Source organism: Lepidochelys kempii, chromosome 2 (genome assembly GCF_965140285.1).
Source record: "Lepidochelys kempii isolate rLepKem1 chromosome 2, rLepKem1.hap1, whole genome shotgun sequence".
NCBI lineage: Eukaryota > Metazoa > Chordata > Testudines > Cheloniidae > Lepidochelys > Lepidochelys kempii.
This window is the reverse complement of record NC_136381.1, coordinates 70,558,073-70,619,020: the sequence shown is the minus strand read 5'-3', so window position 1 is coordinate 70,619,020 and position 60,948 is coordinate 70,558,073. Positions and strand designations below refer to the sequence as shown.

At 41.9% G+C, this 60,948-nt stretch overlaps 1 protein-coding gene across 1 annotated transcript; it reads left to right on the top strand.

The window, feature by feature from the left end:
* The first annotated feature begins 18,895 nt into the window (after positions 1–18,895).
* LOC140906108 (uncharacterized) lies at positions 18,896–55,440 on the top strand. The gene is made up of 3 exons (XM_073329616.2): positions 18,896–19,478; positions 20,067–20,297; positions 55,325–55,440. Exons 1-3 carry the CDS (start codon positions 18,896–18,898, stop codon positions 55,438–55,440), a joined length of 930 nt encoding a protein of 309 aa, XP_073185717.2.
* The last annotated feature ends 5,508 nt before the right edge of the window (positions 55,441–60,948 follow it).

Sequence of the window (60,948 nt, the reverse complement as noted above, 5' to 3'; positions counted from 1 at the left end):
CTAAATTCTTAGAGTATAGGCCTTTACAGACTGGCCTGAATATCTATATCCTAACAAGGTTCATTTATTGAGGGCAATATTTCTCAAATTCTGCAGGTACAATCTCTTCCAAGGTAGGCAGATTCTACTCAGTGAAAATTAAAAGAATTTTTTTCTTGCTTGCTTGATCATTTTATGTGGGTCTAAGCCAAAGTAGACCTGTGCAGTAAGGTACTGAATATAGTCTGAGTCTGAAGTACAAGTGATCTAGGAAGAAGAACAAAATGAGGGGCTGCCCCGTCCACACTTCCAAACACAGATTAATCCTTTTAGGAGAATAGGGCAAGTGATGATTCCCTTGACGCACCTTCTTAAATGGTATGTACTAGTGTTACCTGAGGTACTCTCAACCCAAAGGTCGGGGTAACTGTACTCTTTGCGAAGTGGCGTCAGGAACAAATCAAAGGGGGACACAGCACATCTGTCTGATTAAAGATTGGCAGAAACCCAATCCAAATATACTATTTTATTAGATCTCAAGCACACACAAATATGCAAAAGGTTTAGAACGCTCCCAAATAATAGTTCCCCATGGTCTTGAGTGGTCAAACAACAAAGTTCAAGTTCAGCTATCCGCATGTCTCTGGGGATTTGTGGGGATTTCAAGAGATGTCCAGAAGGTCAAATCCAAATCACTCAGACATCTTTCCCTTTTTATGCTCAAAATGTCACATAGCTTGGCAATCACCAATAACTGCTGAGCAAGCAGTTTGTTAAGCAAGAAGTTTCAAGCCACTAGTTATACAGATGTGGTTTTGCAGAGACTGTAGTTGCCTGGGCCCCCATACACACACACCAGAAGTCAAATATAGATAGACTTCCTGTCTTTCCAAAACCGCATACTTCAGCAGTTTGAAAGAAGTAAAACAAGATGGTGCAGGATCATGCTCAGTTCTAATGGTCACTCCCCCTCCTCTCCTGGCCAGCCGAGTTATGCTAATGCTGCTACAAAGGCCTTACAGGTGCTTTTGACAATAGGCATAATAATCAGTATTCCAGTATTGGCAATGGCGTAGGCATTCTACTGCACTGCCAATGTCTCCCCTAACACCAGGGGAGGCCTAAATATTTTAACTGAGCCTTACAGAAGAATACTGTAACAGTATTTAAGAATTCCTGGCACAGGGGAAAGGTTTTGATTTAATTTATGTTTGCTCGGGTTGATCTTCTACTAGCCAAATATTTCATTTTGTAAATACTATTTGGCACTTATGAAACACTTTCATGGACTGTTATTCCTATGTATTTCCCAGGTAACTCTTATTGTACCTGTTTTATACATAGGTGAAATGTGGTATAAAGGTTAAGTATTTATGAAAGGTCACAATAATTCAGTGGCAGAAATGGAAAAATAACCCAGATCTCCTGACTCCTCAGTTCTTTACTCAAATCACAACAGCACATTGCTTTCCCAATAGATTAGATATATAAAGAAAAAAGGTAGCACACGAGCATGGTTATTTTTAGTTAGATCTCTTTTGTAGTATTCAAAGTCATTCCATCTCAAAATCAAAATCAGAGAATCAAATAAAAAATGAAACCACAAGGCCTTGCTCATCAGAGCACAGGCTCTGAGAGCCTGGTTGATGTTGAACTATTATTTAGTTTATGTTAGCCATTACTGCATTCTGAGAAACAAGATTAGTGCAAGCATTCTTTTCAGTTCCTAGCTCTCTAGATTATTAACCTGTGGAGAGATGTCCTTTGTTTTCTTCCACTAGCAAACCTACAAATGCTTTTAGAAACATTTCCCCACATAATTATTTTGAGATGAGCAATGGTAGAAGGGGGAGGAGGGTTCTGGTTTTATTGCCTATCATCTGGTTGCCAATTTGCAAGCTGATAACCATTAGCCACTCAAGGGCCACCACAGATGATCTGAGGTGAAATCAGATGCACAGTTCAAACATTAGGCTTTACAAATACCAAGTTCTGGTAAGCTTAGTAAACTTTCTTAAACAGGTAAAACATAACATAAAAGCCCAGAGAAACCTAATAAAGAAAGATAAGGACAATGAATAGGGCCTCCACACTTCCTACAAAGAGAAAAAAAGATGCTGCTTTGCACAGAAGTTCATGGTAGCTTGCAAAATGATTACTCTAAGTGAAAGGAGCAGCTTCCCTCTAGAATTTAAAGGGCCACTAGTAAGTAGAGGCATATGCTGGGAATGATTCCTATCTATACAATGAATAGGTTTGTTAGGAAGAAGGTGATTATGGGCTATGTCCCTGATTCTGTAAGCACTTATGTATGCAAGTAGTTCTATTTATTTCAATAGCACTATTCATGCGCTCAGATAGTAATGTGTAAGTGTCTTTAAGACTGAGTTGTAAGTATGTGAAAAAAACATACAAACAATTTAAGACTAAACCTGTTTGCATTGAAATAAATGCAGAAGCAAGTCCTCTGCTGGAATATTAAGATAAGTGAACTAGATTGAGTTTTCAGGTTTCCTTTAGTGGTCTCTCAAGCTTAAAATGAAGCTCTACTCTGGAAAAATGAGTACAGAATAGTACTACTTTATTCAACACATGTATATTTTGTTTGTAGTCAGGGTAATATCTATGAGAGTGACAAATGTTTTCCTTCTGTTAGAAATACAGATGTAGTATTGCTACAGGAGAGAGAGCATTACATATAATTACGTGAACTAAATTCGAATTGTGGGCCTAATTCTGCTGTAAGCTGCAACTTTGCAACCCAGAGAAGACAATGGAGGTTTCACAGGTATGTCCGAGGTCAGATTTTTAAAGGATTATGCTTTATTATTGTTGGACCAGAAAGAACACAACTTGAATTTCAGATCCCAAACAGTGTTTTCAGGGCTGACAGTTGTCAAAAAGTGTTTTTGTTTTTTTGTGGAGGTGGTTTTTGTGTGTGTGTGTAAGCTAAGTATGGTTTATCTGAATTCTGAGTGACTATAAACAGATTTTTCTCAAGGTAACTTCCACAAAGGTAGTTTTCAGAGAGGTGGTGCACTTCAATTTATGTTCTCCCTTTAGTATGTCTACATTTTTAATTAGTTTTCTTAAATTACTTCATCTTGTATCTTAAGCCTCCACCAAACCCTCATGTATGTTTTGTGGATTTAACATCAGCTGCAGGGAATTATCTGTAGGAAATTTTGTTTAATCAAAGATGCATAAATCCACCAGGTCCTTAAAATTCTTTTACCTACCAGTCAATCCAAATGAGAGCCTGTGGTGATGGTCAATCAATCTTTTGGGATCTCTTTGAAAGGAATGCTTGGAGAGTTGGTTGAAAAATTTGCAATGGAATAGTTTTTCATTAGAAAATGATGATTCAATGGAATAGAAACATATTGTGGGAATATGCAGATTCTGTCAAAACATTTCATGGAAACCAGGCAGGCTGTCTGGCAGCCTGGCTGGTGGGCAGGCAGATTACCTGACTTCCTCACTGGTTTGCCCCCTGGCTGCCAAGATCTTTGGTTAGCCATCAGGCTCCTTGGCTACCAGGCCAGCTGGCAGGTGGACACGAAAACAGAGTGTTTTCTTTCATCAGAAATTTGTAGTGTTAACGTTTTGTTCTGATGTGAAATGAAACAAAAGAAATATTAGTTAAGCAGTGGAATAGGCTTCCAAGGGGAGTTGTGGAGTTCCTGTTATTGGAAGTTTTTAAACACCTGTCTGGTATACTTTGGTCCTGTCTCAGTGCAGAGGGCTGGACTAGATGATCTCTTGAGGTTCCTTCCAGCCCCACATTTCTATGATTCTATAAAATGTCAACAACCCAGAATTTCCCACAAAATGGAAATTCTTTTCTGGCCAGCTCTGAAGGAGTGTAGTCATTTTAAAATGACCAGGCATTCCACCACGCCAGGTCTTGTCGTTGACTTAGCAGCACCTCATGAACAACTGTTCTGGAGGCCACTAACAGAAATCACAGGAAATAAATATGTCAGGACAGATGTCTGATCTCTTGTCAATTTCTCCGAGGAGATCAATAAACTAACACTGTGTCTGTATCATATTCTGATTTGAAGTTTGACTGCTTTAGGAACTAACAAAAGGGAAATAGTAGATGCTACTGTTATCAGTTAACTAGCAGCTTCTAAATTCTCTTCCCCAGTAAGGGGCGATTAGAGAATGAATGATAATGAATATCTTGCAATAGTTTCTTGAGGAATGACTGTGTAGTCCAGAGCAGAAGGACATGGCCCCATGTCTTAGATTTCCATACTGAACATAAAGCAAGAGAGTTGTAGTGAAAGTAGGCGCTTCACCCCACATACTGTATAATTTAAACTACTGGTCCAGTCTCAGTCTAGTGGAAGTATCTGGTGAGTATAGAAGAGTAATATGAGTTGTCTTATCAGGAGTAAAAAGCTTTTCATATCCTAGATTCTAAGACCAGACTGGATGATCACAATGGTGCCTTCTGATCTTCTATGTAATACGGGCCCCAAAGTAATTCCTACAGCATTTCTTAAAAAATATATATATATATATATATATATATATATAATCTTGATTTTTAAAAATTGCCACTGATGGAGAATTCAGCATAACCCTTGCTAAATTGTTCCAATGGTTAAATGCTGTCATGTTCCTGTTGCAGCACAGTATATAATCCAAAAGTTATTGCTGAATTAATAAGTCAAAGTCATATCTTGTTGTGTTTAATGGTGAGCTGTCTATATTAAAAGTGACAGTTTATGAAATACAGTTAAGAGAAGAATTGAGGAAGGGAAATGCTTTTTTAAAAAATGTGAAGATTAATGAAATTTACTCTAAAAGCAGAAAGGAATCTGTAAAACTAATGCCCATACAAAGTTCAGACTGTCTTTAAAACATTTCTATACTACAAAAATCTACAAATAAAAATTTATTTGGGGAGAGAGTGCAACCCCTGAAAGAACCAGTGTGTATCTTTTCAAACCATCTGAGGTTGAATGATTGACATCACTCCTAAAATGAGTATTCTCACTCTCAGAGAGTGGCTTTATTAGCCTCTCATTTAAACAGGTGGTATGCTGGTGTCAATCCACTGTGGCAACTGAGTTACTGCTGACTTACATCTGTTTAAGTAAGAGGAGAATCAGGCTCAGTATGTTGTCAATTGGACTCTAGGGTTGCCAAGCAGTGTGTGGGTGGTTTGAACAAAAATCTCATTACTAGCTACATTTTGTGTATGAAATGCACCTCCCACACACTGCTTTGAAAATGTAACCTTATGAATTCTTATTGTGTATCCATGGTAAAATAATTTCATTTTAAGCTCCCAGTCTGTGACCAGCTGTCCTACTAGTGGATCTATGTGATTGATTTTTTTCCTTAGCCTCTCAGAAACAACACCTTTTTTCACATGTAGATTGTAAGACTTGATTTCAGATTACATGGTACAGCCTCGGGGATCGGCATGTTAATATTGCATGATGGATCTGAGTTTTGATCTCATGACAGGAACTACACATGAGGAAAAAACAAGGTTGCTTTTGGGCAATGTTCAGCCACAGTCACCAGAATTGTGAACAAGCATCTCAAAGCTTGGGGGCTCTAGCTCAGTAGTTTACCATCATTTGCCCAATAGCATCCCTCTCAATTGAAAGCTTGAATGTATTTCTTAGTCTTAAAGATCAAGCCTAAAAAATCCATCGAAGGTCACGCTGTTAGGCAGGATAAAAATTCACACTTCCCTCAATAAGTGAAAGGGAAGTCTTAAATTTTTGATCAGTTGGAGTAAGTTGCAGCAATGTTCTTCCTGACATAACAACGTTATAGGTGTAATAACATGTTAATTAGTAAGGGAAAAGGTGCATAGTGCTTTTCATTCATGGATCTTAAAGCACTTCACAGAAGAAGGGAAATATTATCACGCCCGTTTCACAGAAGGGGAAACTGAGGAGCTTAGTATTGACACACAAATTCCACCATCTTTAAGAGGGGTTTTTGTTTCATTTTGGTTTAAGGAAATGAATCAACACTTTACATTTGGATTTGCAGCATAGTATAGTTAGCACATTCTTCAATGTCCCTGGCTTCTAAATCTTCTGTTTTCTGAAGCATCTACAGCTGTTGCTGTCTGTGCTGATTTAACTGCAGTTTCTGTAAAAGCTTTGTTTTTGAAAAGCATCATTTGTGGATTCCTTTTGGATTTTGGGAACTCTTTCTTGTGGCCCTTCCTTCCACGCACTTTCATGAAAAGACATGAAGAAATCCCCATGTAGTTTACAACAAAGCTAATTTTGCATAAGAAGCCAGATGCATTTGACCTTGTTTCCTTTCATTTATGGGTAATCATGTTTGTTTTTATGATTAATCACATTTTATACATAAAGCTGTGATCTATTTTTTCTTGATATATGAATTCCTATATCATATGGTCTATAATTTGAACTTAGATGTCTCAGTGATGGGAGAATTTTAAATACCTAGACAGATGGATTAGATAAACAGAGCTTTGTTTTGCTTCTCTTTTATTTTATTAGTCTCCACTGCTGCTGTCAGAGGCTGCTGTTTGGATGTTAGAATTAATAAGGAATCTGGACTGAGCAGCACTGTCACATGCTTATGAAACAGAACTATAATGTCAATCCCACGTTTCTAGTTTCAACACCGACACTATATATTCACTTATGTGATCATGGTAACAGATTTGCCAAGAAGCCATCATCATGTTTCATACCAGAACCTCGAACCTCTTCACCTGGATAAAGAATGAAGGAAGACTCTAATAAATATTGACTTTGGCTACTGCACAAACTTACCACCTACTCTTCAAACATACCTCTTTATTTAATCTTCTCTTTTCCCCCCTCTCTGAGCTAACATCCTCTGTGATGGATCCATCCTAATGGGAGCTGAAGCTGGGACCTGTCCGCCCACTTGTAAAAGCATCATTGACTTCACCACTTGAATGGAAGAAGAATAGTCTGTATCTGTCAGTTGTAGTTCAAGTATCGTATTTTTTTAGAATTCCCAGCGTGGGATCCAGTTACATTTTTGTCAGGAATCTATTGCTGACCATAGAAAGATTTAAATGACTAATCTTATTCACAAATCATCATTCACTCCCTCTTGGTGCAATGGTATATATCTCCAGTGGATCATGGTTAAGGTTATGTTTATGTCATGGAAGTCACTGAATCCGTGATTTCCAGAGACCTCCGTGACATTTTCTGCTTCCGTCCCTGGAGCTGCAGGACTGGAGCTGGCAGCCAGCAGGGCCCTGGCAGGGTTCCAGCAACAGGCGACAGCCTCCTCAGGGTCTCCCTGCAGGGTTCCTGTGACCAGGGATAGCTTCCTCAGGGGGGCCGGCCTCAGGGTTCCAGCAACTGAAGACAGCCTCACGAGGGGGGGAGGGAGAGAACCCTGTAGCTCCCAGCCACGGTGGCAGGGGAAACCATGGAGCCGCAGCACCAAAAGTCATGGACAGGTCACAGCTTCCGTGAATTTTTGTTTATTGCCTGTGACTGGTCCGTGACTGTTATTAAAAATAACAATGACAAAAGTAAAAATGACCCTGCCTGTCATTTCCCTCAGGGTGCTGTGGTATCTAATTAATGCATGCATTGTTAAGAAACACAAGGTAATGCATAAGAGGAGAAATAATTTCAACTACTCCTAAGCATTGCTTGATTCTAAATCAAGTCTAGTCACTCAGGAAATAGCCCTGTGGAGTCACTGTGGATAGCTTAATGAAAAAATCTGCTCAATATGTGACAGTGTAAAAAAAAAAAAAAAGGTCAAGATGCATAAAGAATGAAAGAGGAAACACAGAGACTGTTATAATTAATGTCACTAAACAAATAGATGGTATGGACTCGTTTGGACCCTCCCCTTTTCAAAAAGATATAGGAGAATGGGTCCAAAGACGGGCAGCAAGAGTGATTGTGGCACAAAAGGCTTCCATATGAGAAGATATTGAAAAGATTTGGGCTGTTTAGTTTTGTCTGTCCCCTACTGTGTGGAAAACGGAACTCCCTGTGGTTTCCAGCCCAGGAAATTATAAGGCATTGCTTTCTTTGAAGCCATCTATACAAAGTGGAAATTTTAATCAATTCAATGCAACAGTTTTATGAGAACTGTTTCTTTAAAAGATCTATCACAAAGGAGAGAAATAAAAAATTGCTGAAATAACAGCTTATGAAAGATATTGCAGCACCTCTAACTGATGCCATTTGTTTTTCATATTTCTGTCCTGCATTCTTTATTTCAGAAGCACTAATTAGAAACTCATAGCTTTAAGTGAAAAGTCAGAACTTGCGATCAAAGAACAATGCATAAGCCTGGTTTTATACCTAGCTCTTCCCCATTATCTTTTTTGTTTGTTTACATTTCTCCCCCTTTTCTCCTTGTCTTATGTCTTCTGTCATGCTGGGATACGATTTCCAAAAGCATCTAAATCCCATTTGCAAAAGTGACTTAGGAGCCTAAATCCCATTGACTTTCAGTGAGCCTTAGAGTAGGTCTACACTTAAAAAGCTGCAGCAGTGCAGCTGTAGCACTTTAATGAAGATGTTACTATGCCGATGGGAGAGCTTCTCCTGTCGACGTAGTTAATCCACCTCTGCGAGAGACGGTAGCTCTGTTGATGGGAGAAACTCTCCCATTGATATAGCACTGTCTACACCAGGAGTCAGGTCAGTATATCTGCATCATTCGGTGTGGATTTTTCACATCCCTGAGTAACTTAATTATACCGATGTAAGTTAGTAATATAGAACTGGCCTTAGGCTCCTAAGTGCTGTCATTTTTGAAAATGGACGTAAGCACTTCTGAAAAAATTTACCCATTCTCTCTCTCTTTATTTATGTATCACAGGATAACACTAAAACTTTTTGGGTTAATGACACCACCAATAATGACATTCATGATAATTTACTCCATTTTCTACAGCAAGATTCAATATCTGAGACCAAAATTCTATGATCTTCTATGATCTAGTTTGTGGTTTGCAAGAGAGAATGATATTGACCATGTAATAAGACACAAATGAATCTTTAGTTCAAAGAGTTCAAAACTGCTGGGACATTTGAACAACACAGAGTAAGTTGAGTCCATCCAAAGTTTTTGGGGGCCCTCTATGAAGAATCCCCAGTTTCTTAAGAAGGGCCGAGGCAGACTTACATCCCAGATAGCCAAAACTGTCCCTAAGAAAGCTCATGGAGAAGGTCTGTTGAAGGAGAAGGTCTGTTGAAATCTCATTTAACATCTTAAAAACAAAACATAGACTTTATAATTTGCAGGATTGGGAATTTCTCCTTTAATGAGGGAAGATCCCTCTGCTATAATCTAAACTTTGCAAACCACTTTTCAGTAAGCAGTATCTTATAGGATTTGATCCAATAGCATTTCAATGGGCACTTAATCAGGCCTTTGCTGAATTTCCTAAGATGTACACAGCTTACAATTTAAACACCAGCTAGTATCTAAGAAACATTTTTTTTCCTCCCAACTAATAAATTCTTGTATGGATAGGAGTATATTTTTTTCAGAAAGTGTTTTTGACTACAATGTGAGGGGACCCATTCCACATTTATATGGAGAACTTACACTGGTGAAACTCCATGTATTTTGATGGAGTACTCCTATTTGCACTGGTATCAGTGAGGAGAGAAAGAGACCTGTTATGCAGACTGAAGCTAACTTGAATATGAAAATATTACATTGGAAAGGTGAAACATCTAAGTATAATTACATAATGACAGTGTGATATGTTCTGAAGTCTAATTTGTTTCTGCTTCAGTTGCTTCATTTACAAGTAAATCTAGTAAATGGTCTGTGAATCTATAATCCACATATATCCCCTTTATGTTATATTATTCTGGTTCTTGACTGAAAGCACTGCAGAGAATGTCTGTGAATTATAGATAATAATGAAGGAGTTGTTGGCTCTAAATAAACATTAAATTCAGTCAAAATAAATATATTCAATGATTAAAAGCCACTGAAAATCATGTCCTCTTGATCTTGAAACAAATGGAATCAGCATGATTAAAAGTATGTAGATTTATTTTGTAGGCACAGAGTATACTTTTAATAGAACTATTTATATTTACATATCACTGAACTCTGAAGGAGGCCATGCAGGTCAAGAAGTGAGTCACAATAGCCCCTTGAGTAGATATGCGGACGGAGTTGACAATGGGTTTTGTTGTAGGGGTTGGTTCCTGGGTTAGTGGTTCTGTTGTATGGTGTGTAATTGCTGGTGAGTATTTGCTACAGATTGGGGGGGCTGTCTGTAAGCAAGAACTGGCCTGACTCCCAAGGTCTGTGAGAGTGAGGGATCGTCCTTCAAGGATGATCAAGGATCTACAACCTACCCTGAAGGATGATCTCTTACACTTACAGACCAACTCTGTCCGCATATCTATTCAAGAGACACCATCATAGGACCCAACCACATCAGCCACACCATCAAGGGCTCATTCACCTGCACAGCTACCTACTGTGATATATGTCATCATTTGCCATCAATGCCCCATGCTATGTACATTAGCCAAACCAGACAGTCTCTACACAAAATAATAAATGGACACAGATCAGACATCAAGAATTGTAACATTCAAAAACCAGTAGGAGAGCACTTCAATCTCCCTGGACACTCAATAACAGACTTAAAACTCTCCATTCTTCAACAAAAAAAGACTTCAACAAGAAATTGTAGAACTGCAATTAATTTGCAAACTTGATACCATCAAATTAGGCCTGAATAAAGACTGGGCGTAGCTGGATCACTACAAAAAATAATTTCCCTCTGTTGATACTCACACCTTCTTGTCAATTGCTGAGAATGGGTCACATCCACTTTGATTGAATTGGCCTCGTTAGCACTCCTCTATTGATATTCACCCCTTCTTGTCAATGGGCCACATCCACCCTAATTGAATTGGCCTCGTTAGCACTGACCCCCCCACTTGGTAAGGCAACTACCATCTTTTCATGTGCTGTATATTTATTCCTGCTTACTGTATTTTCCACTCCATGCGTCTGATAAAGTGGGTTATAGCCCACGAAAGCTTATGTCCAAATAAATTTGTTAGTCTCTAAGGTGCCACAAGGACTCCTCATTGTTTTTAAATTTCACAGTTTTAGATATTAAAATCTTAAATTTCATGGTGGTGTAACAGTATGGGTCCTGACCCAAAAGAGGATAGGGTGTGGGGATCGTAAGGCTATTATAAGGAGGTCACGGTATTGCCATCCTTACTTCTGCGCTGCCTTCAGAGCTGGGTGGTCGGAAAGCAGCGGCTGTTGGCCAGACACCCGCTCTGAAGGCAGCACTGCCGCCAGCAGCTGCTGTGAAGGAAGGGTGGCAATACCATACCATGCCACCCTTACTTCTGGGTTGCTGCTGGAGGTGGCAGTGTCTTCAGAGCTAGGCAGCCAGGGCAGTGCCTTCAAAGCTGGGCACCTAGCCAGCAGCTGCTGCTTTCTGGCTCCCCAGCTCTGAAGGCAATGCAGAAGAAAGGGTGGCAATACTGAAAACCCCCTACAAAAGACAGATTTCATGGGGGAGACCAGATTTCACAGTCTGTGAATCTTTTTCACGGCTGTGTGTGATGGGTTGCCCCCCTTTAAGGTGGCACCTGGTGTACTGGGATGCCACTGAGCCCGCCTGTTCCACCAGCCTTTGCCCCTTTTATCCTGTCTTGCTGAGTCAGGCTCTTCAGCCTCCTCTAGCCCACACCCAGCTGCAGAAAGACACAGACACTGAAATCAGCACTGAGAAGACTCAGCTTAAGGGACTTGCCCCAGCACTCAGGTGCCCACCTCCCTTTGAGTGCAGACCCAAAGATATATTGTCTTGCGCTGTATAGAAAAATCTGCGCAGCCTAAGGTCATAAAAATCCACCCTCTTCCTCAATGTGAAGAGAGATATGCTTAGCTTCTTGCCCCACCTCAAATATGGATTGCACAAACTGGGTTATGTTTTAAACAAGAAATTAGTTTATTAACTACAAAAAGACAGATTTTAAGTGATTATAAGGGATAGCAAACAGAACAAAGCAGATTACTAAGCAAATAAAACAAAACACACAATTGATTCACTAAAGAAACAGGTTACAAAATGTAATTTCTCACCCTAAATGTTGAATTAGGCAGGATGCAGAGTTTCTGTAGCTCAGAGTTCCAGTTATTTCTTTTTACAGACTGGACCCTTGTCTCAGTCTGCACTCTCCCCGCCTTTCCCTTCAGGTTAGTTCCTTTATCCCTTCAGGTTCTTTCAGCATTCCTCCTTCTTGGGTAGGCAATGGAGAAGAGTCCAGATCAACCCCCTTACCAGCCCTTAAAAAGGATTTACCTAAGGCAGGAATCCTTTGTTTGATCCCCGTTCCCTTGGTGGAAAAGTACTAGCAGTGACCAAGGTAGTATTTTGTATCAGGTGACAGGGCCACCTGACCTGGTAGTGTTACAACTACATCCCAAAATGCCTCTCAGGAAGGAGAGAGATTAGTATCTTCACAGTCTTGTTGTTTCTTCCTAATGAGTTATTCAGGAGGATCGCATACTATCTGGTGGGCATTCCTTCTAAATATACACACAATTGCAATTGTTACATAGTCAATATTCCTAACTTTAAATACAGAAATGATATGTGCAAATTGGATAATCACATTCAGTAAATCATAACCTTTCCAATGATAACTTACATGAGCCATCTTGCATGAAGTATCTTAGTTATGCCATATTCATATCATAACCATATTTATAAGAAGAATATGGGGTGTAATGGCAAACCATGCATTTGATAGGGCCCTATCTATAATGGAGTTAAGGCCAACAGACTAGTAAGAACAAGATACTCCAGCAGCAGGAAGAGTGTAGAAGCAGCCAAAGTAGGGACTGCTGCATTGCGGGTTGTAAAGTAGAGTCCAGCCAAAGCCACCTCTTCCCACCAACCCCACTGGACACAGAATTGAGTAGGGGAGAGATTCTCCTCAGAAGTTGGGGGCACTAGGACCCAGGTGATGCCTTCTCCCCCCCCCAACCATGTGGCCTTGAGGGAAGACTGCAGAGAGGAGCCAGCCAGAGACTCCAGCTGGTAGGGGCAGAAGCAGCCTGAGCAGGGACTGCTGGACATTGAGAACTTCCTACACTTTTGTTTGAGGTTTCTCTGTCCTGTGCTGAATGGTGGTTTGTTCCAACCCTTCCTCTCCCTCACAGTCTCTTCTTCTCAGCTTCACTCCACGTCTGCCTTTTCCTCTATCCCCTGCCTCACTCCCCTTCCCATTTCTTTCCATTTAGCTGATTCCCTCCTAAGTAAACCCTCCTAGCAATGAAATATCATGTAACTAATATGGCATTTGCTGCCATCAAATTGTTCATGCTGCTTGTGTGTTCTACCCCTCCCTGCATCCTTTGTCTGCCATGTTTGTTTAGATTTTCAGCTCTTTGAGGCAGGCATCATCTATTAATCTGTGTTTGCACAGCATCTGGCACCATTGGGCCACATTCTTGGTTGGCCCTTAGTTACTACTGTAAGGAACTTGATTAGTAATACTAATTACCCTGAAATGCTGGGAAAGACCTAAAACCACTTAACCCAACCTATGTAAGGGTACCCCATGCATGCTAGGAACCTTCTCTTCAGCCTCTTGGTGATATGTTCTGAGATTGTTCAAGGTTACCTTGTTTGTTTTTCTAAAACTAGTAGAGCGTTTTGGAGAGGAGTGCTATAAATGTTTCATGGATTAAGAAAGTACAAAATTTAGGGTAAAACTTGCAGGGGCTTCTTCATTATTTATTGGTTGGATTGTCTTTGCTTTCCTTCCTGCTTCACTCCGAATTATCTAACAATGAGTGTGAAACCTGCTGAACCCCAGGCCAGGGTGTTTCTTGGATTTAACAACGTTCCTTAAACATTTTGATTAAAAAAAACCTAGAAGATAAAGTTAACATAGCACACATTAAATGGATTAAAATTTGGCTAAATTGTAGGTCTCAAAATATAATTGCAAATGGGGGAATCATCGTTGAGTGGGTGTGTTTCCAGTGGGTTCCCCAAGAAGCAGTTCTTGGCTTTACACTATCTAACATCTTTATCAATGAGCTGGAAGAAGACATAAAATCATCATTGACAAAGATTGCAGATGACACAAAAAGTGGGAGAGCAGTAAATAATGAAGATGTTGCCAAAAGCGCTAATGTGATCCTGGGAGGTTTAAACAGGGGACTCTTAAGTAGGAATGGAGCAGGTATTTTATCTTGGTATTTGGGACTGGTGTGACTGCTCCTGGAATTCTGTGTCTAGTTCTGGTGTCCACAATTCAACAAGAATGTTGATAATTGGTTAGGGTTCAGAGAAAAGCCATTACTCCAAGGCAGTAATGTGTTGTCAGTATAAAAATCTAGAACTGTACTGGAACTAAAATGTGGGAAGGATGTAAAGTGTATTGAACTTAATATCAGGAGACAGCTATAATGCTCATGGAGGCAGGACCTGCGTACTAGTGGCATATTCCAAAGGGATTGTGGCCAACTCCTTGTGCATAGACACAAGTGTAGACAGGAGTTCTCTGGCTCTCTCCCACATGATATTGTGCTCCCATGCAGGAAATTACCAAAATCTGGTTCTTTGATTACAAGCTGTTTGGTCAGGGATGCCCTTTTTTATTTGTCTGGGAAATGCCACACATGCTGCAAAAAATAAACAAGAAGCAACATGATGGTTTGAGCATTGGCCTGCTAAACCCAGGGTTGTGAGTTCAATCCTTGAGGGGGCCATTTAGGGATCTGGGGCAAAAATTGGGGATGGGTCCTGCTTCAAGCAGGGAGTTGGACTAGAAGACCACCTGAGGTCCCTTCCAACCCTAACCTTCTATGATTCCATTAACCTTGCATATGAGCCACTGGCCATTGAATACAACTTTGCAGATATAATCAAAGTTGATATTTCATTAAATCTGAAAGGAGCCAAATTAAGAAGCTCATGGATTCTGTAAGAAAAAGACTGAAGAAATACCAGGGCTTGTTCATCTGAAGTACAGAAAAGTCAACATATTGGCAGTAATCCTTGATCTTCAATGATATTCTAAGAGGCATTGGCCTGTGAAATACTTATTTAGCTGTACAAAAAGTAATTGCTACTGGAATTAGTAAAAATGTAGTCTTGTTTTCCCACTTATTCATTGATCACATTTGAATTGAAATTTTAATCAAAAATTGCATTAATATTTTGCTGATATTGCAGAAATGAATGACTGATACATAAATCGTTTTTTTTCAGTATGCATGTTAAATAAACTCTCATGGTGTTGTCTATCTCTTACTTCCAAATATAAAATTATTGTGCATGAGGTCTGGTTGAATAGATGCCAACCAGATCTTGACTTTCAATGAACATGTTAATCTCATGCCACACTAAACATAGCAGGTTTTGTATTTCTCTAAGCCAGCGGTTCTCAAAGTGTGGGTCAAACCTGAAAGTGGTTCGCAACCCCTTTCTGATGGGGTCGCCAGTGCAGAAAGCTCCAGCCTGCAGCTACAGGGGTGGTGATGGGACCCAGCTCTCAGGTCTAAGGTGACAGTTGGGTGCTGAAGACCGAGCCTGGAGCTTTGCAGGAGGCGGTGGAGCTGAAGAACAGGCTAATTATCATGTGATCCATCCCCTGTCATCCAGTCCCAGCATCTGGCGGTCAAAGGCTTAGGGACACTCAGAGCATGGGGTTGCATCTCTGACCATCTTGGTCAATAGCCATTGATGGACCTATCCTCCATGAACTTATCTAATGTTTTTTGAACCCCATTATAGTTTTGGCCTTCACAACATTCCCTGGCAATGGGTTCCACAGGTTGACTTTTAATCTCTCCTCAGATGGAAGCTATTCCATACCTTTAAACATTTGTCGCCCATCTCTGTACCTTTCCCAGTTCTACAACATCTTTTTTGAAATGAGGTGACCAGAACTGCATGGTGTGCAGTCCATGGTGTGGGTGTGCCATGGATTAATATAGTGGCATTATGGTATTTTCTGTCTTATTTATCCCTTTCTTAATGGTTGCTAACCTTGTTAGCTTTTCTGACTACCGCTACACATTCAGTGGATGTTTTCAGAGAACAAGGTGACTCCAAGGTCTCTTCCTTGAGTGGTAACAGCTAATTTAGACCCCATCATTTTGTATGTATAGTTGGGATGTTTTCCAATAAGCATTACTTGCATTTATCAACATTGAATTCCATCTGCCATTTTGTTGCCCGGTCACCCAGTTTTGTGAGATCCCTTCATAACTCTTTGCAGTCTGTTTTAGACAACTATCTTGAGTAATTTTATATCATCTGCAAATTTGCCACCTCACTATTTACCCCTTTTTCCAAACATTCATGAATATGTTGAACACCACTGGTCCCAGTACAGATCTCTGGGGGATACCACCATTTATCTTTCTCCATTCTGAAAACTGACCCCTTATTCCTAACCTTTATTTCCAGTCTTTTAACCAGTTATTGATCCATGAGAGGACCATCCTTCTTATCCCAAGACTGCCTACCTTGCTTAAGAGCCATTGGTGAGGGACCTTGTAAAAAGCTTACTGATAATCCAAATACACTGGATCACTGTTTACCCATGTTTGTTTGACGCCCTCAAATTTTAGTAGATTGGTGAGGGATAATTTCTCTTCACGAAAGCTTCCCTTCATGTTGACTCTTCCCCAACAAATCTGTGTTCAGCTATGTGTCTGGTAATTCTGTTTTTTACTATAGTCTATTCCTAAATGTAGAGCTGGCTACATTGGAGAGGGGGGTTAAAAATTCATACTTCTGAGACATAGTTCATAGAATATCAGGGTTGGAAGGGACCTCAGGAGATCATCTAGTCCAACCCACTGCTTAAAGCAGGACCAATCCCCAATTTTTGCTCCAGATTTCTAAATGCCCCCCTCAAGGATTGAACTCACAACCCTGGGTTTAGCAGGCCAATGCTCAAACCACTGAGCTATCCCTCCCCCCATAGTTAAGCTAACCTAAGCCCCGATATAGATACCACTAGGTCAATGGAAGAATTCTTTGGTCAGCCCAGCTAACCCCTTTGGAGGCAGAGAGGGATTAACTACAGCAATGGGAAAATCCCTTCTGTCACTGCAGCAACTGTCTATTCTATGGTGCTATAGTAGCAGAGCTGCAATACCGTAGCTGTGCTGATGTTATTCCTGTAGCTGAGACAAGCCCAAAGGATATTCAGGATATAGCTGAAGTTGATGGAAGTAGCAATATTGGCTGGCTTCCCCATTATGGTTAGGACATCTTTCAGGATTAGGAACAATAGCCGTCTGGAGTAGCTAAATTATTCCTTACCTTTGTTTCCTGTCTTTTTACCAGTTACTGATCCACGAGAGGACCTTCCATCTTATCCCATTACTCCTTACTTTGGATAAGAGCCTTTGGTGAGGGACAATTTCAAAAGGCTTTTGAAAGTTTAAGAACACCCCATCCACTGGATCACCCTTATCCTCATGTTTATTGATCACCTCAAAGAATTCTAAAACACTGAGGGGGCGTGATTTCCCTTCACAAAAGTCATATTGATTCTTCCCCAACAAATTGGGTTCATCTGAGTGTCTGGTGATTCTGCTCTTTACAGTACTTTCAACCAATTTGCCTGGTACTGAAGTTAGGCTTACCAGCCTGTAATTGCCCAGATGTTGTCTGGAGCCTTTTTTAAAAATTGGCATCACAGTAGCTATCCACCAGTCATCTGGTACAGAATCTGACTTAAAATGACAGGTTATATACCAGTTAAATATGAAATTGCAAAACTGAGTTCCTTCAGAACTCTTGGGTGAATACCATCTGGTCCTGGGTATTTATTACTGTTCAATTTATCAATTGTTCCAAAATCTCCTCTATTGACAGCTCAGTGTGGGACAGTTCCTCAGATTTGTTACCTAAAAACAATGGCACAAGTGTGGGAATCTCCTCACATCTTCTGTAGTGATGACAATGCAAAAAATTCTCTGCAACAGCTTTGTCTTCCTTGAGTGCTCCTTTAGCATCTTGATCACCCAGTGGCCTCACTGATGGTTTGGCAGGCTTCCTGCTTCTGATGTACTTAAACACTTTTAATGTTAGTTTGAATCTTTTGCTAGTTGCTCTTCAAATTCTTTTTTGGCCTATATAATTATACTTTTACACTTGACTTGCCAGAGTTTATGGTCCTTTCTATCTTCATCAGTAGGATCTGACTTCCAATTTTTTAAAGGATGCCTTTTTGCCTCTAGCTGCCTCTTTTACTCTGCTGTAACCATGACAGCTTTTTTGGTTTTACTATTACTGTTTTTTTAAAGTGGAGTGTACATTTAATTTGAGCCTCTATTTAAGTGTTTTCAATTTTTTCTTGCCGCTTGCAGACATTTCACTTGTGACTGTTTCTGTTAGACATAAATTAACTAGCTTCCTCGTTTTTATGTAGTTCCCCTTTCTGAATTCAAATGCTACTCTGGTGGGCTTCTCAGGTATTCCTGCCCCCACCCCACACATGGATATTAAATTTAGTTATATTATGGTTGCTATTACTGAGTGGTTCAACTATATTCACCTCTTGTATCAGCTCCTGTGCTCCACTTGGGACTAAATCAAGAATTGCTTCTCCCCTTGTGGGTTCCAGGATTAGCTGCTCTAAGAAGCAGTTAAAGGGCTCTTAAAATCGATTTCCTTACTCCACCCCTGACAAGTGGATTAGCGCTTAAATCGACGTTGCCGGCTCGAATTTGGGGTACTGTGGACACAATTCGATGGTATTGGCCTCCGGGAGCTATCCCAGAGTGTTCCATTATGACCGCTCTGGACAGCACTCTCAACTCAGATGCACTGGCCAGGTAGACAGGAAAAGAACTGCGAACTTTTGAATCTCATTTCCTGTTTGGCCACCGTGGCAAGCTGCAGGTGACCATGCAGAGCTCATCAGCACAGGTGACCATGATGGAGTCCCAGAATCGCAAAAGAGCTCCAGCATGGACCGAACGGGAGGTACGGGATCTGATTGCTGTTTGGGGAGAGGAATCCGTGCTATCAGAACTCCGTTCCAGTTTTCGAAATGCCAAAACCTTTGTCAAAATCTCCCAGGGCATGAAGGACAGAGGCCATAACAGGGACCCGAAGCAGTGCCGCGTGAAACTGAAGGAGCTGAGGCAAGCCTACCAGAAAACCAGAGAGGCGAACAGCCGCTCTGGGTCAGAGCCCCAAACATGCCGCTTCTATGATGAGCTGCATGCCATTTTAGGGGGTTCAGCCACCACTACCCCAGCCATGTTGTTTGACTCCTTCAATGGAGATGGAGGCAATACGGAAGCAGGTTTTGGGGACGAAGAAGATGATGATGAGGAGGAGGTTGTAGATAGCTCACAGCAAGCAAGCGGAGAAACCGGTTTTCCCGACAGCCAGGAACTGTTTCTCACCCTAGACCTGGAGCCAGTACCCCCCGAACCCACCCAAGGCTGCCTCCTGGACCCAGCAGGCGGAGAAGGGACCTCTGGTGAGTGTACCTTTTAAAATACTATACATGGTTTAAAAGCAAGTATGTGAAAGGATTATTTTGCCTTGGCATTTGCGGTTCTCCTAGATGTAGTCCTAAAGCCTTTGCAAAAGGTTTCTGGGGAGGGCAGCCTTATTGCGTCCTTCATGGAAGGACACTTTACCACTCCAGGCCAGTAACACGTACTCGGGAATCATTGTAGAACAAAGCATTGCAGTGTATGTTTGCTGGCATTCAAACAACATCCATTCTTTATCTCTCTGTGTTATCCTCAGGAGAGTGAGATATAATTCATGGTCACCTGGTTGAAATAGAGTGCTTTTCTTCAGGGACACTCAGAGGAGCCCATTCCTGCTGGGCTGTTTGCCTGTGGCTAAACAGAAATGTTCCCCGCTGTTAGCCACAGGGAGGGGGGAAGGTTGAGGGGGTAGTCACGCGGTGGGGGGGAGGCAAAATGCGACCTTGTAACGAAAGCACATGTGCTATGTATGTAATGTTAACAGCAAGGTTTACCCTGAAAGAGTGTAGTGACTGTTTTATAAAATGTGTCTTTTTAAATACCGCTGTCCCTTTTTTTTTCTCCACCAGCTGCATGTGTTTCAATGATCACAGGATCTTCTCCTTCCCAGAGGCTAGTGAAGCTTAGAAAGAAAAAAAAACGCATTCGCGATGAAATGTTCTCCGAGCTCATGCTGTCCTCCCACACTGACAGAGCACAGACGAATGCGTGGAGGCAAATAATGTCAGAGTGCAGGAAAGCACAAAATGACTGGGAGGAGAGGTGGCAGGCTGAAGAGAGTAAGTGGCAGGCTGAAGAGTGTAAGTGGTGGGCTGAAGACAGGGCTGAAGCTCAAATGTGGCGGCAGCGTGATGAGAGGAGGCAGGATTCAATGCTGAGGCTGCTGCAGGACCAAACCAGTATGCTCCAGTGTATGGTTGAGCTGCAGCAAAGGCAGCTGGAGCACAGACTGCCACTACAGCCCCTGTGTAACCAAGCGCCCTCCTCCCCAAGTTCCATAGCCTCCACACCCAGACGCCCAAGAACGCGGTGGGGGGGCCTCCGGCCAACCAGCCACTCCACCACAGAGGATTGCCCAAAAAAAAGAAGGCTGTCATTCAATAAATTTTAAAGTTGTAAACTTTTAAAGTGCTGTGCTTAAAGTGCTGTGTGGCATTTTCCTTCCCTCCTCCACCACCCCTCCTGGGCTACCTTGGTAGTCATCCCCCTATTTGTGTGATGAATGAATAAAGAATGCATGAATGTGAAGCAACAATGACTTTATTGCCTCTGCAAGCAGTGATTGAAGGGAGGAGGGGCGGGTGGTTAGCTTACAGGGAAGTAGAGTGAACCAAGGGGTGGGGGATTTCATCAAGGAGAAACAAACAGAACTTTCACACCGTAGTCTGGCCAGTCATGAAACTGGTTTTCAAAGCTTCTCTGATGCGTACCACGCCCTCCTGTGCTCTTCTAACCGCCCTGGTGTCTGGCTGCGCGTAACCAGCAGCCAGGCGATTTGCCTCAACCTCCCACCCCACCATAAACGTCTGCCCCTTACTCTCACAGATATTGTGGAGCACACAGCAAGCAGTAATAACAGTGGGAATATTAGTTTCGCTGAGGTCTAAGCGAGTCAGTAAACTGCGCCAGCGCGCCTTTAAACGTCCAAATGCACATTCTACCACCATTCTGCACTTGCTCAGCCTGTAGTTGAACAGCTCCTGACTACTGTCCAGGCTGCCTGTGTACGGCTTCATGAGCCATGGCATTAAGGGGTAGGCTGGGTCCCCAAGGATACATATAGGCATTTCAACATCCCCAACAGTTATTTTCTGGTCTGGGAATAAAGTCCCTTCCTGCAGCTTTTGAAACAGACCAGAGTTCCTGAAGATGCCAGCATCATGCACCTTTCCCGGCCATCTCACGTTGATGTTGGTGAAACGTCCCTTGTGATCCACCAGAGCTTGCAGCACTATCGAAAAGTACCCCTTGCGGTTTAGGTACTCGGCGGCTTGGTGCTCCGGTGCCAAGATAGGGATATGGGTTCCGTCTATAGCCCCACCACAGTTAGGGAATCCCATTGCAGCAAAGCCATCCACTATGACCTGCACATTTCCCAGGGTCACTACCCTTGATATCAGCAGATCTTTGATTGCGTGGGCTACTTGCATCACAGCAGCCCCCACAGTAGATTTGCCCACTCCAAATTGATTCCCAACTGACCAGTAGCTGTCTGGCGTTGCAAGCTTCCACAGGGCTATCGCCACTCGCTTCTCAACTGTGAGGGCTGCTCTCATCTTGGTATTCATGCGCCTCAGGGCAGGGGAAAGCAAGTCACAAAGTTCCATGAAAGTGCCCTTACGCATGCGAAAGTTTCGCAGCCACTGGGAATCGTCCCAGACCTGCAACACTATGCGGTCCCACCAGTCTGTGCTTGTTTTCCGAGCCCAGAATCGGCGTTCCACAGCATGAACCTGCCCCATTAGCACCATGATGCATGCATTGGCAGGGCCCATGCTTTCAGAGAAATCTGTGTCCATGTCCTGATCACTCACGTGACCGTGCTGACGTCGCCTCCTCGCCCGGTATCGCTTTGCCAGGTTCTGGTGCTGCATAGACTGCTGGATAATGTGTGTGGTGTTTAATGTGCTCCTAATTGCCAAAGTGAGCTGAGCGGCCTCCATGCTTGCATTGGTATGGCGTCCACACAGAAAAAAGGCGCGGAACGATTGTCTGCCGTTGGTCTGACGGAGGGAGGGGCGACTGACGACACGGCTTACAGGGTTGGCATCAGGGAGCTAAAATCAACAAAGGGGGTGTCTGTACATCAAGGAGTATTTCAGGCAGGACTTCACGGAGGGTTCCAATAAGAAATGGTGCACCTAAGTTATCATTCTTATTGGAACAAGGAGGTTAGCCTGGCCTCTGATTGATACATGGCTAGATTTACCTCGCTGCACCTTCTCTGTGAGTGACTGCAGTGTGACCTAGAGGAATGAGTCCCCTAGACAGGGGAGGGGGAGAAGCAAATGAGTACAAAACAAATCTGGTCTATTTCTTGTTTTGACCCACTCCATCTATCTTTTACATCTTTGGCTGGCAGCAGACGGTGCAGAAGGACTGCATGCCATCCACATCTCATGGCTGCTCGGCAGAAGATGGTACAGTACGACTGCTAGCCATCCTCATCTCTTGCCTGCCTGGCAGAAGATGGTACAGTACGACTGCTAGCAGTCCGTATCGCCTGCCCGCTCACCATAAGACGGTTCAATAGGACTGACTGCAGGACTAAAGAGAATGACCTGGTCAAGTCACTCCAAATTTAGTCCCTGCGCCCATGTCTGCCCAGGCGCTCCCAGCCGACGTGGCCAGGAGCACCTCGGACACGACGAGGACGACTACCAGTCGTATTGCACCGTCTGCTGCCAGAAGGCAATGGGTTGCTGCTACTGTGCAGCAAAGCCGTACCGCGTCTGCCAGCACCCAGGAGACATAGGGTGACGGTCACCTGAGCGGGCTCCATGCTTGCCGTGGTATGGCGTCTGCACAGGTAACTCAGGAAAAAAGGCGCGAAATGATTGTCTGCCCTTGCTTTCACGGAGGAAGGGAGGGAGGGAGGGAACGGGGGCCTGACGATACGTACCCAGAATCACCCGCGACAATGTTTTAGCCCCATCAGAGTGCTCCATTGTGACTGCTCTGGACAGCACTCTCAGATGCCTGATTGTTTGCCGTTGCTCTGACGCCGGGAGGGGCGACTGAGGACACGGCTTACAGGGTTGGCTTCAGGGAGCTAAAATCAACAAAGGGGGTGGCTTTACATCAAGGAGTATTTCAGGCAGGACTTCACGGAGGGTTCCAATAAGAAATGGTGCACCTAAGTTATTTTCCTTATTGGAACAAGAAGGTTAGCCTGGCCTCTGATTGATACATGGCTAGATTTACCTCGCTGCACCTTCTCTGTGAGTGACTGCAGTGTGACCTAGAAGAATGAGTCCCCTAGACAGGGGAGGGGGAGAAGCAAATGAGTACAAAACAAATCTGGTCTATTTCTTGTTTTGATCCACTCCATCTATCTTTTACATCTTTGGCTGGCAGCAGACGGTGCAGAAGGACTGCATGCCATCCACATCTCATGGCTGCTCGGCAGAAGATGGTACAGTACGACTGCTAGCAGTCCGTATCGCCTGCCCGCTCACCATAAGACGGTTCAGTAGGACTGACTGAAGGACTAAAGAGAATGACCTGGTCAAGTCACTCCAAATTTAGTCCCTGCGCCCATGTCTGCCCAGGCGCTCCCAGCCGACGTGGCCAGGAGCACCTCGGACATGACGATGACGGCTACCAGTTGTACTGTACCGTCTGCTGCCACAAGGCAAGGGGTTGCTGCTACTGTGTAGCAATGCCGTACCGCGTCTGCCAGCACCCAGGAGACATAGGGTGACGGTTACCTGAGCGGGCTCCATGCTTGCCGTGGTATGGCGTCTGCACAGGTAACTCAGGAAAAAAGGCGCGAAATGATTGTCTGGCCTTTATTTCACGGAGGGAGGGAGGGAACGGGGGCCTGATGATATGTACCCAGAACCACCCACGACAATGTTTTAGCCCCATCAGGCATTGGGATCTCAACCCAGAATTCCAATGGGCAGCGGAGACTGCGGGAACTGTGGGATAGCTACCCACAGTGCAACGCTCTGGAAGTCGACTCTAGCCTCGGTACTGTGGAAGCGCTCCGCCGAGTTAATGCACTTAGAGCATTTTCTGTGGGGACACACACACTCGAATATATAAAACCAATTTCTAAAAAAACGACTTCTATAAATTCGACCTTATTCCGTAGTGTAGACATACCCCTAGAAGCCTAAATTTGTCCATTGGGACCTCACTCCTGTGTCGATGGTTCCTTCATCTACCATGACAAATGGCTCCTCCCCAGGACTGCACATAAGTCTGTCTAGATGTCTCAAGAGATCTGCAACCTTTGCACCAAGCAGGCAATTCACAATGCAGTTTTCCCGGTCATCACAAACCACCCAGCTATCTATATTTCTAATGATCAAATCCCCCATTACTATCAAAGGCACCAACTTTCCCGAGTGCCGGTGGGTGCTCATGCCCCGCCCCGACTCAACACTTTCCCCACCCCTGCCCTGCCCCCATTCCAACCCCTTCCCCGAAGTCCCCGCCCCAACTCAGCCTCCTCCCTGCCCCTATTGGACCCCTTCTGCAGATCCCGTCCCCAGCCCTGCCTCCTCCCTGAGCATGCCGCGTTCCCCCTCCTCCTCCCTCCCACCGCTTGCCACGTGAAATGGCTGTTTCACAGCTTAAGCGCTAGGAGCTAGGGGGAAAAGGCGGGCACACACTGGGGAGGCGGCAGAGGAGAGGTTAGCTGGGGTGGGGGGGCAGGGAGCTACCAGTGGGTGCAGAGCACCCACCAATTTTTCCCTGTGGGTGCTCCAGCCCCAGAGCACCCATGGCGTCGGTGCCTATGATTACTATTACTTTTCTCTTCCTAATAACTAGGATTCCCTCCCCCAGCAAGGTGTCTACAGTGTGAGAGGATACCATGACATCATCTGGAAGGAGGTTCCCAACTATCTAAGTGCTGGCCACCGCTTCCCGCAGCTCCCATTGCCTGGGAACGGCAGACCGTGGCCACTGGTTCATTTCAGTTTGTCAGCCCAAAACATTTCATTTGGATTTTCCAAAGGGAAAATGTTGTTGATATAGATCTTTTCCCACAGAAAAGATCCACAAAACCCAATTTTTAGCCAAGGAAATATTTAGCTGGTTTGGGGGGTTAGTAAAGAATGATCCCATTAGACTTCATATGGATTTTTTTAAAAAAATGTTTATATACTAAATTTTCCACACACCGTACTAAAGGGCTATCAGTACTAAAGGAGGAGGCTGTCTGAAATAATTTTTCAAACCACTTCATTCATGGATTGCTGGGGAAAAAGAACACTTATGTTGATGTAATATCTAAAATTCACTGCACTACTTTGTTGCCTTCCTGCTGAGCACCTAGCAACACGTGAAGCACAGACCCAGATGTTGCTACAGAGAAAAGCTTATTCTATACTTTGGCATCCAGTAATCCTGCAGCAGCCAAATGTGTTCCCAAAGAAGCCATAGCTATTAACTCTTGCTTGAAATGTCAAAGAAGAAGCCAGAAGAATGTTAGAAAGTGATGAAATTATAAGCAAGCATATGCTAGTTTTCTTGACAGCTGTTAGTGTTTTAAAAATGTAAGTTGTATCATACAGTTGGTGTTCATATTAAAATATTTTGCTTTGAATTTGACTCATGGATTTGCCTTGGCCTGTCTGCTTTAAAGACATATAAGGTGAGACGAGACAAGACCAAAAGCATGAGACACTAATATTTTAGCTTGTTCGGATCAGCTAGAAGTTTTTTCTGAATCAGTTCCTTAAAAATTAGTCTTATTGAAACATTTCTGTACTTAGTGACAGATAGTCTTTCTTATCGGGCTAGTGCATTAGAAACTCATTCACCCTTGGAATTCTATGCTAACATCTTGATTATTTCAGTGCTAATTACTTTATTTTCTATTTCGTGCTTGCATCCTCCCCTCAGTAGAACTATTAAAAAAATATCAGTTGGCTGGTTCATGGTAGCAAGGTTGTATTAAGAAGTGAGACTTGCAGTTGCTGCCGTGAGACGCTGGCAGAGCTGTAGTTGACAATGTGCTACCCTGCCAATCATATTGAATGACTGCCACATCTACCCTGCCAATTGCATCTAATGCTACCCTGTCAACACCTACCTCAGGGAGGATAGGCTGCTGTGGTAGTCAAGCCTCTACTTGCTTGACTCTAGCAATCTCATTAATAATTGCCTGGTCTCGAATCTTCCTGTTTAACAGAGGTGTTAAGAAACTTGTGGAAAGGCAATTTTCAACATGTGGGATTTGTGTGTAGCTATAACTGCATTTAATAACTGCTCTTTGACAGAACACCTGAAGAGGAGAAGGACCTGCTATTACTGACAACCAATCAAGGTCTCAAGTGAGTGAGGTCTATGTTCCTGGACTCAAAGTTTCTGGGCTCTAGTCAATGCAACGTATGTGCAGATAGGCTTAAAACCAATAGTTCTGCAGCACACAGATCTGTTACAAGCTCTAGCAACATTGGAGCATTCTGACTCCCTGTACCTACCTTATCTGATTTCAGACCCATCTGCTAAAGCAGGAATCAGCAACCTTTGACACACAGCCCATAAGGGAAATCCGCTGGTGGGCCAGGATGGTTTGTTTACCTGCAGCGTCCTCAGGTTCGGCAATTGCAGCTCCCACTGGCTGTGGTTCGCCATTCCCATGTGCTAGCTGCCGCTTCCCGCAGCCCGCATTGGCCTGGAACGGCAAACCGCGGCCAGTGGGAGCTGCGATTGGCTGAACCTGAGGACGCTGCAAGTAAACACACCGTCCAGGCCTTCCAGCGGATTTACCTGATGGGCCGCATGCCAAAGGTTACCGATCCCTGTGCTAAAAGGACTACACTACTTTTGTTGGCCACAACAATCTCCCTACATTGCTGGTGGAAAGTCTGCTGATACTTCAAATGCATTTTGATTGTTATTAAATTAAATGTGGAAATGAGAAGTGGAATCAGTATAGTCATCCCTGTGTTATTTATTTGATATTAAATCAGTAACAAAACAATCTCTTCCACAAACTCTTCCTGCTTTTTATCATAAGGGGAAACTTGGCTACATACGCACACTATCTAAGACAGCAGTAGGTAACTCGTTGATTCAGTGGTATTTTGAGATCATCAGATTAGATGCTTTAATGTATTTACAAAGGACAAGCAGAGGGAGTTATAACAATTAAGGGCCAGAACCTGAAAACATGTATTAGCAAGCTTACTGTTTGCAGCCATGATTAATCACATTGTAAGGGTGTGGTTCAGACTCAGATAGCAACACACAATGCTGTATCTTGCTACTTTAAGTTATTCACCTCTCTGCACGGAGCATTCCTCTAACCTGGACAAGACAGAGAGAGTCAGGACCAACAGCTGCCTTCCTGGCCAACAGAGAGCAAAATGGCAAACCAAGAAGAGTTTGCTTCAGCCTAGGGTTGTGGGAGAAGTCCCTCAGCAACTACTCACACCAAATCTACTATCTGCCTCCTTGCTTCTGAGTCTAGCAGGCAGATTGAATAACTTCAAAGTGGGAAAGACCCTCCATCTGGTTCCCTTTTGAAGCAGTTCACCCCTTCCCTGCCTGCTTAGTCGGGGGGGCATGTACACTATCAGAGCCATCAGTGGAACTTCCCACAGGAATAAGCACTACATTTGGTGCAAGTTTTCACAGGAACAGACCACAACTTTTTTCCACATAGAATGGGTGACCGGTCTCTGGTGCATCTTGCAAAACTGTCTTGTCAAAGTATGGTCATTGTTATTCCTTGTACTAAAATAGCACAAAAAGCCCTACCTGAGATTGAGGCTCCATTCTTCTATGAGAGAGACAGGCCCTCCACTGAATTGTTCACAATCTAAGTGTACAAGACAGACAAAAGGAGGAAGGAGAAAGAGGCAGAGAGAGGTCACTGGCAGACCAGAGATATAATCAGATCTCCTGTACTCCCAGTCCAATACTGTGTACACTCGATTATGTTGCTTCTCACATGATATTTACAGAAGAGAGGGGCACAGAAGGAAGTGGAAAAATAACTGTTCAATCAAAATCAGAATGATGTGCACATTACTAGATGTACCTCCTTTTGGAAAAACATTCAGTAAATCATGATAGGGTTGTTTAATGTATTTTCTGTGGTAAACAAAAAATACACAAACAGATTTATTTGAAAAATGATGTGTCCTTGGAGTAAATGAATGTGAAGTAGACAAGACAGTAATTTAGCAAATGCTAAACAATGCTGCATAAGGTACAATTGTGCATGGCTGACAATTTACTCAAATAGATAAATCCATCAAAGCACAGATCCACCATATTTTTGGCTTTTACCTTCTTCAAGCAGTAAAGCTGTGGCACTATCCATGACACTAATGCTGCTGAATCCGTTTTAAAAAGAGAACACAACATTGTATGTGAATACACACACCTTTCACTTTGGATGTGCATGTATCTTTCTTTGATGCCACAATTGCCTTGTACTGTAATTTAAAATATAGACATCACTAGATAGCTAGGAATACAGTTCATAAAACTACATTCATGTAGTACTGAACTTTTAGCACAAAGTACTAACCCGGAAATATAGTCGACAAAAATATATGCCAACATGGGACTTGATTCCAGAATCAAAAATTCCTTCAGTCTTCAGTGGGAGCTGTGGCTAAATCCAAACATAGGACAGGACCCAAAAGGCAGGAGTACAGGTTGTAAGTAAACAATATCTCCAATAAAGAGCAAAATACCCTGCTTTTCCATACAGTAGTAGTGGAAGAGGCAGAGTGATCTAGTGGATCAGGCGTAGGACTGGGAGTCAGGAAAGCTGGGGACAGATCCTAAGCAGGTGTAAAAATTGTCATAGGCCTTTTGAAGTCAACGGCGCTATGGCCATTTACTTCATCTGAGAATCTGCCCCCTAAGAGTTCCATTCTCAACTCCACCATGGACCTACTATGTAACCTTGGGCAAGTAACTTCATCTGTCTGGGTCTCTGTTTCCTTCCCACTGTGTGTCTGCCTTCTCCCTTCAGGGTTAGAAGCTGCAAACTGAAATTAATGAGGCTTTGTACAAGATCAGGGTTGTGCTTGGGCAAATTTACATGTAGGATTCAGTTCTTGGATTGTAAATTCCACCACTCTGTTCATGGAGGGCCCTTACTGTGCTCAGCCCTGGTTTCTACTGTAATACAAGTAATAAATAATGTCAAATTGAAATTTAAATGGGCCCGAAGATATAAAGTTGAGTAATCACAGTTTAGCCTCATTTGTCCTTTGCAGATCTCATTGTTTCTTTCCATAAACATATAAATGCCCTTTTCTTTACCTTAAATGTAATACCTCCAACAGAAAATGTAGATAAAGAAAACAACCCAAAGTGGGTTATACTTAGCTGTGCAACAGCAAACAACAGAATGGGGAAATATCACTTTATGATCATAGCGTCGACTCTACAGGACAAATGCTAACATTGTCTATTTCTTATTAAGAATGTGTCTTTTTTTCCCAAAGATAGCCAGAGCTGTATGGTCATTTTATATAAATCAGCACAACATAAAATCATTTACAGTAAATGGCCAGAGCAGACAGTGGGTCTGAAGTAAACAGCCATAGTTAGTTCTTATTTATTTTTGAAGTTTCTTCTTTAATAAATGAATCTGTATTACAAAATAGAGTAGAGAGCCTGCCTGACATGTACATTTTACAGTTTTGCAGCTCCAGGTTACTGTGTATTATAGAAAATGCTACTGGAATACAGAGAAAAGGTGCTACACAAATCTAAAAATTTCAAAGCGTGCAATCCAGAGTTATTTAGTGTAATATATGTACATATATGGCAGGGTGCTGCTAGAGAGGCCTTAATCCGCTCCTGTCACTCCAGCCCCAATCAGGGGGATTGGACTGGGGCTGGATAGATAGCCTGATGCCTGCCTGGTAACTGACCACACCTGCCAGCCTTGTTAGCAGGAGCTATAAGGTTGGGAGGAAGGCGGGTGGAGACCAAGAGGGAAAGGTCAAGCTCAGTGGTGTGAGGCCAAGCTGTGTAGATAGTGGGATACTGGTGGTGTGGAACAGACATACAGCTAAGAGCATGGGTGTTGTACCAGCTTGGAGGGTCCCCGAATCTTTAAGGAGTAGGGCCAAGGGGCTGAATCCAATGGGGCACAGTGTGTACCCTGTTACAACCTACCTCAGGAGAGGTTAATAAAAATCACACTCTTATTTGAATCTGCTACTTTATAGCTATTTTTGCAGATTTGTTGTTAGCAAGTATAGGAAGGGATGTGTATAATGTGCATAATGAAAGCTTTCAGAAAGCCAAATAAATGTACCATAGGACATTGAGGGCTATTGGGTCAATGATTTAAGGCCTGATCTAATGCTCTCTGAAGTCAATTCTCTTTACTTTGAGTTTCAGTGGGTTTTGGATTAGGCCCTTACATAAACTGTGAGCAAAATCTTGCTTGACTTGCTCATGTGAATTTGATTCTCACGTATGGTCTGTTTGCCTGAAAACTCTGACTGCCGTCTGGTCAGATGATGTTACAAATACAAACTAGCCAAGCCACATGATTAAGTCATGGGTTGCAAAAAAAGTGTCAAGGCTACATAAGGAGTTTGTGGGTCTGTAACACTGAGTATCCCCACCAATATTTCCACAATAGCTTTATTCACTGCTGTGCTGGGACATCAGTCCCCAGAGCATATCCCATAGAACTTAATAAACAAGTTTCTACTGTATTCACACTAAATATCAGGGAAACTCTGCAAATTACTGACCTCTTGAGAATTACTGAATGGGCACAAACAAAATACAATTTAAACTGAAAACCCCAAGGCCAGTGTGTTTTTTGGGTATCACAAGATGGACTGTATCAAACTTCGCTCATCTATTTGACAAGTGTAATTTATCTTTCAATCAGTGACTTTGTAGTATAATAATAAATGTACTGTCATAAATATAAAGGGAAGGGTAATCACCTTTAAAATCCCTCCTGGCCAGAGGAAAAATCCTTTCACCTGTAAAGGCTTAAGAAGCTAAAGGTAACCTCGCTGGCACCTGACCAAAATGACCAATGAGGAGACAAGATACTTTCAAAAGCTGGGAGGAGGGAGAAAAACAAAGGGTCTGTGTGATGCTTTTGCCAGGGACAGAACAGGAATGGAGTCTTAGAACTTAGTAAGTAATCTAGCTAGGTATGTGTTAGATTATGATTTCTTTAAATGGCTAAGAAAATAGCTGTGCTGAATAGAATGAATATTCCTGTCTGTGTGTCTTTTTTGTAACTTAAGGTTTTGCCTAGAGGGATTCTCTATGTTTGGAATCTAATTATGCTGTAAGGTATTTACCATCCTGATTTTACAGAGGTGATTTTTTTTTCTTCTATTAAAAGTCTTCTTGTAAGGAAACTGAATGCTTTTTCATTGTTCTAAGATCCAAGGGTTTGGGTCTGTGGTCACCTATGCAAATTGGTGAGGATTTTTACCAAACCTTCCCCAGGAAGTGGGGTGCAAGGCTTGGGAGGATTTTGGGGCGAAAGATGTATCCAAACTAAGTTTTCTCAGGAGCCCAGATAAAGTTTGGTGGTGGCAGTGGAAGTCCAGGGGCAAATGGTAAAATAGTTTGTAACTTGGGGAAGTTTTAACCTAAGCTGGTAAAAGAAAGCTTATGAGGCTTTCATGCAGGTCCCCACATCTGTACCCTAGAGTTCAGAGTGGGGAAGGAACCTTGACATATACTGTAGTATATTTTGTAATAATGTTTGTGGATTTGTAACTTCACTATAGTATCTCCTATGAAAGTTACACTTGAGAAGCAGGACAAGACCTCTGAAGGTATGTCTGCACTGCAACTGGGAGTGTGATTGCAGCACAGACAGGCATGATTGAGCTAGCTGCTAAAGATAGCAGATAAACTTTCAACCCTGAGTATGCACATAAGGTCCCGGGTGGACTTGTAATGAGGAGGCTTCGTGTGTTCTGGGTGTTTTGTGAGAATTGTAGATTAGCAAATTGAGTATTAATAAGATGCTATCAGATCTCCGGCAATAACATTTACAGCAACAGAGAATCAACATTTCTGTTGTATTGTCTGAGAATAATGAGAAGAACCTGGCATGCACCCGTAGAGTGGGTAGTAATGGAGGCAGCAAGGTTAAAAAAAACAACAACAACTTTTAGAGGTTTATTGCAACTTGCTGAAACTAATGACTGTCATAACAATTAAGAAAAATCTCTGGACTGACTTGAACCAAACTTACTGAATCAAATCAGAAACTCTAAAATCTTGAACATCGCAATAAAATAGATTAGCAATAATTAATAACTCCATATTGATTCCTACTTTCCATGTACCATTCCCTAAGAATTGATCCAATTAAGCACTGTCCCAAAGCTAAATGTCTCTCTGACTCTCCCCCTTCACGACACCAGCCTGATTCCCCCAATTAGTATCTTTCACACCACTTCCATATACAGACAGATTCCCCAGGTCAGTTGAATTATTCCCAAATCTGTCTGATACTTTGATCTGAGTATAAAAGGCCACTTACTTGAGTTTTATGCCTATGTAACTTCACTGACTTTATGGAGGACATCAGATTTAAACCAGGGTGTGTGAGATCAGATTCATGGCCAATCATTCCAGGTTTTCCTAGACACATTCAGATGCTAATCTGGAAAACACATCCCAGAACTTTATATAAATAATCCCACTGGAAGGATTAGCACTCCTTGGATGCTTATCTTTCCAGTCTTCAGCAGCACCTCCAAATGCTGTGCTAAACTTTTAGTGTTGTAACAAGCCTTCTAATTAAAACATGAACCAACCTTTGAATGTAATGATGATCTGATCCCACAACTTCAGGCAAGATTTTTTTTTTTTAACATAAACCCTCATAATAAGTAAAAACTTAATCTCATTCAAATTAGTGTCATTCCTTTGCCCTAAATATTAGCACTTGAAATAGTTTAAAGACTTCTGTGTAGTTTCACTGACGGCTAATGATTTTGTAAAGCCACTTAAATATTTGCACACAATAGCTTTTCATTTTGATTTATTAATATCTATGGTCTGAAGTGACATTCACCACATATGTAAGTCACATTTGTTTTATTGATTATGTGTTCCCTAAAGGTAACCAGCTATTGTTCATGTAAATAGCTAATGCAACATAAGTAATATTGGTCATAGGTCAATGATTATCAGAAAAGGGAATGAAGATATTAAATATTTTAACATTCATTAATCACACACACTCACAGTGATGAATAAGAGATACACTTAGTTTTTGCTCAAATATGTAGTCCTAAGCAAAAAAAAATTCAATGAACTATTTTAGAGCTGTAACACACTACAACTATGATCTGAATGTCTGGAAGCAACTAAAGTGCCAGATGACTCTTACCTGTCAATTTTAAAGAAATGATGACCTCTCTACACTTCGCCAAACACTTTAGTAAATTTAAAACATCTTGGCAAATAGCATGTGAAAATTTCAAGCACACATTTTGATTCACCCCCCACTGAATAACTGTGGAGTTCACACCCCGGCTATAGAGTGGGGAGCAGTGCCAGTAGGGGAATTTCTCCTTCAGGAAGGACATCCCCTCCCTAATCCCAGAACCCACCTTGATGAGCTGCAGGGGTATAGGAGAGGGTGGCACAGAGCTACTCCACCATGTCTGTGCCAAGCAGGGAATCCCCTACACTGGAGTATTTCTACCAACTATTTGGTACCTTTATGCCATCAGGACATCATGAAGGGGCTGCAGCAAACCAGAGAATTGGCTGTTAAATCTTGGGCCCTGCAGTCTAATATAATGGAACTTCACAGGGGGCTCCTAATTTACTGTTAGTATCTTTGACCAAGACATGTTTTAAAAATAGAGGCCCATCTAAATACCTTGAGTATCTGGCATGAGTTCAGACTGGTGCCTTCTACAGCCAAAGAGGAATTATTTTGCATGAGTGTGTTGTCACTGTCAGAATAATTTAGAGGTGTGCAGAGAGGGACTGAACTTTTTCAGAGGCAGAGAAATCTGTTTTCTTAAGTTGCACATAAGCTACAGGGCCAAGAGGCTAGCATCTGCTTGCCCGAGTCACACAAGTAAACTGGTGTCACAGCTGAGAATGCCAAGGCAATATCCACTGAGAGACTGCTCTGCTTCGATTAAGCTAGACTTAGCTGTTAAACTAGTGCTAGCTAGTTTAGTTTAACTGGTGCAGCTTTGCAAAATAATAAAAAAACAACTTCAATGATGTAAGAGTGTCCGTGTATTGGACCAGCAGGAATTAGCCCTTTTAGCATATAGCTTAATTGTGTGTGGGTGGAGAGAGAAATTATGTACTCAGGAAAATCTGACTTGTTGCAAGCTTTGCTTCATTGTAATTATATTGTTCTGTCATCAGATAATTTGGAGATAAAATGACTGCAATCAACTGCAGTTCCTGTTTTCTGGGAAAAGAGTAGGCTAGAGTTTTGAAAACATTTGTAAAGACAGGTAAGTTGCACCTTCATTTTTGGGTTTTTTTGGGTGGTTCTTATTTTTCAGTGTTTTGTATTTCTCTAAGTTCAGTTGTTGTTACTTTAATGCATTTTCCTCTGATAGTACGTGACAAAGGGCTGTACAATTTGTTGTTAAACAATCAGTCCCAATGGCCTTCTGAAATTAACAGAAGTGCAATTTTGTGAAAATATTACTACTGAAAGTGTAACATAGTCATTGGAAGACTGGTCCAGTAGTGTGGACACTAGCCTAGGATTCTAGGAACCTGGGTTCAAACGTCTGCTCTGGTACAAGCTTCCTGACTTGATCATTGTCTACAAGCCCCCACGTAGGAAAGACAGTTCCCTAATCTTGCAGAAAGTAGGATCAAATCTAATGGTTGGAAATCTAAGCTAATCAAATTCAGACTTGAAATAAGGCACAAACTTTCAACAATGAGGGTAAACCACTGAAACAACTTACCCAGGGTGCCTTCTCCATCATGTGCAGTCTTTAAATCAATACTAGATCTCTTTCAAACAAATTGTTATAACTCATAGAGGACTTGATGGAGGATTATTGGTTGCGGTTCTTTGGCCTGTGTTATGCAGGAGGTCCAACTAGATGATCATAATGGTCCCCTCAGGCCTTAAAAATCTATTAACTTTGTAGTTAGGGACAAACTTCAAAGAGGGTCAGATGTTTTGTTTGGACAAACAGCCAAAGTTCTGAATACCAATATGAAATACCCAAATTGCTGGGGTTTGCAAAAGTGGCTTGAAAATTTTGCAAGATTGGTCGGTCTCATGAGATTTCCAGTGCTTCCTGCTTCTTTTCAGGATGGATATATTAAAAGAAAAGCATCCTTCGGCACTTTCACTATCAAATGTGGAGTGCAGATGCTCACAAAAAATTGAAGTCATGGGTGTGAGCCAGCTATCCATACTTTCAGATTGATTTAAGTTTAAAGATTAGTTCATATTACCCTTTTTAATCCATTTGGTTAGCCAATATTCAAAGTCTTTCAGGTCGTTTCAGTCACAAGGAGAAGTTGGAGGCAGGTGTTTCTTTGCTACAATCTTGTTTGTGTACATTCTTTGTGTTTCCATGAACACAGTATGAATCTAACAGGAGACAGTGTCTTTCCTTAGTATTCAAAGACTCTTTTTCCAGGCAGCTCTCTACCCAAAAAGCCCTCTCACCTCTCTCATGGTCATGTTACAATTGCTTCTTTGGCTGTCTTTGTGTAATGCCCAATTGCTGAGGGGGGTTTGGAGGCAATCCAGAGCAGTAGTCAAGTGTGTGCAGGTGGTCAGTCCATACCAGTGGCAGTCCAGGGCAATGCTCAAAGTTCTCAGAGGGATCAGTAGCCAGAAGAGCCAATCCAATGGGTCAGGTCAGGAAGGCAAGGTCAAGCAAGGCAGGATCAGGTAGGGAAGAGTCAGGCAAGGCCATTTGAGTCACAGAGCATTGCTTGCCGCTTAGACAGCTTCCTCTTCCTGTGGAGGCTTTTGTATAGTCCAGGTACCCAATGAGAGTGTTTCCTATCTATCCAATCAGATGCCTAGGATGTGGCTGCTATGGGCCTGTTGGTCTTTAACAGTAAGGCTGTTGGTCATGGGCAGTAGTTCATGGCACAGGACGCAAGGATGGTGTCTCCTGACCTGGGTTCAATACCATGGTCCTGACTATCTGCTTCTGTGATGTTTTTATGCTTTCTGTCTCTCACACGCTGAGCTCCATCAAAATAATATCCACCCCTCTATTTTCATTTAACCCTCAGTAAAACCCCTCTGCCCACATAGCTCAATTTCTGATCAGCCTTGCACGTGGTCTGTGTTTTGAGTGACGACTCCTATTGTTTCAGCTATCTTACTCCAAAAGGAGTTTAATTGCTTCTTACATTTATCTTGAATAAAGGGCAGCTGTTATGCCCACTAGCTTCAATAAGGTTCTACCCAACCCCAGCGTAGTACTATTTTATATCTATTGGTTCACCCATCCCTAGTAGTCAATAAAGTGTGTTTTTGCTTTGTTGTTGTGGTGGTGTTTGGTTTTTTTTTTTACACTTTGGAATGAGCTGCTGCTTCCAACAATTAAAATGCAACTGAGCTATTTGAAATTGGCCCTCTTGAAATGCCTTCTACCATTGAACAGAATACCTTTGGCAAGAGAAGGTTATTGTTTTTTTTTTTTTAAATGTTTTATTTTTTGCTCTGCAGAGCATAATCCTTGGCATACAGTAAGCAACCCAGGGGATCAAACAAGATATAAATGGAAGCAATTATTCTGGATGTTGTGCAATTTAGTAGAATCAGCACTTTAAAATAACCTTTTATTTTAATGCAGTATAAGCAAAATTTAAAAGAAAATGTACATTTTAGTTCCTGGAATTCTGTCAGATTCCTGGGACAGGCCAATGCTAGTTTAAATACCACATTTAAAATAAGATGCTTCTGGAAAAAAAACAAGCTAGTGTTTTCATGTTGCTTCATGTAATTAAGTGGAATAAATTTCATGCCACATGTGGCTGATTTTAACATATTCCTGAATGGAAACTGAATGACAAAGTTTCAGTCTGTTTCTTGATAACCTTTTCCCCAATGAATGGTCCCAATAAAGTGCAAATTCCTTCACAGTATTTCATTCTGCCTGAAGATAGAAAGACTTTTATGAACGACTGATTTTCCCTGATATACATGAAATTGGAGTATGAACTGAGGAGAGGAGAGGCTTAGTAGGGCTGTTCTTTGTGTGTGTGTGTGGGGGGGGGGAGGGTTGGGGGTAGCTGGCTGGGGAGCCTGCAAGTGCAGGCAATGATGCCAGCCTGAGCATCAGGAGAAGGCAATGCCAGCCCAATCCTGAGGACTGTGGAGTGCCAGGAGCCAGTGATCAACAATAATCTTGTCACACCAACAGGAGAGAAAAGAAGGGAGACTGGACTAGCGTGATTCTGTGCTTAACGTTGTGCTCCTAAGTAGTCCCCTGGAAGGCTAGACTCCTCATATGTGAAGTTATTCTCACAGAAGGTCCAAGGCTTAGAACTGTTGTATCTGTTTCCTTTATTGACTTAATTACATGAACTGAAATGAATTTCGTATGTGAAGTTGCAAGGCTGGAACTTTTCTTTCAAACCAATAACATTCTTTGCAAAGACTATATGATGTGGAAACATGGAGCAGGCAGACTGTAAGGATATGTATCAGGCTGGTACGATTAGACAAAGTGGCCATGCAAATGAAATTATGAACTTTGAACATGGGAGTGACTCTGTGTTAAGCCTTTGAGCATACCCAGTTTGAACAAGATCTTTCCAGAAGCTTAAGCAGAGTCAGACTGAGTTGGGAACATTTAGTGAACCTGAAAAGGTAGCAAATTTAAAACTGAGAGGAGGAAATACTTCTTGCAGTGAACAATTAGCTAGGGGACTCACTGTCATCAAGAGTTTAGCAGGGTTCCAGAAATGGCTGGAAATTTATATGGCTAATAAGACCATCCAGAGCTACAATAGTAAGGCCTATATATATAAGACACCCAGAAGTTTAGAGAGGGACATAAATCCTCATGCTTCAGGCATAAGTCAACCTTTAATTTTCAGTGGGATATGAAGACACTTCCTCTGTGGTTATTCCATGTTATTGCCTGGTGTAGACTGCTAGTCCTGGCCACTTGTGGAGACAAAAAGAAAAGGAGTACTTGTGGCACCTTAGAGACTAACCAATTTATTTGAGCATGAGCTTTCGTGAACTAGAGCTCACTTCATCGGATGCATACCGTGGAAACTGCAGCAGACTTTATATACACACAGAGAATATGAAACAATACCTCCTCCCACCCCACTGTCCTGCTGGTAATAGCTTATCTAAAGTGATCATCAAGTTGGGCCATTTCCAGCACAAATCCAGGTTTTCTCACCCTCCACCCCCCCCACACAAATTCACTCTTCTGCTGGTAATAGCCCATCCAAAGTGACAACTCTCTACACAATGTGCATGATGATCAAGTTGGGCCATTTCCTGCACAAATCCAGGTTCTCTCACCCCCTCACCCCCCTCCAAAAAACACACACACAAACTCACTATCCTGCTGGTAATAGCTGGTCTGTTGCTGGTAATTGGTCTGTTTCAGTATGACAATATCTGTGTTCCTAGGAAAGTGCTTTGCCACCCTCCCATCCCAGCTCCTCAATCCCAAAACATCACGCAGACCACAAGAGTAATCACTTTCATGCTGTTAATTAAGAGTAGATTGAGTTCTTTCATGTATTTATAACTTTTCTATTCATTCTTCTCTCTAATGCCAACTTTATGCAAAAGGACTGTCAATCTTTTAGAAAAGGCAAATAGACATGTTTCCAATTTTTAAGTTATACTCATTCTTCCTTATTTTTTAAATTGGGATCAGCCAGTGTTATGTTGAATCCTCCTTATGCAGTGTCTGATTTCTAAAATCCAAAAGTAAAGTCATAAGTGTCTGATAATTTTTGATGCTTATTTGAATCAAAGCTTTTGAGGTTCACTGATCACTTGCTGTGACAGCTCTTAAGCATTATTACTCAATAAAGGGAAAACCATTATAAATTAATGCACATTATTTTATGCTTATTTATCCGCTTGGCATAGTCACATAACTCAAAGGCAAGCAAGATGATGCTATCCCTTTATTTGCTATGAACAATGATCAGAGAATGTGAATCCTGCAGCCCTAGTCGACATCTAAAGAGGGGGAAAATAAACATTGCAGAATAACTTGCATTACTTAGAATGAACAAAAATTTTTTTGCTTTCTCCCGTGGTCTTATTAACTCTAATATCCCTGAAAGCGATTTGATAAATCAGCCTGCCTTCACTTCTCTATGTTAGTCAGTGAAATGCCAGCTTCAAGATAGCAGAATTCACAAATCCCTCCCAGAAATACCCTCTTCACACTAGTAAGTCTGACAGTGAATTGTCTGCAAGAAATTAAAATAGAGTTTTGTATAACAGGTACTTTATGTCCAATATGACTTTATGTTCAGTTCAAGAAGCTTTTCAATTTCATTTTGGGGATTTGTTTTGTCTGAACCAGTTTATATACGGAGAAGAAGAAACCCACATACAGGAAAAATTGAATTATCTAGAATCAAACACAGCCTTAGTACAATTTTAACAAGTATTTTGTATTTTAAAGGGCACTTTTCCTTTTATTTGTTCTATCCATCTTCATTTTTGGTAAATGCTATGGATTACCTTATACTAATAGACTGAACCCAGGCAGAACTGGCTATACCTGGCTTACCATCCATTGAAAAGCCATTCTATCACAAATGCTACCTTTTTCCTCCCAGTATTCCAGGAGTTACCGGGACATCAACTTTGAGTCCAATCTCCTTTAAGACCTGCCAATCCAGGCTGTATCCATATCTTACCATTTCTTCACAACATTATCAAAATCTTGCCTTCTCTCTCTGTCCACAGTGCCAGAACCCTTCCCCAAGCTCTTATCTCCCATCTTCTCTACTGTAACTTGCTCCTCTCCTGACTTGCTTCCTGTCACCTAACTTACACCACAAGTCCATCCAAAATGCTGTTTCTAAAGCCAGTTTTCAGGGTCCTCATTTTGAACATATCTTTCCACTCTCCAAAACCCTCATCTGGCTCCCCCTTTTTGCAATGCATCAGACCAAAGCTTTTGTTTTAAGGCCACTCACAACTTGACTCCATCCTACTTACCCTCTTCTTTCTTATTGAATTGTAACTTGCCATCTCCGTTCAGCCAACACCATACTCTTCACCATCCATTTCCCATCACTGCCTTTCTACCTTCTTCCATGTTGCCCTCATGCATGGTACGAGCTCCCAAAATCAATTCACAAAACTTATTTTCCATCAAATCGCTTCTCAAGACCAAGTTGATCATCTCAAAACCATCGCTACCAACATGTCAGGAGAAAACACCTACAGGCAACAGCTAAACAAGTAATATTACTGAAGACTGTCAAGTTCATTAATTTTCATGTATTCTACCAATCTCTTCCTCCCATCACAAAAAAGATTTTGAAACTAGCAATCTATGTACATAACTAGTCTACATAGCCATGTGGTCTTGTTCCAGCTGCCTTAGTATTTTCCTCTTCGGCTATATGCAACAACCACGTGTTACATCTTCAGTTTGTATGTTTCTTAAGGCAGAGACTATTATGTGTTTGCCATGCACTGAACACAGTGGAGCCCCAATCTGATTGGGGCTGCTGGCCGCTACAATAATAAAAATAATAATTTTGGTCATTAGGCATCCTTCTGAACTCCATTAGTGAACAGTAAGCTTTAGACCTCTATATGCTCATCCTGAAAAGTTATCCTCACCTTATTTAGGCCTGTGCTTTAGAAGGGAATTACATGCATGTTGTGTGGTCTAGGGAGTCCGATCGTCTGGTTTCTATTCCCCACTTTTTTTACTTTGACTTTAGGGGTAATTTATCCTTTTAATACCTTACTATGGTATTGTAGATCTGGTCAAAAGAACTTCAGCAAAACTTTTTGCTGTAGAAAAATGCTGTTTAGTCAAAACTTAAATGTTTCCCTGGAATGTATTGGTTTCAATGAAAAATTTCATCAGGATGGTTTCTCAGGTCAAGGATGGAATTTCTAGTCAAAACCTGGATTTGGGCCAAACAAATTGCTTTGTAAGTTAAATTGAGAGGGAGAGCAATTAACAAATATTGTGAATATTGATTGTTCTACAGTGAAGTGCTCCTGATGAACTGTTATTCTTGGCATGAAATGCTCGACTGATGCATTTTAATTATTTTCAGACTTTCAGCTAGAAGATCTTATTTTAGAAAATTGCTTAGTTATATTATGGGCTGTACACCTGCATATCCCTGTAAAGGGGCTAGCCGGGGCTGGACCCTCTCCAGGGCAGCGGGGAGCCACACCAGCTCATTACACACAGTTAACTTTGGGGAATTTGTCCAGCCACTGGAGTCTCCCTCGGCAGTCCTTGCGGTAACTGGAATGAGCATCATAGGCCCGGGGCCCTGAGTCAGGGCGGGCACCAAATAGTCAGTAGCTCAGGCCCTCAGGCAGCAACAGAGCAACACAGCATATATGAATTAGCCCAGGCCTCCAAGGACCTGGAAGAGGGGGAGACTGTCACCCACAAGTTGGGTGGCAGGGGGGACACAGGCCCACCCACTCCACTGCGTCCCAGTCTGGGGCCCTAACAGCAGCAAACTACCCGCTGCTGGGTTAGTGGGGATCCTGACCGCAACATACTGACATGGGCTCTGGCAGAGTTACAGCCAGACTAGGGTCGGCTGTCCCCAGGCTACTTGCTAACTCCTCTGCTTCTGGTACCTGGGTCATGGCAGTGTCCTCTGGGGGGTCCAGCACTATGGGTTCCTCGGGGCAGTGGACAAGCAGCAGGCCCGGTAACTCCTTATATAGCAGGCACAAGGCAGGTCCGATAACCCTCCTGGATAGCAGGTGCAGGGCAGGTCCGGTACCTCCCTTGGATAGCGCCTGCAGGGCAGTCCAGTCCAGTCTTTGCGTGGACCTGGGGCTGTGGGGTTTTCCTAGTCATGGGCTAGGCTGGCTGCGTCTGGGCTCCCCAGCGGCTGGTCCTCTAGTGAACTCTGAGGGCCCGCCTTTATACTTTCGTGTCACGCCTTTCTACTTCCGGGTCACCGCCTGTCCCTCTGAGGGGTGGGCTCAGAGCTTCCTGGCTCCGTCCACTCTTGTGTCTGGAGGGGCTCGACCCTCTCCGGGGCAGCAGGGAGCCACACCGCCTTGCTACAATCCCAAATAAGAAGATTAAACAACACTGAGGGAAAGATGTACCATCTTGTGCTAAGCTAGGCAAAATCAGAGTGCTAGAATTGAAGAGTGGGCAAAGCAAACATAGAAAACACAATATAGACTACATCAGAAACACAGAGCTAGTCATAAATTTCAGAGGAACAATTTTCTATTGAAAAATGCTGCATCATCAAAAACCAAGAGTTTCATGGTGGCTGATTTGATGAAATTTGATAAACAGCGTTTGAAATCATTTGAATCAAAATGGAGTAATGTGGTTTGATTTTTCTCATTTCATTCCAACTCTTAATTTTATAAAATATTATAAATATATATATTATAAAGTTTCAACATTATCAAAATGTTTTGATAAAGTCATTTCAATATTGCACATCAAAATATGTTGGAATTTCTGTTCCACAGTAAAATTTAAAATGTCAACTGTCCATTCTGCTTTGGGACACAGAGAAATGTTAAAATGTCAGATTTTCCCTTAGGACAGGAATTCTGTATTCTGACCAGCTCTAGAAACATAAAAGAACATATTAAAATGGGAGGAGTTCTACCCACACAACAGCACACACCAAACCTAAACCAACCCCTTACCAAGGATTTTGCTTTCCTGATAAATCCAAAATAATGAACAGAACATAAACCTAAGCCTAAGCGTCTTCCCCAAGTTTAGCCATTTCTAGGATTCAACTTGACTCCCCTCAGTCTCTGTTCTTTTCACATTGTGTCTCTACACACACACACCCCTGCCTCATATCCTGAGTGTATCAAAGCACACCTAGCATGAGTCAGCAGAACTTCAGTGGCATTGCAGTTTTTTTCCTCAAAGGCTCAGAGGAGTCCTGCCACAGTTTCAAAAAATCTAGACAACTTCTAACAGACTTTGAAAGATCTTAAGTAGTAACGGAGATCAGGTTAAAATACAACTTCATAGTCTACCTGCAATATCATCCACAGCTGAAGAACTAAAAGTGCATCACATCAGCAAATGGCATACCCAAGGGAAAAGGATGAGAGAATATAAGAAAGATTTAATGTTTTCTTTCCCTATTGCAATAATCCTCATATCTAGGGGGAAAAAGAGCAACAACAACATTGGTATGTTATACTATGATACAAATGTAGCATTTCCATTTAAGGGTTCTTCATCAGTGCTACAATTCCCTCTTCACAAATGGCCTACATCTAAACTTGTTTGTTCTTTATTTTCTTTTTTTAAGTGAGCATCATATAACAGTATAATATTAAATGCATCACAAATAATGAGAAAAATTAATGGAAACTTCTGGCTGGCTTTTTTTCTGTATGGAAAGACATCTGCAAGTCAGCGTCTCCTTCTGGTTAATGGGATACATTCGTAAATATTCAGAAGATATTCTTGGCTAATATATGCCGGGGGCTTAAGATTGAAATTCATAATGAGATCCTCCAGATTGTTCCTAAATCATTCATCAAAGACATTTGGCAGCTGGCATGATAGTACACAAATGGAACCAGACACACGCATATGTCTTTATGCGGGATAGCAAAGGAGCTGAGGAGTAGCAAGCTACACATATCTTCACTCTCAGGAGGCAATTGAGAGCTCAAGACACAGTGGTAATATTTGTGTAATTACACTGTGATTATGAATATAACAATGGCCATACTGGGTCCGTCTAGCCCAGTATCCTGTCTTCCAGTGCCAGATGCTTCAAAGGAAATGAACAGAACATGGCAATTGTCAAGCAATCCATTCCCTGTTGCGCAGTCCCAGCATCCATCAGGCTTAGACCCAGAGCATGGGCTTACATTCTCATGCGGTAACATGTTTGACAAGAGAGCTCATCCCTAAATAAAAATAACATTTTTGCTAATGTTTTCCTGAAAACAAATATCTTCAATTTTGACAACTGTTAAGCCAGTTTTCTAGTCTACCAAGTTACTCAACTCTGAAAGCTGAAAATATTATTTTTTCCTGAAAATGGCTTTTTGGCTAACATCTTATTGTCTTAATCATGTATTAGGTACTAAAGAGAGAGGTAGGTAGACAGGTTAGATAGAAATTAAACATGCACAGTTAAAATATGAAAGGGCTTGATTTGTTCGGGAGAGGGTGAACAAAAACCTACTCCTTCTTCTGTCCTCCTAGATTTTCTTCCCTATTTGGAAAAAGTAATGTAAAACATTTTCTGTCTAGTCAGGAATCTTCTAAATAGTATCACTGCCATTGTTTGTTTGTTTTTTCTCTGAATAATACCAACCGTGAGCCTACAAGAATTAAGCAAAGGTTTGCAGATCTATTCAGTGTGCAAGAATGGGTACTTTGAAGTCTACATAGTCCTATAAGCAATAAGCCAGTTAATTACTATGCAAGATGAATACAATAAGCTTTAAGGAGCATTTTCTGTCCTGTGTAGTAAAATGCATAGATAGCAAACTCTGTGGCTGTACCAAAGATGCCACAATTGTTCCGGCTCAGTTAAGTTTGTTTTCAAACCGTTACTATCATAGTATTCAACATCTGTTTGAATTTTATTAACTATTCAGCAAAGTGAACAAAAACTGGATCTGAATGAGCTGAAAAGAAAATGTCAAACAAGCAGTTATTTTAAAATAAGTTTCCAGGTTTAGGAAGCTCACTGCCTACAAAGGATAAAAATTAGAGCAGCAACTATTAATACAATCTTGAGCTCTCAAAAAAAGTCTAGTGAAACTGAGGCTCAGTCCTGAAAACAAAAACACATCCGTAACATTTACTCATTTGAGTAGGTCCCCTGAAGTCAGTTCCTAGCTGACGGAACAGTCCTTTGAAGCCACTGGCAGCTGAGTGTAATTTCAAGCTGACTTGAGATGACTTTAATTTATGCTAAAGGTTGTAATAGCCCCTGGCCAGCCCCAGAATCAGGAAGCTGTCAAGGTGGAGCATTGCTCCATACCTGAACTCCCGCAGAGTGCAGCTCAATTGGAGCGGAGAATCAGGGTCATTTACTTCATTGGAGTTACTCCCAATTTACATCAGTGCAAGTGATAGAAGAAGCAGACCTCTTACTTCTGCTTGTTCATTCTGTAAGTATAGCCAACAGTCTCTGTTCCTAGATATGTACATTTACACTTTTAGCCATATTAAGGCATTTACACAGAACCCTTAACTCACTTGACATCAGAGTGGGGTTGGATTTCTGTTCTAACTGATGTCAGACCTTGTCCACATGTACATGGTAGATGTGGAGGGTTGGTATACACACTGCCTTGGTCCATGTACCTCTTTTCCATGTTTCCCAGTTCCTTTCCTCCAGCCATCAAAAGGAAGAGACACTTTCCTCAACTTCTTGATAGAGGTCTATATGGCCCTGGGTCTCCCATTTCTTCTTTCCAACACCCTCTGGAGCTTGGAGTTCCTTTCCAGAGCTTCCCCAGGGTCTTCAGGACAGCCACTCCTTCAGTCAGTAGACCCACTGGTGGGCCATAAAGTAGGAATTCTGCTGCCTCCAATCTTCAGCAGGAGCTTCCGAGGCCCTGGTTCCCCAAGAATACCACGGAAATGGGTGAACCATCCAGCTTCTGTTGCACTTGTGGTGTAACTAGAGTCAGGTAGTGCTTGATAATCCTTAGAGCTCTAGCACAATGATAAGATGGGAGAGCAAGACAAAACTAAGACCCAGATTTTTTTTCTCTTTTTAAGCAGGCAAAGAATTCTTCAGCTTTTGGCATGAGCTCCCTCTACTCCCCAGCTAATGAACATGGTGTTTCTCTACCCCAGACCTACACTGGGCTTGATTAGTCTGAGGATTAGTTGCCCTGGTATGGAACATAGCTGTCTGCCAATTACCCCCTATTGCTGTAAAAACGTGTTATCAGGACTTGGCCCCTGGATATTAGATACCTAAAACACAGGGGCAGGTGACAATGAAGTGGTTACAGTAAGTCTCGATGTATTAGGAAGTAATGTATTCAATGCTGATCAGAATAGAATGCTACTAGGTGCTTAACAAAAAAAAAATCAGAAATACAGTGTGAACACACATTTGATTGCATTGGAATGAATACTGAACATTATTTCTATTACAGTAACATCCAGGAACCCCAATCAAGCACCAGGGACCCATTGTGCTAGCCACTCTACAGGCAAGTCACAGAAGACAGCGCTTGCACTAAAGAACTTGCAATATGGGTGTCGGACCATAGCTAGCAGGTAGAAGAGACTTACACAATGTGAGGGGGCAGGAGAACAAATCTCAGCTTGCCACTTGTCTACCATACATGAGACTGCACTGATCAGCATCACTCATTATTGTAAGCATGTCTATTTTATATTGAAATATACTGACTGAGTGAACTAGTTAAGTTTTCCCATTACTGTGAAATGTGTTATTTCTTCCTAGGCAGTATCTGACTGCAGGAGTTGTCCACCTATGAAGACATAGGGAGCTATTGCAATGGAGCTCAACTCTGAAAATGTGCTTTTCTTGCAAAAATGCAGATAGCGTGTAAGAGGTACTTTGTTGCTGCAGTTGTATTCTCCTCCACAGGTTGGCAATTACAGGTAATCCGTTCCTTTCATTCTGAAGTTTTAAAGTTTCCTGATGAGATTTTGATGTTGTTTGCATGGCTTTTCCTTCAAGGAAACCTGCTGTTTTATTCTGGTATTTCTATAAGAAGCAAGAGCACATGCTACACAGTCTAATTTATTAAATTTTCTCTAATGAGAGCCTTTGTTAATCAAATGCCTCAGCTTCCTATCTCATGCAAGTCCTGCTGCATTCTGAAACACAATATATGTACAAAAGCCCAACAAACTGACAGACAGTGGAATTTGCATAAACATCAGATAGGATCAGGACTTCAATTTTCACTAGAAGTCATTTCTAAGTAGGGCTGATTGGGAATTTTGCAGTGAAACTTCTTTTCCTTGAAAAATGGTGATTTGTCACAACTGAAACTTCATGGCATGAAGATATAATTATCCAAATGGGAATATCTGATTGATACCAGAGTGAACAGTGCTACTTATCAGAAATGTTCCATAGACTTTTTAGTGACCAGAAATGAAAAGGACCTGGGTTATCCAGCACTTCCAGCAGCAGAAAGCCTCCAATACCATGCTGTGTCAAGGGCTTACCACTGGCTCAGAGGGAATAGTACCACCTACTGTATCACCCACAAAATTCCCTGAAACAGCAAGTATTGATCAAGCATGGCCTTGCCCCGTTTGAGATCTGACCAAAAAAAAAATCGCAACCTCATGTGGAAGGCTACAAAACATTTAAAATACTGTAATTTTATCCAATGGCTAATAAGAGGGAACCTTATTGACATTAGGTACTAGTATCGTTAATCCACAGTTTGGAAAGCATAGAATGTGTTCACTCCATTTGTTATGTACCCATGCACCTGCATATTTCTAAAGTGATGTGCTGTATACCTGCCTTTTTCTATACACATTATGAGATCTCCTCTCCCTTTGAAGCATGTATACTTCTGTTCCCATTAATGGGAGTTGCATGTGTTCAGCCAAAAGGGAATAGGGATGGTATTTTCAAAAGCATTTAAAGTGATGTAGGAGCACATCCTTCTAAATCTCTTAAATGCTTTTGAAAATTCAAATTAAGTTTTGTAAATAAAAATATGCTCTATCACCGAGACTACTTGAGGGATTTAAGTAGTGGCGACGCATAGCATATCCCTAACATTTTTCTACTTTCTTTTCCCCCAAAACCTGTAATTCAAGGCATTTTTCCCCATGCAGTATAAAAACAATAAAACTTAGAATTTGTAATTCTAAGAGTTCAGTCTTACTCCTATTGAAGTTAAAAGGAGTGTGGGTTTTTATTTTTAAACATACAGTATTCAGTGTTTATATATACAAGTGAAATTCTCATCCAATTGAAGTAAATAGGAGTTTTACCATTGATTTCAATAGGGCCAGAGTTTCATTCAGTGTATATATATTTGAAATATTAACAAATATACTTTTTTCTTTGAAGGGGAGACGATCCAAGAACAATGTGAACGAAGGAATAGTCAGTTAATAGGAGAAAATGGGCACACCTCTTTTCAGAGCTAATGAGCACGACAGATTTCGTAAAATGGAGGTCATATTTCACCACCTCAATTCTTTTCCTGCTTGACTCATGCTTCAAGCACTACAATTTCTCTCCGCATATGCACAGAGGTTCTGCAAATAATCCTGCCCAGAATGCCCTCAAGCCTAAGAAAGTGAGACAGGCTCGAAAGACAAACAACCCGGGGAAAAAAAAGGGAGCTGAGAGATGAACACATAACATGACTGGGCCCTGAATCATAGTTGCTGCGTTCCGCAGCATACCATTATATCCTGAGCTCCTCAAATACCATTACTCACAGAACAAGCAAATCATGTGAGCTTTTGTTATGAAATTGGGGGGGAAATGTCCCCTTTGCCCAAATCTGCCCCCTATCCTTCAGTTCCCCTCCCTGACATGCTTCCCACAATACCTCCTTTCTTTCTGTTGTGGTCTCCCCCACTCTTTTCTTCCCAACTCATTTGTCACTGATACTGTTCTCTCCCCCTCACTCTGACTGGTCCACCTACAGGACATTGCAGACTACTTCCTCTTCCTCTCTCACGGATCCTTTTTTTTTCCTGACAGCTTGCTGCAGGAGCAGGGAAAGAGGTAAGTGAGCACAACTGTCACTAAAATCAGGTCTGACTTTGGCCCAGAGTCCTTTCCCATTAGTGAGTATTTCAAATCTAGTACAACATCTAGACTGGTTTACTGAACCTTGTGGCATAACATCCTTCGTTTCCAACAATTTACAATCAAAATTGCTGCCCCTCTAGCCATTTATATTGCATTTGCTGAATTTACTGGAATCTTTTCTAGTTTCCACATAAGGTTAAACATGCTTTGGCATTTCCTACATGAGCTAACATAGAAACAGCAAAATTGAAATTAATTTTCTCATGCCAAATTTTAAAATCCAATCCTAAAGTTCCAAGTTTCCTTCTAGAACAAAAGGCTGGTAGTAAACAACAACAAAGTTTATCACTGTCTTGGTAGGCTTTATTTGACCTATTCTGTCAAATATTCCTTCACCTTTAGAAAGAAGTTCCAGACAATTCTGTTGAAATATTTGATTAACTCTTACTTGAACTGATTTTGTTTTTTAAACTGAGTCTCACACGTTATTCCTCCATCAAGTGTGATTGCAGAGACACAGATATTGCAAAATTATCACTCTTGGAGTACTACCATCATTTATTTGTATAATAGAAATCCTAAGAGCCACCAACCAAGGTGGGGTTCCATTGTTCTAGGCATAGTACATGTACATTGTAAAGGAGATCTGAAAACGTCTCTTACAATCTTAAGAGATAACAGATCAGAAAAGTACATTTGGGAACTGAGACACAAAGATTAAGGACATGAATACACTAGAGCTGGAGGGTGTGAATTCCAACTCAAGGAGACATACCTGTGCTAGCTCTGCTCTAGCAATCATGCTAAAAATAGAGTATAGATACAGGAGTGGGATGGGTGCCCTGAACATGTACCTATGGTCTCAGACAGGGTTGTACTCATGGGCTGTTAGGGCCCCTCCCACCACCACAGCTATACTTCTATGTTTAGCATGCTAGTTCGAGTGTGTCTCCTCAAGCTGGAGTTTACATCATCCAGCTCTAACATAGACATACCCTGAGTTACTTGCCAAAGTCATGCAGGAAGTCTATGACAGAGCTAGGAATTGAGTCCTGATTTCTCAAGTCCCAGTCCACTGCCTTAACTATCAGATCTTCCTTATTTATGAAGTAAACAGCTTCATGGCTGCCCTAAGAGTCAGGTGTCCCAGGAGAAACACAATTTTCCAGGGCAGCCAAGGTGCCAGCTACATCATAACATTCTATTGCTAGTTCAGTGAAACTTAGACCTTGAAAGGACAACTACCAAATGCCACAGCAACACAGCAGTGAAGGAGTTAAGGAGTCATTACAATTACTTACAATCTAAATTGGCTTACTATTTTCAATTGTTTTTCAAGACTGGAAAAGGGCAGTTTTAGAGCGAATTATGTTGTCATCCCTTTCACTTCATACAGGGCCTTTCTATTTATGTGTTCAATCTTGTAAGGGGCTAAGCACCCTTAATTTCCATTGGCTAAAATGTTGCTGAGGGTGCTCAACAATTTGTAGGACTAGTCCAAGGGTCGGCAACCTTTGGCATGCGACCCATTAGGGTAATCTGTTGGCCAGCCCTGAGACATTGTGTTTACGTTGACAGTCTCTAGGCATGGCCCCCGTGCAGCTCCCAGTGGCTGCAGTTCACCATTCCCGGCCAATGGGAGCTGCGGAAAGCGGCATGGGCTGCAGGGATTTGCTGGCCGCCACTTCCCGCAGCTCCCTTTGGCCGGGAACGGTGAACTGTGGCCACTGGGAGCTGCGGGGGGCTGTGCCTGCAGACGGTCAATGTAAACAAAATGTCTCACAGCCCACCAGCAGATTACCCTGATGGGCTGTGTGCCAAAGGTTGCCGACCCCTGGACTAGGCTCTATCTTGGTTCAAGCTACTCCTTCCTGAGTCAACTCATTATGATGCTGTGGTTGCCACCTTTAGGTTTGGAAACTTCTATTTAACTTTACAGGAATCTTTACATACCATCTGTCACTGTGTCTGGTTTGGGGTCACAGTTGAAAATGCCAAATTCAGGACAAAGTGCAGGAAACAGGGAAGACACATCCCAAACTGGTGGTTTATTCTGTCATTAGAGGTCACCAAGCCAGTAACAAATGAGCTCCTGTATCACTATACTAGTTAACAAGGAGTCAATAGTCCCCTATAGGCAATCCAGCCTCTATCACCACCCAGATAACTGGACTTTCTTGATGTAAGGTTATTAAAACCAAAAGCATAATATAAGGTTTATCCAGTTCCAAAGAACCAGTCACACACCCCAGGTCATTGTGTAGTTCAGATCTTACCCCAAAATCACACTGGTAGCCAATTCCTATAGTAAACCAAACTAAAGGTTTATTAATAAAAAAAGAAGAAAGTTATTAATTGGTTAAAGGGATCACATGCATCACAATTGAGTTCAGAATCTGTAGGTCAAGATAATTGCAGTGACGGTAATTCTGCTAGTTTGCAGTAAGTTTCTCTGGATCACCCAAAAGATTAGGGGTCACCAGTCCTTTGTTCAAAGCTTCCCTTTGCTAGAAATCATTGTCCAGAGATGTGGCACAGGAATGAAGGCCAAGAATGATGTCACAGTCTGCAATGTATAGCTCTTAGTCCAGGTACATAGACAGTTACTGGCACAAACATGGAGTCCTGGGTCACACGCCTTGCTGAGTCATGAAGCATTCATTGCCTACCTGCTGCCTGAAGAGACCTTGGGAGGGGTCCCTGGAAGAGCTGATTGTCCTTAATGGGCCATTGAGCAGGCTGGCTAGCCTTGATGTAAATCTGTCTTGGGGGTGTCACCCAGAAACACAGCAGGGTTGAGATACAAACATATAGAAAAGTTTCATAACTTCATATACAATGATACATGCATATAAACAGGATAATCATACTTAGAAGACTATAACTTTTCCAATTATACCTGGCTTACATGAGATACTTTGTACAAGATTTATCACAATTGTGCAACAGTGGGGATACCTCAGGGTACATCTGGTCATCTTTCTTTCTATACAGAATCATACCATCCTTCATCAGTTTGTAAAGTGCTGAGAGTTATGGAACATGCTTTTTCTTCCTACAGTCTTCTTGCATTGTTATATGCTACAATATTTGTGTGCATTTTAGTAATGATCTTTATGACTGTTTATTGAATTTTTGTTAGACATGGATAGTATACATGGTCTCAAAGGACTTTTCAAGAAAAAAAACCCAAAACCTAGCCTCCTGCTTTTGTTTTTGGATACACAGTCTATGTAGACATGGAGTGGTTTACAGTGTCCACTACTCATTTTGAACTGACTCAAGCTAAATAATAATCTCCTTTTCCTCTTTATTGTATTATTGCCTTGCATCCCAGGCGATAATGGGAATAAAATGTAAGCACATGCAAATGAAGTGAGGATTTAACAGCATGACTTGTTCTGTATAAGCCCAAGAGCTTGTCTCTCTTACCACTTTCTGCCTACATTTGGTGCAGAGTGCTGCTTAAAATCATTTTAAATAAAACGTTTTCTAACATGTTTGAGAAACACACCTCATTTTCCTAGTCTTGATAGGGCCTTAGTGTGCATCCTTTAAGAAGGGAAACAGGGGAAGAAGACTTTACAATTTTGGGAGGAATCTGCCAAAAAACATTAAAATGAGATAACTTAGTGTTAAATATTTCCTCCATCAATTTCAGAAAAGAATAGATTCTTTCCAGAGAGGAGGATTGAATTAAATTTGCAGTATAATCAAAATAGAGATTTGGGAACAGAAGAATTTGAGATGGTCTACATTTAGGTAAAGTATTCATATAAAGACAGTGCAAATGAATTGTCTAAATTAAACTGAATGAATGAAAATGAGAAACTTGTTACAAAAACTATCAAAGAGCTGTTCTACTAAGACACCAGAGTATAATAAAATGTCTACTAAAGCTGCTACTTAGACTAATGACTGATCTTGACTTATTGAATGGAGTGAAGTTAAACTCCCTCAGATGATATCCAGGAAATTGATTTTAATTATCTGAATATAAAAGGATATTTCAAGTCATGTAGAATTAAATCAATTTGAGATAAACTATACCCTGCTTGTCCTCAGTTTTGTTAGTTGTAATAATGGCATATTCCTCCTATTTGATATAATAGTCCCATTTTTATAAACAAACTTGAAGCGAGAGGCTTTTTTAGAGAGCCAGTGAATTAGTGCTGGAGAGTAAGATGGATGGAGGGAAAGAAACAAACATTAGATTTGTTTCAATGCCAACAAAGTGAAACCTCAGATGAAAACTGATTTTTGAATCAATGCTTACTCCCATATTTGATCAACGTACAGGGATTTGACCGCATATTAAAGTTGTGACTAGTTCTCTGATTTTCATATTTGATCTCTACTTCCCCCCCCAAGCCACTCCACCAAAAATTTTGTGTGTATAGTCAGGGAAATATTTTTTACTACCTGGAAGTCTGGTGTTAATTGGACAAGGAGTGCTTTAGATAGGAGTCTAGATAATTGGAGGGTTTAGTTTTTGCAAAGGTTTCCTAATTTTTTAAAAATGTCATATTTCAAACACAGGTTGACTTCAAAGCTTCAAAAATGGTTTATGTGTCTAGAAGGAGAACTAGTTCCTCTGATCATTTTAGAAACTTTGGTGCATTAATTTTAGAGTCACTTTCTACAAGTTTTTTCCAAGCTTGAGGTCTCTGCTAAGTTTACAAACTCTGGAGCATTTTTTGATGGCGTTTAAAAGGTTGTATGTGCAGACTGTGGTCTTCTTAAAAAGAAGCATGTTAACCTCTGGCTTTTAAATGTGCTTTTCAAAATTGTATCTTTTCAAGAGACTCTCAGGCTTATAACTGGAGGCAGCAGAAAAAGGGAAGCAAGAAAGAGTCAGGACTATAGCTGGAAGAACAATCTGCTGAGATTTAAAAAAAAATCACTCTCTATTTGCTTTCAGAATTTTCCAGTCTGACAACAGAGCAGTCAAGATTGCATTTTAGAGGACAGACAGCTATTGGACAAAACATGTGTATCTAAATCTCTGATAAATAGAGTAGGAAAAAGTAGCGGGGGCAGATAAACTCTTAAGAAATAAAGTTCCAGGTGTCCTGCAAATTTCCCTAAGTAACAAGAAAACTGGAAATAAAATGCTGAACTTGTCTTTAAATAGGATGGATTTTAAATATTCATCAGAAGTCATCAACAGGTGCCGGACACTCCTACAGGGGAAATGGGGTTGGGGCGTGGGGGCTTGCCCCACTCTGCCCACCTGCCCGGCACTCCTGCTGGGAAGCAGGGGAAGCCCCCGTGACCCGATCCCCAAGAGGAGCGCTGGGCAGGTGGAGTGGGACAAGCCCCCATGCCCTGACCCCATTTTCCCCGGCAGGAGTGCCGGGGGGCAGGGGAGACTGCAGATTGAAGGGATGGGGAGGGGCCTCCACTTGCTCTGGCCCAGGTCCCCACAAACCCCTAATCTGCCTCTGGCTATCACTGTGCAACTCCCTGAGAGAAAAGAAGTCTAGGGATGGATCTTCTTCCTCCTGCTGTTCTGCTCAACTTTGCACTCCAAAGTAAGTGATCTTTAGCACCAGTGGCCTGCCCAAGGATCCTTTAGTTATATCTGTCTGTAACCATTGTGAACAGGACAGCGTCTTTGATATCAGGCAGTAGTGGAGGCCCTGACAGGGCAGGAATAAGTGATATGACACAGCTCATCTACTAGTCAGAGAGCATCACTTGAGACCAGGCCTACCCCCGATATCTTGAACTGTTTGGCTCCATCATTAGCCACCTCATTTCCCCCCCTCTTGTTTGCACAAAAGTGAGTAAATGTAAAAGCAAAACAAAGGAGCCCCAAACCACAGAGTGGTGGCCCTTTAAGTGTGGGACTATATAGAACCCCTAAGTGGGCCTTAACTGGGGGTGTCAAACTCATTCGGTAAAGAGCGGTGAATTCTACTCTCAGTTATGGTTTGTGGCCCCAGGCAGAAATCCCCCACCATCCACAGCAGAATGCCCACTGATGTCAATGGGAGGTTTGCACAGAGATCAAGGGTAGAATCAGGCCTTTATATAAAAACTAAACTTTTAGTCACTGTTCCTAGTACTTTATATTGGCACATTCAATATCACTGAGCTGGAAACTGTGCACTCCACCCCCTTTAGGCCACTCCTGTTTTCACCTTTTGTTTCTCTTCCTTTCTCCACCCTTGTTTCTTGGTTTCTCAACTTCTTTGTCTTTGTGTTTGTCTTGGTTTCCCTCTCTGCATTTCCTTCCCTGTAGCAATTCTCATCCCTCCGGACTTCATTCCCACCATCTTCTCCATTCCCTCTGCTAATACAATCAGCAATGCAATAGTTCATATTGACATTAAAGTAGCAGAGATTCCAATGAGCTGAATAGGGGACAAAGGAGTTCATGCCTCTCTGAGCCTTTGTTTTAGACTGTCTACAGACTCCAAAAGACAACACTGTATTGGTTTATGCTAGGTTCACATTTGGAAGGTTTTCTTTGCAGCCACAAGCCTAGAAACTTACTTTTATAGTTTCAATGAAAGATGAGATTCTGCACAACCTGAATAACTCACAAGGGACACATGAATACATCAGGTGGGTGAGATCTAGCCTGCAGTCTCTATGTTTGAAACCCTTGCCTATAGCCAAATCCGACACTATCCAAACAATTGTTCCTTTGAGGCATAACTTTAAAAATATTGAATAATTTTTCATTGTTACACATCCTCTACAACTCCCATTTCTAGCAAGGATTGGAAGTGTAAAAATACCATGAGAACTCCCTTTCTCAAGGTATTTGTAATCTAACTAGAAGTAGAAAATATTCTAAATTTCAAGAGCCCATGTTCTCATGAATTCCAGTCAAAAGGTCTGGATATGCTTCAGGTAACTGGGGATAAAATTCTGCATGCTCATTTAAACCAAACAAAAGTATTCTTAGTTTTCCTCCTGGCCACTACTTGTTTACATTGCTATCCAAATAGTGTTGATTGGTTTGACGGCTTTTTTTTTTAAAGAGTTGTGTAAATAGTTTTTCCATATGAAGGAAACTTGGTATAAGCACAACGGAATGGAGTGAATATGATGCAGCTTTTGCCTTAACTTTATCTTTCTTGATTTTTAAGTGCTTTATATCTCAGCCCCTACAGTAATATGTATCCAGTACACCTTGCCATATATAAATCAAACCCCATCTTAGGGAGAGAAGACAGGAAAATAAGTCATTTTTAGTTGCATTTTTACTTAAATCTGCTCTGAATTAGAAGTAGTTTTTACTAGTACAAGTAGTTTTAGTTTTATAACAGCCAAGGCCCACATCACCTGATTGCAGTACACAGAGTAACTTCCGGGTATGACATCACAGTTACTGGGAAAACTGTATCTCTGACCTTCCTACGTGTGCCCCCTAATATTTCAGGCCTCGGGCTATCTCTTCTGTTGGGATGGTATCAAACAATTCTCTCACTGTCAGACTAGGTGCTGGGTTGCAGTCCCCGGTATGTCAACTGAGATCACCTCAGCAGGTCTGAGGTATGTTCAGACCCTGGTGTTCTGGTCTCTCCAGGGCAATGGCAGTGGTAATCAGTAAGGCTATGTTTTAGTCACGGGTATTTTTAGTAAAAGTCATGGACGGGTCACGGGCAGTAAACAAAAATTCACAGCCCATGACCTGTCCATGACTTCTACATATACCCCTGACTAAATCCGGAGGGGAGGGGGTGCTGCCCGGGGATGCTGCTGGTGCTCAGGGGGCTCAGGCAGCAGCATGCAGCCTGGGACCTCTGCTGGTGCTGGGCGGGCAGATGGTGGCGTGCAGCCCAGGACCCCTGCTGGTGCTGGGTGGCGGGGCTGGCAGAGTTTGGGTGTGGGAGGGGGTTTGGGGCATGGGATGGGGTGAGGTGGACTCTGGGCGGTGCTTACCTGGGGGGCTCCCCAGAAGCAGTGACATCCCCTACGCTCAGCTCCTAGGTGGAGACATGGCCAGGCAGCTCTGCATGCTGTCTCTGCCCAGAATGCTGGCTTCGCAGCTCCCATTGGCCGGGAACCCTGGCCAATGGGAGCTGCGGGGGTGGTGCCTACAGGCAGTGGCAGCGCGCAGAGCAGCCTGGCCATGCCTCCGCCTAGGAGCCGAGCTGCGGGATGTTGCCGCTTCTGGACCTGGGAAGTCCCAATTCCTTCAAACTCCTCCACACACCTGTCTGTTTTTGTCTTTCTAGACAGCTGCTCACCATTGACTTCCCCTTTGCAGTAATCAAGACACTTTTTAATAGTGTGTAACCCTTTGAACTGGTAACTCCAACTCATACAAAATAACAGGAGCCAGGCTCTCTGAAGCTAACAGCTTGTCCATTGTCTTTCAGATGTGTACCTAGATGTTCTCTGTACCATTGTGTGTACATAGATTTTCTTATTTGGGGAGTCACTGTGTTGCTCCCCTGTTTGTTCTTCCCACTGCCCCTATTGAATTCAAGTCCCTATTGAATTATGGTATATCATAAACATTCCACTATCCCAATACAAGTTACATGGTCTCTCACAATAGCAAGGTGACACATCAATGTTCTTAGATTTTTATATAGAAGCTTCTACAATAGTCAGCCTCATTTCTGTCATACCTAGCTAGTGTCATCCCTTATACTTCATCTTCCAGAGCCTCTGAAGAGCTGTCCAGGGATCTAGTGTCTGCATGAGATAAATGGGAAGTAGTGTAGGCTGAGTAGACCAGAAGAAACAGTTACTTGACCCTGTGACCTGCATATCATCTGCCTCTGACCACACAGATTACTCAACAAGATAAAACAGCCCAAAGCTGTATGGTATTTCCCATAGAGTGTTCTTGCCAGGTACCGCCAAAAGAGCTATGCTGTCAGGGAAGTAGGCCTCACCAGGGGCCAAAGCAAGATCTCTGTGCCCATCCACCAAATCAGCCAGGTTTTGGAGATGTGCTCTGCCACTTTTTCCTTGGGAGGGCAAACCCTTAGCTTCCCATGGAATGATGTTAGAAGATCTGCATAAGGGGTTCATTCTGGACATTTCCTCTGCATTGAGCCTCTTCACATGGGAGGGGATAATCTGTTCCTGAATGTGTATGTAATATCAGCTGGGGAACAAAAATAATCCATCAGGTACAATATATTTTTTGTGACCTGAACCTCAAGAGTGTGATCAGGAGTATTCAATTATGCAATAGAATGAAGATTAAGATGGTAGCACATAGTCACCTAAGGGCTCACGAAACAGAAAAATTTCAATAAGTAATTAAGAAGCAGGAATTGGATTTAATTTTGTGGTCTTACTTCCTTATGTTTTCTTTTCTTCCTCCAATGAAAGTACAGAAGCTCGGAAGGAGAGAGAAGTGACAAGGCTATAGCTTGCTCTTTTGATATAAGAAAACACAAGCTGAAAAATTTCCACAATATCTCTAAATGTTCCTAAAATTCTAAAACGTGATCATCTGGCTTTCCTTATGGTCAATGACTTTTCAAAAATAATATCAGTAGTACCTCAGTGCCCTAGGGTCTATATTTTCTGGAGTTGTTATGAACATATTTAGTTTTTCCAAGTACTCCCACACTTGTTTTTTAATCAATATAAAGTGAGGATGATATAATAAAAAAGCTAATTGCTCAGACTTCTTTTGTTAAGGAAAGATTTTTTAAAAGCTATTCACCTCAACTATTTTGAGTCCTTGATTTAATTCAATATTTAATTTACTTATAGAGCTACAGTCCATTTTCTCTTGCACTTATTTCCACTGATATAAGAGCTCTTGTTACTTTCTTTAAGCCCTTTGGCTAGCATTAACAACCTGCTCATTTCTCCCTGCTTCATGTGATTGTCTTTTTCTTAACTAACTCTCTATTCTTTTTCGGTTGCTTCCTTCCTTTTCTCTTTATGCCTTAGGATTTTGGGGGGCTTGTTTGTTTGTTTTTAACCCAAAATCTTTGAACAGTCTTTCATTAAGCCATATCATCTTTTTCTTGTATACTTCTTTTTCAGAAGAATTGTAATCTATTGAATCTTGATTGTGTCTGTTGTATTAATTTAAATAGACTAAATGGGCTAAAGCTGTTAACATAACCCCGTTATGGTCCAACATTAAACAGTGTTCAACAAGGTTTGGGGTCTGGTGCACAGAGACCTCAGCCTGCTTTGTTCCATGGCAAACACACCATTAAAATCCCTTTTTGACTTTTTATTAAAGATACAGAAAAGAAGGAATAACAGTTAAAGTGTAACGTATGATGTAAGTCATTCATTTTAACAACACTCCTTGTTCCTTTTCCTTTTAGCTGGAGAGAATTTTTAGAAGGAAAAGCCCCTTGTTTGACAGTCTCTTAGATGCTATTACAGATAGTAATAACAGTCCTTTTGTGGGAAAGAAAAGTTAGTTGAGATGGGCTGGCGCTGTTTTTGTTGCTGTTAAGGTTTGATCCCATTTCCTAAGGTGACAAAACAAGGCAAACAGAAAAAGGGAGAGGAAAAAACACCAAAGACGCAAGATGCTGCTTATGTCTCTGGTGTTCACTCTTACCCACAACCTTACTTCTGGAGAAACACAAACCTAGCACATTTTCCAGTCAGCCACCGTAAGACCTGGCAAATTCGTACCAGCACTGGGCTATTTAGGGTGTGGTTTTTAGTTGCCTCTTTCTGTTCACAGGCTTACAGCAACATTGCAAAATATTCAGTCTTGGACAGTTAACCAGACTCTTATCAGACAGAAGGCAAAAAGGAGAGAAATAGAAAAGAAAAGAAATAAGGATGGGGAAAGAAAGGACAAAGTCTCATAACCCAATTGTTGTTTGGGATTGATCTGCAGCTAATAGAGGTGGCGATGTCATCTGGGTCCCCCTCTCTGGCCCAGTCTGGTCAGGATATCTCTCTCTTCAGTAGGATGAAGATAGCAGGAGATCCCAGGAGATGTTGGGGGTGGCTGCCATGATGGTGAAGCTTGCTTTTGTAGACATTTCCCCCCCAAAGTCTCTTTCTTTAAGGATGAAAGGGAGTGATGGGTGGAACCCACTATTAATTATTATTATGCCCTCATTATTTTGTCTTCCAGTTAGGCCTAATATCTGATACACCAATTTTGGTTCTTTAATTTCCAGTCCCACATTTTCTTGTTTATCGAGTTTTATTTTAACATAATCCTTGAGTTATATCAGTTGGCCTTTTTTGTTTGGACTAATTCAGTCTGTCTCCCCTTTGTACCTTTCCCCACCAACATTTGTTGTTATAGATTATTCTAAGATCCTATGAACTTTCACATACTTTTTACAGCTGTGGTCACAATTAGGGTAAATTTGTGGGCCCAGTAATCACAATAGATCCCACAGCCTCTTTTCACTCTAGTGGATTTCAATACTTCCTCCTTTAGTGAGGTTCAAAAGAGGAATCAAATTTTGACTCTCTGGCTGCATGAGCATGAATCCCAGCCACCATCCCACTGCTCAGGGAAGTAGTAATGGAATCTTGGGGCTGGATCAACCTCAAGGAATGGCCACAGAGTTTTTGCAGCCAGTTAGCTCTCTCAGAGGTGGAGTCTATGACTCCACCTCTCCATGACATATAGAGCAATGAATTATCTGGGGAGCGATGCCTCCTCCAACATGGTCAGATAGCTGAATAAGAATTGGGAAGACAGTCAGAGACCTGAGTGGCCTTCTTGTAGTAGTAACAGAACTGGAATCAGCTGACAACTCTGAAATGGAACTTTAACCCAGCAATTGGTCTCATTGGACCAAAGAGCTACCCCACAGGGCATTCAGAGTCTAAGGAAAGAACTCCTGGCCCCTACAATCCCCCTACTCCAATTCCTCCAGCCACCTAATATTGTTTGGAGAAAGTTCTGTCTGAGCCTTCCACTGAGTCATTGTGAACCCAAACTAC

Excerpts from the sequence above, each read along its gene's own strand:
- LOC140906108 (XM_073329616.2), top strand. The coding sequence starts at position 18,896 with ATGCAGAGCTCATCAGCACAGGTGACCATGATGGAGTCCCAGAATCGC. Across the intron at positions 19,479-20,066 it reads AGGCGGAGAAGGGACCTCTG|CTGCATGTGTTTCAATGATC; the intron begins GTGAGTGTACCT and ends TTTCTCCACCAG. Across the intron at positions 20,298-55,324 it reads TAAGTGGCAGGCTGAAGAGT|CAATTCTCATCCCTCCGGAC; the intron begins GTAAGTGGTGGG and ends CCTTCCCTGTAG.